Below are 72,089 nucleotides of genomic sequence, written 5' to 3'. Positions count from 1 at the left end.
CATGTTAATTCATGTTGGCATCATGGTAGCGTCGTGCTAATTCATGTTAGCCTCATGCTAATTCATGTTAGCATCATGTTAGCTTCATGCTAATTCATGTTAGCATCATGTTAAAATCATGCTAGCTTCATGCTAATTCGTATTAGCACCATGCTAGCTTCATGCTAATTTGTATTAGCGTCATGCTAGCTTCATGCTAATTAGTATTAGCATCATGCTATCTTCATGCTAATTCATGTTATCATCATGCTATCTTCATGCTAATTCGTATTAGCACCATGCTAGCTTCATGCTAATTCTTATTAGCGTCATGCTAGCTTCATGCTAATTCGTATAAGCAGCATGCTAGCTTCATGCTAATTCGTATTAGCGTCATGCTAGCTTCATACTAATTTGTATTAGCATCATGCTAGCTTCATGCTAATTCGTATTAGCACTATGCTAGCTTCATGCTAATTCGTATTAGCGTCATGCTAGCTTCATGCTAATTTGTATTAGCATCATGCTAGCTTCATGCTAATTCATGTTAGCATCATGCTAGCTTCATGCTAATTCATGTTAGCATCATGCTAGCATCATGCTAATTCATGTTAGCTTCATGCTAATTAATGTTTGCATCATGCTAATTCATGTTAGCATCATGCTAGCTTCATGATAATTCATGTTAACATCATGTTAGCTTCATGCTTATTCATGTTAGCTTCATGTTAACATAATGCTAGCTTCATGCTAATCATGTTAGCATCATTCTAACTTCATGTTACATCTTGTTAGCTTCATGTTAAATCATGCTAGCTAAATTGTGCTAGCTCTATGCTAAATCATGCTAGCTTGATGTTAAATTATCATGCTAGCTTCATGCTAACTCATGCTAGCTTATGTTTGCTTCATGCTTAATCATGCTAGCTGTTTTAAACTTTCAGGCCAGGCTTTCTCAAGCCAACTTAAAGTTTGTCTTCAAACTTTTTCTATCTAGTTATTATGTTGGCTTTGAAAAAGCCAATATATTGTTATTGCTATTAAACTTATATTTTATTAAGTTGGCTTGTGAAAGCCAACTTACTGAAATGCTATTTAAACTTATTATTATTATTATTATTATTCCGATCCAAAATTTTCTGACTCTAACTCCTCCTAGAGCTTTAACTCTACATACTCCAAACTCAGGTCAGACCTTCAGTCTTATCTGACTTGAGTTGCTATATCTTTTCTAAGGGATCAGACTTACGGAATTCCTAAAAATTGGGATCAAACTTCCCAAAATTCCCATTGACTTAACATTGCAACAAACTTTGAAAGGTCATAACTCTGAGTCTCGATTTCGTAGAAACGTGTGGACTTCCACATTTGAAGAAGCTGGCAGGCTGTGTCAGAACATACCTCACAATGGGGTGTAAGCTGTACCCCTGGGGTGTAAGAGGCCCCCAAAATTTCCCATTGACTTATAATGGGGCAGGAAACATGCCCATATAAGGGAATAAAAGCGTCCCAGATGGAATATCTTCACTTTAGAGTGTCGTGGAGACATGGGGGTGGGCTCATTTTACTCAGTCATCAAATCAGTCTCTTAGGATCGTCCCAGAGCTATTAAGCCACGCCCCTAGCAACAATTTTGGGTACCCTAGCAACATCTCCCATAGACTACCATTATAAAAAGCCCAGATGGATATCTTTGCACCAGAGTGTCATAGAGACATAGGTGTGGGCTTATTTTACTCAGGCATCCAATCAGTCTCTGAGGATTCTTATCGAGGTATTAAGCCACGCCCCTAGCAACCAAATATGAGCACCCTAGCAACATAATAAACAAAGCCTTATATCTCTGGATATGAACATCATAGAGACATGGGGGTTGGGTCTTTGGGTCATGTTAGCTTCATGCCAAGTCATGCTAGCTTCATGCTAGTTTCATGCTAGCTTTATGCTAATTTTATAATAAATCTTGCTAACTTCATGTTAAATCATGCTAGCTTCATGCTAATTCATGTTAGCATCATGCTAGCTTCATGCTAATCAATGTTAGCATCATGCTAGCTTCATGCTAATTCATGTTAGAATCATGCTAGCTTCATGCTAATTCGTGTTAGCATCATGCTAGCTTCATGCTAATTCATGTTAGCATCATGCTAACTTCATGCTAATTCGTGTAAGCATCATGCTAGCTTCATGCTAATTCGTATTAGCGTCATGCTAGCTTCATGCTAATTCGTATTAGCATCATGCTAGCTTCATGCTAATTCGTATTAGCATCATGCTAGCTTCATGCTAATTCGTATTAGCATCATGCTAGCTTCATGCTAATTCGTATTAGCATCATGCTAGCTTCATGCTAATTCGTATTAGCATCATGCTAGCTTCATGCTAATTCATATTAGCATCATGCTAACATCATGCTAAATCATGTTAGCATCATGTTAGCTTCATGCTAATTCATGTTAGCATTAGGCTTGGGCGGTATCCAAATTTTGATACCATCAAACCGCCTCCCTATTTTACCCCGGTATACGGTATTACCGTGAATAATTATAAAATTATGACGTAATTAAACAGCGTCACTATAATGTTGGCTAAACCCTTCAGAAACTGAATACCAAACACTAATACTGAAATAACAAAATAACATGCACACAAATATAAAGAACTTTTATTAGCAACAACTAGCAGTTTATAAAAAAGATAAATACAAAAGGTCAAACAGAATTAACCAGTTGTCGGTTAAAAAAATGTTACCTCTAAATTAGGCTATTATAGACAGTGGACTAAACGCGACTACAGTTAGGCATCTCATTCCAATTTCCAGGATATTTTTGTGTGAAGTGAACAAATCCCTCACACTCAATATTTCGTAACTCGCCTGTTTGTACTTATAAACCAATAAAAACATTTGGCGCAAGGTCACGGCATTTGGGTTCTGGCACGAGGTCACGGCATTTGGTTTTGTGCACTCACATTGCATCAAGCTAAAATTTAATCAAAGCAACAGTCTCAGACTTGAAGAAAATTGCTGAACATTTAAACCTATTTTCTGCACATTCCGCCATATTTTAATGAAATAAAGAAAGTCCTCCTTCTGTTAACTTATATTTCTGCATATTCCAGCATATAAAATAAAAATATTTTTTTGTAAAATCCAGCAATTAAATAATTAAAACGAAAGTCTTTCCTGGTTGTATTCCAAATTATTAACATTTACGTCTTTTAACAGTAAAGTGCAGATTAAGTTTTGTTTTTGTAAATCATTAGACATTTTTACCACTTAATTAGGTTTTGCTTTGTAGAAAGCCTTTCTTTAAAGTGAATTTCGTTTTGTATAAATTGTGTCTTAATTTTAATAAATGTTTTATCAACCAATTGCATGTATTTAATAAATTAAAAGCAAATATAGACAATATAATAACCGTGACATCCGCCGGCACGGCGCGTTCGCTTGCATTGCATTGTTAACTAGAACGCACGGACCTCATCATAAATGAATGAAACTCATACATTAGCATTAAATATCTTTGCTGCATTCTTTCTAAAACAGACAAGGGCTTTCACGCGGCTCGCATCAGCAAAGCATTGCATCGTCCATGTTGCACTTAACAGAAGTTGACACTTGTCTTTTTGAAAAATGAAAAAGTAATAATAATTATACAAAAGAGTTGTTCTAGTCGTTACTAGAAGGCACAGAGTGACTTGGCGGTGCGTCTTTTATGCATTCTGAAGGTGCCTGTTTTATCGTGTTGCAGTCTATTAGGCAACATTCCGCACAAGTTGGGTTTAGATTTGGAAATACATTACATATACATTTCAGTGCTAACTGATAAGGTGATGATGATCATCATATTTCTTTATTATTTTTAGCACTACCTCAAACTTAAGCGGCGTCTGTCATTTTCTTAAATAAGCCGCAGCAATGTTTCAAATGAGCTTCTAATAAGACAAACGCCTTTATTTTCCACGCGATCACCTTACCAAAACCATTTTGGAACTAAGGAGTCATTTGTCCTCCGATTACATACAAGCAGCATACAAGCTCCGCGGCGACGCGTTTGCGGGAATGATGTTTCGGATGAGCCGGAGGCAGAGCAGCATAGAGATGAGACAGAGTTGCGAAATTGCAGGCGCAGGTCGAAATGGCTGTTATTTCAAACAGCGTAGCTTGTTTTAAACTAATCAGTTAATGGCTCGGTGGTTGGTGAAGAAATTTTTTAGTTTTCGCCATCCCTAATTTAATATTTATTCCTTGTCTGCTATATAAGTTCATTGTTTATTTTTAATTGCCGGTATGGCGGTATAGAAACTGATACCTTTGCTATTTTTAGATCCCGCGGTATACCATATTACCGTATTACCGCCCAAGCCTAGTTAGCATCATGTTAGCTTCATGCTAATTTATGTTAGCATCATGCTAGCTTCATGCTAATTCATGTTAGCATCATGCTAGCTTCATGCTAATTCATGTTAGCATCATGCTAGCTTCATGCTAATTCATGTTAGCATCATGCTAGCTTCATGCTAATTCATGTTAGCATCATGTTAGCTTCATGCTAATTCATGTTAACTTCATGTTAACATCATGTTAGCTTCATGCTAATTCATGTTAGCTTCATGTTAACATCATGTTAGCTTCATGCTAATTCGTATTAGCATCATGCTAGCTTCATGCTAATTCATGTTAGCATCATGCTAGCTTCATGCCAATTCATGTTAGCATCATGCTAGCTTCATGCCAATTCATGTTAGCTTCATGCTAATTCATGTTAGCATCATGCTAGCTTCATGCTAATTCATGTTAACATCATGCTAGCTTCATGCTAATTCATGTTAACATCATGCTAGCTTCATGCTAATTCGTATTAGCATCATGCTAGCTTCATGCTAATTCGTATTAGCATCATGCTAGCTTCATGCTAATTCGTATTAGCATCATGCTAGCTTCATGCTAATTCATATTAGCATCATGCTAGCTTCATGCTAATTCATATTAGCATCATGCTAGCTTCATGCTAATTCGTATTAGCATCATGTTAGCATCATGCTAATTCATGTTAGCATCATGCTAGCTTCATGCTAATTCATGTTAGCATCATGTTAGCTTCATGCTAATTCATGTTAGCTTCATGTTAAAATCATGTTAGCTTCATGCTAATTCGTATTAGCATCATGTTAGCTTCATGCTAATTCATGTTAGCTTCATGCTAGCTTCATGCTAATTCGTGTTAGCATCATGTTAGCTTCATGTTAATTCATGTTAGCATCATGCTAACTTCATGCTAATTCATGTAAGCATCATTCTATCTTCATGCTAATTCATGTTAACATCATTGTAACTTCATGCTAATTCATGTTAGCATCATGCTAACTTCATGCTAATTCATGTAAGCTTCATGTTAATCATGTTAACATCATGCTAGCTTCATGCTAATCATGCTAGCATCATGCTAACTTCATGCAAGCATCATGCTAACTTCATGCTAATATCATGCTATCTTCTTGCTAATCATGCTAACATCATGTTAGCTTTATGTTAATCATGTTAACATCATGCTAGCTTCATGCTAATAATGCTAGCATCATGCTAATCATGCTAACATCATGCTAACTTCATGTTACATCTTGTTAGCTTCATGTTAAATCATGCTAGCTAAATTGTGCTAGCTTTTTGCTAAATCATGCTAGCTTGATGTTAAATTATCATGCTAGCTTCATGTTAAATCATGCTAACTTAATGTAAAATCATGCTAGCTTCATGCTAAATCATGCTACCTTATGTTTGCTTCATAAACTTTCAGGCCAGGCTTTCTCAAGCCAACTTAAAGTTTGTCTTCAAACTTTACTATCTAGTTATGTTGGCTTTGAAAAAGCCAATATATTGTTATTGCTATTAAACTTATTTTTATTATTATTATTCCGCTTTCTTCTGAGACTAAATTTCCGACACTAACTCGTCCTAGGGCTTTCAAGCTACATGCACCAAATTTTCCACAGACCTTCAGACTGCTCTGACTTAGTGTGCTATATCTTTTCTAACTGATGGGACCTTCCGAATTCCTAAACGGGGGGCTCGAACACCCCAAAATTTCCATTGACTTAACATTGAGACAAACTTTGACGGGTCATAGCTGTGAGTAAGAAACTTGTAGAAACTTGTGGCTTACCACATTTAAGGAGGCTGACAGGCTCTGTAAGAACATACATCACAATGGGGTGTAAGCTATACCCCTGGGGTGTAAGAGGCCCCCAAAATTTCCCATTGACTTATAATGGGGCAGGAAACATGCCCATATAAGGGAATGAAAGCGTCCCAGATGGAATATCTTTACTTTAGAGTGTTGTAGAGACATGGGGGTGGGCTCATTTTACTCAGTCATCCTATCAGTCTCTTAGGATCGCCCCAAAGCTATTTAGCCACGCCCCTAGCAACAATTTTGGGTACCCTAGCAACATCTCCCATAGACTACCATTATAAAAAGCCCAGATGGATATCTTTACACCAGAGTGTCATAGAGACATGGGGGTGGGCTCATTATACTCAGGCATCCAATCAGTCTTAATAGGATTCTTATTGAGGCATTAAGCCACGCCCCTAGCAACCAAATATGAACACCCTAGCAACATAATAAACAAAGCCTTATATCTCTTGATCTGAACATCATAGAGACATGGGGGTTGGGTCTTTGGGTCATGTTAGCTTCATGCTAGCTCCATGCTAAGTCAAACTAGCTTCATGCTAGTTTCATGCTAGCTTTATGCTAATTTCATAATAAATCTTGTTAAGTTCATGCTAAATCATGCTAACTTCATGTCAAATCTTGTTAGCTGCACGCCAAATAGTGCTAGCATCATGCTAATCATGTTAGCATCATGCTAATCATGCTAGCTTCACGTTAAATCATGCTAGCTTCATGCTAATCATGCTAACCTCATGCTTACTTCATGCTAATCATGGTAGCCTCATGCAAGCTTCATGCTAATCATGCTAGCATCATACTAGCTTCATGCTAATCATGCTACAATCATGCTAGCTTCATGCTAATCATGCTAGAATCATGCTAGCTTCATGCTAATCATGCTAGAATCATGCTAGTTTCATGGTAGCATCATGCTAGCTTCATGGTAATCATGCTAACATCATGCTAGCTTCATGCTAATCATGCTAGCATCATGCTAATCATGTTAACATCATGCTAGCTTCATGCTAATCATGCTAGCATCATGCTAGCTTCATGCTAATCATGCTAGCAACATGCTAGCTTCATGCTAATCATGCTAACATCTTGCTAGCTTCATGCTAATCATGCTAGCATCATGCTAGTTTCATGCTAATCATGCTAGCTTCATGCTAACATCATGCTAATCCTGCTAGCATCATGCTAACTTCATGCTAATCATGTTAGCTTCATGCTAATCATGCTATCATTATGTTAGCTTCATGCTAATCATGCTAACATCATGCTAGCTTCATGCTAATCATGCTAGCATCATGCTAGCTTCGTGTTAATCATGCTAGCTTCGTGCTAATCATGTTAGCATCATGCTAGCTTCATGCTAATCATGCTAACATCATGCTAGCTTCATGCTAATCATGCTAGCATCATGCTAACATCATGCTAGCTTCATGCTAATCATGCTAGCATCATGCTAGCTTCATGCTAATCATGCTAGCATCATGCTAGCTTCATGCTAATCATGCTAACATCATGCTAGCTTCATGCTAATCATGTTAGCATCATGCTAGCTTCATGCTAATCATGCTAGCTTCGTGCTAATCATGTTAGCATCATGCTAGCTTCATGCTAATCATGCTAACATCATGCTAGCTTCATGCTAATCATGTTAGCATCATGCTAGCTTCATGCTAATCATGCTAGCTTCATGCTAGCTTCATGCTAATCATGCTAGCATCATGCTAGCTTCATGCTAATCATGCTAGCATCATGCTAGCTTCATGCTAATCATGCTAGCATCATGCTAGCTTCATGCTAATCATGCTAACATCATGCTAGCTTCATGCTAATCATGTTAGCATCATGCTAGCTTCGTGTTAATCATGCTAGCTTCGTGCTAATCATGTTAGCATCATGCTAGCTTCATGCTAATCATGCTAGCATCATGCTAGCTTCATGCTAATCATGTTAGCATCATGCTAGCTTCATGCTAGCTTCATGCTAATCATGCTAGCTTCATGCTAATCATGCTAGCATCATGCTAGCTTCATGCTAATCATGCTAGCATCATGCTAGCTTCATGCTAATCATGCTAGCATCATACTAGCTTCATGCTAATCATGCTAGCATCATGCTAGCTTAATGTTAATCATGCTAGCTTCATGCTAGCATCATGCTAATCATGCTAACACCATGCTAACTTCATGTTAATCATGCTACCTTCATACTTAAACATTCTAACAGCCAGATAGCCTACTAAACTAAACTTCTTTCAAACCGTTTTAAACGTTCAAGCTACGCTTTTTCAAGCCAACATAAAGTTTGTCTTCAAACTTTAATATCTAGTTATTATTATTCTTTTTCTGTTCCAAAATTTCTGACACTAACTCGTCCTAGAGCTTTCAAGCTACATGCACCAAATTTTCCACAGACCTTCAGACTGGTCTGACTTAGTGTGCTATATCTTTTCTAACTGATGGGACCTTCCGAATTCCTAAACGGGGGGCTCAAACACCCCAAAATTCCCATTGACTTAACATTGAGACAAACTTTGACGGGTCATAGCTGCGAGTGAGAAACTTGTAGAAACTTGTGGCTTACCCCACTTAAGGAGGCTGACTGGCTGTGTAAGAACATACCTCACAATGGGGTGTAAGCTGTACCCCTGGGGTGTAAGAGGCCCCCAAAAATTCCCATTGACTTATAATGGGGCAGGAAAAATGCCCATATAAGGGAATAAAAGCGTCCCAGATGGAATATCTTCACTTTAGAGTGTCGTAGAGACATGGGGGTGGGCTCATTTTACTCAGTCATCCAATTAGTCTCTTAGGATTGCCCCAGAGCTATTAAGCCACGCCCCTAGCAACAATTTTGGGTACCCTAGCAACATCTCCCATAGACTACCATTATGAAAAGCCCAGATGGATATCTTTACACCAGACTGTCATAGAGACATAAGGGTGGGCTCATTTTACTCAGGCATCCAATCAGTCTTAATAGGATTCTTATTGAGGCATTAAGCCACGCCCCTAGCAACCAAATATGAGCACCCTAGCAACATAATAAACAAAGCCTTATATCTCTGGGTCTGAACATCATAGAGACATGGGGGTTGGGTCTTTGGGTCATGTTAGCTTCATGCTAGCTCCATGCTAAGTCATACTAGCTTCATGCTAGTTTCATGCTAGCTTTATGCTAATTTCATAATAAATCTTGCTAACTTCATGCTAAATCATGTTAGCTTCATGTTAAATCTTGTTAGCTGCACGCCAAATAGTGCTAGCGTCATGCTAATCATGCTAACCTTATGCTTACTTCATGCTAATCATGCTAGCATCATGCTAGCTTCATGCTAATCATGCTAGAATCATGCTAGCTTCATGCTAATCATGCTAGAATCATGCTAGCTTCATGCTAATCATGCTAGAATCATGCTAGTTTCATGCTAACATCATGCTAGCTTCATGCTAATCATATGAACATCATGCTAGCTTCATGCTAATCATGCTAACATCATGCTAGCTTCATGCTAATCATGCTAGCATTATGCTAGCTTCATGCTAATCATGCTAGCATCATGCTAGCTTCATGCTAATCATGCTAGCATCATGCTAACTTCATGCTAATCATGCTAGCATCATGCTAGCTTCATGCTAATCATGCTAACATCATGCTAGCTTCATGCTAATCATGCTAACATCATGCTAGCTTCATGCTAATCATGCTAGCATCATGCTAGCTTCATGCTAATCATGCTAACATCATGCTAGCTTCATGCTAATCATGCTAACATCATGCTAGCTTCATGCTAATCATGCTAGCATCATGCTAGCTTCATGCTAATCATGCTAGCATCATGCTAATCATGCTAACATCATGCTAGCTTCATGTTAATCATGCTAGCTTCATGCTAATCATGCTAGCATCATGCTAGCTTCATGCTTATCATGCTAGCATCATGCTAGCTTCATGCTAATCATGCTAGCATCATGCTAGTTTCATGCTAATCATGCTAGCATCATGCTAGCTTCATGCTAATCATGCTAGAATCATGGTAGCTTCATGCTAGCTTCATGCTAATCATGCTAGCATCATGTTAGCTTCATGCTAATCATGCTAACATCAGGCTAACTTTATGCTAATCATGTTACCTTCATACTTGAACATTCTAACAGCCAGATAGCCTACTAAACTAAACTTCTGTCAAACCGTTTTAAACGTTCAGGCTACGCTTTTTCAAGCCAACATAAAGTTTGTCTTCAAACTTTAATATCTAGTTATTATTATTATTCTTCCAACCAAATTTCCGCAATTAATACGGGTCGAACCGCTTAACTTAGAAACTTCATTCAAACTCTCAAACGTGCGGACTATTCGGGAATAGTGACTTTTATAAGCGGTCGGAGGTACGGTCTTCGCCCCAGGGGCGAAAAAGCAGCCGAAAAATCCCATTGACTTAACATGGAGACAAACTTTGACGAGTCGTAGCTCAGACCTAGAATTTCACAGAAACTTGTGACTTGCCACATTTGAAGAGGCTGGCAGGCTCTGTAAGAACATACCTTGCAATGGCGTGTAAGTTGTACCCCTGGGGTGTAAGAGGCCCCCAAATTTCCCCATAGACTTATAATGGGGCAGGAATCATGCCCATATAAGGAAATAAAAACATCCCAGATGGGATATCTTTGCAGCGCAGTGTCATAGAGACATGGGGGTGGGCTCATTTTACTCAGGCATCCAATCAGTCTCTAAGGATCCTTATTGAGCTATTAAGCCACGCCCCTAGCAACCATTTTGGGCACCCTAGCAACATTTTCCCATAGACTGCCATTATAAAATGCCCAAATGGATATCTTTGCAGCACAGTGTCATAGAGACATGGGGGTGGGCTCATTTTACTCAGGCATCCAATCAGTCTCTCACCATCCTTATTGAGGTATTAAGCCACGCCCCTAGCAACCAAATATGAGCAGCCTAGCAACATAATAAACAAAGCCTTATATCTCTGGATCCGAACATCATAGAGACATGGGGGTTGGGTCTTTGGGTCATATTAGCTTCATGCTAGCTTCATGCTAAGTCATACTAGCTTCGTGCTAGTTTCATGCTAGCTTTATGCTAATGTCATAATAAATCTTGCTAACTTAATGCTAAATCATGTTAGCTTAATGTTAAATCTTGTTAGCTTCATGCTAAATCATGCTAGCTTCATGCTAATCATGCCAGCATCATGCTAACTTCATGCTAGTCATGCTAGCATCATGCTAGCTTCATGCTAATCATGCTAACATCATGCTAACTTCATGCTAATCATGTTAGCCTCATGCTAATCATGCTAGCATCATGCTAATCATGCTAGCATCATGCTAATCATGCTAACATCATGCTAGCTCATGCTAACTTCATGCTAATCATGTTAGCATCATGCTAGCTTCAATGCTAATCATGCTAACATCATGCTAGCTTCAATGCTAATCATGCTAACATCATGCTAGCTTCATGCTAATCATGCTAGCATCATGCTAATCATGCTAGCATCATGCTAGCTTCAATGCTAATCATGTTAGCATCATGCTAGCTTCATGCTAATCATGCTAGCATCATGTTAGCTTCATGCTAATCATGCTAGCATCATGCTAGCTTCAATGCTAATCATGCTAACATCATGCTAACTTCATGCTAATCATGCTAGCATCATGCTAATCATGCTAACATCATGCTAGCTTCATGCTTATCAAGCTAACATCATGCTGATCATGCTACCATCCTGCTAATCATGCTAACATCATGCTACCATCATGCTAGCATCATGTTACCTTCATGCTAATCATGTTAGCTTCATGCTAATCATGCTAGCTTCAATGCTAATCATGCTAACATCATGTTAGCTTCAATGCTAATCATGCTAGATTCATGCTAATCATGCTAGCATTATTAGCATGCTAGCTTCATGTTAATCATGCTAACATCATGTTAAATCATGCTAACATCATGCTAAATCATGCTAACAACATGCTAGCTTCATGCTAAATCATGCTAGCGTCATGTTAGCTTCATGCTAAATCATGTTAGCTTCATGCTAAATCATGATAATGTCATGATAAATCATGTTAGCTTCATGATAAATCATGTTATCTTCATGTTAAATCATGCTAGCAAAACATGTCAACAGCCAGGTAAACTACTAGACTAAATTTCTTTTACATTTCTGTCAATCAACTTTTTTGCATTTTCATGCACTGGTAATTCCTTGGGAATTGCATTTCTAGTTATTTTTTAAAATATATAAATCAATGCTATTGTTAACCATTTACGTCTGCCTGTCTGTTTTACAAATATATTTATCTAATAAAATTATTTAAAAAAAAAAATCTTTTTGGATCCGCTCAAACTGTCCGTCAAACCTCTTATCCCCGCCCCCTGAGTGCAGAGAGCTTTACCCCTCGTTCAGACAGCCAGCGACGTTATCGCTGTGTGCCGCTTGTCTCTTTCAATGAGGCGTTTCTAAATCTGCTTGTCATAAACAAATGAGTACCATCCACGCCCATATGGTCGCCAACAGTCACTTTCGCTCGTGTCGCCGGAAGTCGCCAGGTTTCCATTGAAATGAATGATTAAACAAATGAGTACCATCCACGCCAGTAACTGACGAGAGAAGGATGACGTGAACTCCACTGCTTTGTTCTCATTGGTAGTCGCTCCCGAAAGTCGCTCGACATTAAGTTGCATTAAGTTAAACTTTTCTTAACTTTCTCGCGTCGCTGGACACGCCCATATGGTCGCCAACGGTCGCCAACAGTCACTTTCGCTCGTGTCGCCGGAAGTCGCCAGGTTTCCATTGAAATGAATGATTAAACAAATGAGTACCATCCACGGCAGTAACTGACGAGAGAAGGATGACGTGAACTCCACTGCTTTGTTCTCATTGGTAGTCGCTCCCGAAAGTCGCTCGACATTAAGTTGCATTAAGTTAAACTTTTCTTAACTTTCTCGCGTCGCTGGACACGCCCATATGGTCGCCAACGGTCGCCAACAGTCACTTTCGCTCGTGTCGCCGGAAGTCGCCAGGTTTCCATTGAAATGAATGATTAAACAAATGAGTACCATCCACGCCAGTAACTGACGAGAGAAGGATGACGTGAACTCCACTGCTTTGTTCTCATTGGTAGTCGCTCCCGAAAGTCGCTCGACATTAAATTGCATAAAGTTAAACTTTTCTTAACTTTCTCGCGTCGCTGGACACGCCCATATGGTCACCAACGGTCACTTTCGCTCGTGACGCCGGAAGCCGCCAGGTTTCCATTGAAATGAATGTGATCACGTCGCTTTGCTACTGCAGGTCGCTGGCTGTCTAAATGGGGTGTCAAGTTCCACAGCAGTCAGAGCAGCTGAATGTCTTGCAACGGTAAATAATAAATATCTTGTTGTTTGAGTCATTAAGAAAGTAACACTAGTATGTATATAACGGCGCATGTTTTATAAATTTGAGCCAAATTATCCATAGACGGGATTGGGCGAATGGGCAATCAGGGGGCACCAAGGGCTCCAAACTGCAACCAAATGGAGTTTTTGATACAGCTTTTTTAACAAGTGTTCACGCATGTGAAGGGCACCCGTGACAACAATACTGAATGCAGGGTCGGGTTTTTACCGCTTTTTTGCATGACTCGTCTCAATCGTTTAAGACGTTAAACTACGCAGCCCGGGTAGTCAACACATCTCGCTCAGACCCGTGAGAAAACGCGCCTGCGCGGGTAAATGTCTAGCCTACCAAAAACATTACAGATTAGAAAGACACCAGACGCCCAGTTAAGGAAAACTGCATAGAAGACGAGAAACGTGTAAAGGATACAAGTATGTACAGTATATTGCCCTGCCACCTGAATATAACTCATTGTATATGTACAGTATGTATCTTATGCCTTGAATTAGTCAAGGGAGTTGTGAGATTATTTGGTTCATAACTTTTTATTCTGAAATCAACTGCATAGAGTTAAGTCTATTTAGTATTTACTATATTTTTCAGTAATGCAGTTATTTGCACCTTCAAAAGACCAAGGTTCCTGCTCCTCAGCAGGTATACAGCAGTGGCGAAGCCAGAAATGTTCAAGTGGGTGGGCCTTTATAAAACATGGTGGGCAAAGCACAGAATATAAACTGGGGGCGTGCACAACAAAGTGTTTACGCCCGTGGCCGGCGTATGCTTTTTTCCCAATGGAAGCGCAGCTTTTTTTCAAAACAGCCAGCAGCTGTCCGTTTGTTCCGCGCTGTGGTCGAAAAATATTCAAGTTTGGGTGAAACGCTCAGCTCGTCAATGTAAGTTCTCACACGGCCATCCAATCACAGTGGACGAAGGGCGGGACAAATATCACAACAACCAACCGGCTCACAGCTCAAGTATCACAGCAGCCAAAGCTCTTGGTTGAAAAAACAGCTTGGCGTCCTCCAGGCGTTTTCAGGCCGCGTTTAAAAGCTTTGGTGTGCACGCTACCTAAGTCAAGTTACCTTGATGCCATGCAGGCAGCACAATGTTTCAAGGGGAAAATTATAAAACAACTTATAAATAACCAATAGTAGCTTATCTACAGTATATGGGCAGGTGTGGCTGTGCCTGTTTTATACAGTCTATGGGCAGTGCCCCACCAAATTATTAATCCACTTGAAAACACAGAACTCAATATACACTGAATTAGAAACAGAATTAGTTTTTACATTATTTACGTTGCGTGAACGTAGATCCGCAAAATGCATGACGTGAAAGCGTCATATAGGCTACGACAGATTCAACAGGTAGTGATTTTACTAAAGAACTCGTTTCAGAGATTGTTATTTAATGAGAAAATGGCCATCAAACAACATGGCGCAATACAAAATTGCATGTGTTGTCATTTAAGTGTAAATATTCCAACAACAGTAAATCATACAGCCTATGAAACGACACAAAGTCTGCCCCCCTAAATAGTTGACTGGAGTAATACTCCTGACTATAAACTATAAACTACGCTAAATAATAATGACACCATTATAAACATTAAGAAAATGTCTAAACTCACCGTTACATGTCCTACTGTATTAGTCTGAGACGGCCGCTTCTGGTTAAAGATGGAGAAAGTCTCGATCATAATAACAAAGTCCAATATCTTTGATCATAATATGTCCCTTCGCGCCAAGAAAAGCATAAATACATTTATCATTTATCATCGATAAGCGTAATGTTATATGTTTTTATACAATATGTGGTGAAGAACAGTCTTTCAACACAGGATGAAGTCATTATCAAAGTAGTGCTCGTTTCATTTTGTTGACGTTTGAAAAGATGTCCTCAGTAATCCAACATTTCCATGAGTGAGGTAATAGTCTCTGTCTCCAAAAGTAAACAGACGACAGCAGATGTCATCGTGGAAAAGCTGTTAGTACATTTTCTTAAAAGAAAAATCCAGATAATTTACTCACCACCATGTCATCCAAAATATTGATGTCTTTCTTTGTTCAGTCGAGAAGAAATTATGTTTTTTGAGGAAAACATTGCAGGATTTTTCTAATTTTTATGGACTTTAATAGAGCCTAACATTTAATACTTAACCCAACACTTAACAGTTTTTTTCAACGGAGTTTCAAAGGACTATAAACAATCCCAAACGAGGCATAAGGGTCTTATCTAGCAAAACGATTGTCATTTTTGACAATAAAAATGACAAATATACACTTTTAAAGAACAACTTAGATCCGGTCGTAATGCGTTAGCGTGACCCGACGCAATACGTCATCACCTCAAGAGGTCACAGAGGACGAACGCGAAACTCCGCCCCAGTGTTTACATGTGTTGAGAAAGAGGACCGTTCCTACGTTGTTGTATGTCAACTGATACTAATTAATGTCTTTGTGTCAGTTTATTGTTTACAATTATCCGCAAATGTGCGTTTTATATATGTAACATGTGACCTCCCTACGTCACCTCCCACAAAATAGCGGAACAAAGCAACGTTTTTACACAGCCGGCAGGTGTAAATAACTTATGAAATCACTCAGATTAAACATGTAGAGTATTTATCTGTCCACCCTGCCTGCCATAGAGCCCGAAAGATACATTAACACATTTAATTTGGTCAATATAAAAACATGTCCCTTTCATTCTCACAGCGTCAAATTTGTGTAACAACGCCATCCAGTGATTGCTGGAAATATCGCTAAGCCAGTTATGCTGGGTACACACCAGAAGATTTTTTACATCTTATAAGATTTTAAAAATGTGATGGACCACAAACTTGAGGATAAAAAATCCTAGATTTATCCGTTTTGCTCCTATAGTGTGTGGTGTGCCATTATGTGTTAAAGACAGCGCACCACACACAAACAGATTTTTAATCAGAGTCTCGACTGTGAACACAGGAAATCCCACAAAATCTCGCAAGACTTCAAAACAAGCATGGCGGACGATATGCAGGAAGACATTTCAATGATGCAATGGTGCTTGGAATAATTTTTACAAGACACGTTCTATAAACATTTGTGCTGTTGCCACAAATCAACAAGCTGATCCTCCATCTCTACTGTCCACATCAACTTCACTTTGGCCGTTTCTCAATCCGAAGGCTGTAGCCTGCTGAGGTCGCATATGCAGGCTGCATACATCATGAAACCTGGTTATTCAAGTTAACTGAGCATTACATTCACAAGTCATAAGTTTATTAAAACAATATACGATGAACAACGAATAATAGCCAATTTTATATATTCTGAAATAAGACAGTCTTGATGACGTATATACAGCCTGGAAATGCGACCTACGGATTGAGAAGACTGCTTCCGTCTTCCCTCATCTCGCTTTCTGATTGGATATGGTTTCGTTTCACGTGATAATCTCAATAGCGTGCTCGCGTTTGTCCTCGGGATTCCCCACACACATCAGGATTTCTGATCGTAAATATTCAACATGTTGAATATTTACGATTCGCGATCGGCGCGGCTCCGACGTTCTTCCGAGCAGGTTCGGACACTCTTAACACACCTCACATGAAGGGACAATCTGATAAGATAATCTGTGAAACCTTCGCGATACTTGGGACATAGCTAGGATTGTCGGAAGGCGGGAAATCGGCCCAACATCAGCCCGATTATCTTTGTTGTATGGCTGGACGGAAAAGTGCTAGCCTGGGTGCCAGCCGATCTTAGCCCCGCCCACCACATTTTGAAAAATGGGAAGATCGTTCAAATTCTGACTAGAATTGAGTATGACAACGTCAGGCTAGAAAAGTGCAATCATTACTCTAAATATAAAGACATAATAAATAAATACGAAGTAACTTTCAAATACGAAGTAAAATCATTCACTTGCTTCCCTGTTGACTCGATGAGGTACGAGTAAATGTCCAGGTAAGACACCTCTGGCCAATAGGGAGCGTTTTTACACAAATTTGATGCTGGGAGAATGAAAGAGACATGTTTTTATATTGACCAAATTAAAAATGTTAATGTATCTTTCGCGCTCTATGGCAGGCAGGGTGGACAGATAATTACTCAACATGTTTAATCTGAGTGATTTCATAAGTTATTTACGCCTGCCGGCTGTGTACGAAGGTTGCTTTGTTCTGCTATTTTGAATGGAAGCCAATGGAAGATCTAGTCTGATTTCCCCCAAAAGTGGGCGTGAACCTGTTCAGAGACATTCTATGACGTTGCGCAGATTGTGCGTATAATAAGAGAGTTACGACACTCACATAGACGTCCATTGTAAGAATGGAATGCGGAAGTAACAGCGTGTCATGTAGTGACGCATAGTTCCAAACGCAGCACTGAAGCCAATTCATTTCAATGACACCTGCTGGTAAATCGATGAAATTACCGTTTCTCTTTACATTTTTGGACATTTTATGAATATAGTCAACAGTGATATTTTATAAACTCTGCTGTAGGTAATGATTATCGTTAATAATAACTAGTAACATTTTTATATTTTAACCTGTTAGCTAGCACTTATATTTTTGAGCATTTTCTGAAAAACGACAACTAAAACATCTGCAGCTCTTAAACCCTATGGTCTATATTCATAATTCTGGTCTTGTTTGAAACTAGACACTTGACATATTGTTGCCTAATAGTCATAACAACTCAGAGTAGTAAAGAAACAGAGTAAAACAAGGTAAAATATACATTAAATGACTTCCGTTTTTCTTTAAATAACATTCACTTAGCAAAAAATGTATGAAATGGTCATGTGAGACACCTGGGGACACCATATAGGTGAACTGAATGTCTGACCATGCTGTGATTCAAATTTGAGAATGATACTCCAAAAAATTTTGTTTCTGTTAGATTTTATTTCAAAAAATTCCAGGCGTCCTTTCAGAAAAAGTGCACTTGGAAACTCCAAATATACACATGATAACAATATGACATGATTATAAAAAGAAAATGAGTCAGGACTACATATTACATTATGTACATCAATTCAGAACTTCTCTGCCCACCAAAGCACATAGAAAAAACTATTTCAGAAAAAAACATTTGCACATTATAACAAAATACTTGCTATTTTGAATATGGTCGCTCATGAATGCACTCCAGATTCCAGTCCTCCTGTGTCAGCTGAAGTCCTGTTTTACATCACATCACACAGACACACACACACACACACACACACACACACACACACACACACACACACACACACAAAGCAAGAGAGGATTTTAGTTTGAGTCAAAAGTTTGAGACATACAACTATTTGTATGAGAAACTATGATGTAATATACATGAACATAATACATATACACAAACACACACACATTACATGAATATATTTATTTATAATTACAAATGTCTTATGTTTGCCAAATAACCCATATTTCTCAGCTGGTAATACTCATATTTTCCACCACATATCTTATTTTCTAGTTTTTAGTTTGTATATTCTGTGCATTTGATTCATATATAGCTATAAATATGATGCATTTATATAACATGTCATACAAAAACGAAACCATGTAAAACTCGTATATTAGTCATCTCCAGTGTTACTTTATAATCAAAACAGCTAACATGAAACAAGAAATGTAACGTAAATCAACAAAAGAATCCACTTACTTTATCCAAGCGAGCGCAGCTGAGCTCATAATCCGGTCCATCTCTCCTCGACGACGCGCTTTGTTTACATCCAGTCTTGCATTGTTGATCCGCGATCATGCTCTTTATCAACTTCTCCAAAACACTTTCAACACAAAAAAGTCATCTGTAGTCCACGATCCACAATGGAGATGTTATATCTAACATTTGAAGAGGTTTCTCAGCGGCTCCGGAGAGCTTAGCCGGCTGCTATGCTACCCAAACAAACAAACGCGCACGGAGGGGGCGTGGGCATTTCTCTCCATGCGCTTCTGTAGATTTGCGCAGAAGTACACTTTACTGACGTAAGTTGAATCCTTGTAATCGTTTCATGATTGGTTACTTCCTCTGTCAATCAAAGCTTTGCTCACTATGCATTGGCTGGCTTTGTTTTGGTGTAATCCAGTCAAAAGCCTATGGTGAGCTGAAGGACATCTATCTAGGCAAATCATTGATCGCATGAGATTTTGAGTTGTCAAACCTTTTCTGATTGGACAAAACAGAAAAATAGGGCGGGATATTTATCTGAACAGTCTAACGAAGCAGGAAGAGATGGATTTTCACTGATAAAAATCGATATTTGATAGAAAATAAACATGATCGATCATACTTAGCGGACGCGCGGATGTAAACAAAGGAGGATATTGCTGGATTACTCACTATTTTTCATTATTTTGGATTAAAACGTGGGATGCTTTTGAAGAGTGGACCCTTACCTTGCAATGTACGTTGAAGTTTTTGGGAATTGTCAGAAATTGTCAGAACCATATGGCAAGCCATGTGAGTACCCACAACATTTTTTATATGCATTCCGTCTGCATTTCATTTAATCTTTTCCACACCAGTGTATTGATTGCAAAAATAAGCTCAGAACATGAATTTGGAGTGTTTAAACTTTCAAATAATGCAAAGTTTATGATTGTTGATTGAATATTTGATGTTAAACAAAGTACAAAAACACGTAAAAACGCCCCCTAGGGCCCGCCGCCGGGCCGGTGCGTGTTAACAAGTTTTAATGAGTTGTGTATAATGTGTGAATAATATAGATTTAATGGTTTAATATTTTATTACTGGTGGCCATCTACTTTATACTTATCTTTTTTTATCTATTACGAGTAACACTAGGGGGTAATACCCAGATAGCAAGGTGACATTGATTAAATGTTGAAATTCCATCAGAATCATCATTATGGTCAAGGTTGAAATTTCAATGTTACATAACATTGAATCAATGTTGCTAATGTATTGCTTTCTCAATGTTGAATATCCAAACATTGAATCAATGTTTATAATAAATTTATTTTTCAATGTTGAAAAGCCAAACATAGACTCAATGTTGATTTTTGGTCAGCTTCATCTGCACACTTTAACACAAATCAAATTGGGTGAATTTCTGTATAATTTAGTGAAAATATTTACGATCCTATAAAGTCCTGTTCATTTTATGACCTAAAGACCTTTCCCCCCCAGGACCACCATCAGACAAGTTTTTTGCTTTTATACAGCAAGTAAAAATTATCTGGTCGGATCATCTCTAAATATGTGAGTGTTCAAGAAGATTTCAAATGTATGATCATTTTGGGGAATCAACAGCTATTTTAAATACGTTTAACAAAAATGACCTAAATGCCTTAGACAGAAATGCCTTAGTTTACCATCGTCAGAAAACTGCCAACTAAGTGTATATTAACAAACAACAATCATAAGTCAAAACATATTATTAATAATCAAAAATCAATTACATTATAATTTTTATTTTATTATATTATTTAATTTTATTTTTGCAGGAATTGGTAAAGTTATGAAATAAATAACCTAACATTAGTTTTGTTGCTCTTATATCTCTTATAGTGTTTGTCTAGCAAATTTGCATATAATTATGTAAAGTGTTATAGAAAAAAAATCGTGTGAAATTTAAATTAACTTTAAATTTCATTTATTGCTCAATTTTAATAGCCCAAAGAACACAGTATATAATAAAAAATTCCCCCACTGACTATTAAATGCGCTACACCCAGTCCAGTAGGTGGCAGTAATGACCCTTCAGTTGCCAACCGCCACTCAGTTTAGAAGCGCAGAAGATTAGAACGTTAAGTTTGGGCGCGAAAGGACAACGACAGTGCCAGCGGGGTTTTAGAGGTAAGTTTAAAATATTTATTAAGTTTTGCATAAGTTTCTTGCTGTCTTGTTTGTTACAGCTTAGTTAGTAATTACTGTTAGGTGAGGTTTGCAAGTTTATATCGTAGTAATGGTGTGGTAGCAGGACCTTGCGGTTTACAATGGTTTGTTAATGCTTAATTTTTCGTGGGTGTTTTTGTAAATATGTCTTAATTTAATGTTATTGCACAGAACTGTTCAGTTTATTTATATTATTATAGCTAACCTTATAAAGCCTGTTGTTGTTTTAGGAACAGTAATAATACGAATTGTCTATTTAGCCTACTTAAAGAAGAGTATATATTTTAAAAGTTCTAATGTATTTTGACATTCCTTATAGCTTGACGTGGCTGAAGTCAATACTTCACCAAAATTACAACCAATGTTTGGCTCAAAACTTGCCTAATGGGAGTGTTTTTCCCTTTCATTATTTCTCTTTTTGTAGGCCCATTAGAGTGATTTCCTGCGTTCTCTCACACATGGTAAGAGTGCCTTTCTGCCAGTTGATACATGATGTGACAGGTGTTGTTAATTATTACTTAGTTTATCTTTGTATTTTTTTTATTAAAGGTCAGCGAATGGATTATCCAGTCACAGTACATAATAAAAGGTAAATGGCAATTAATTAAGTAATGTACAAAATGTATAAACTGAAGTGTATTCGCTAGCTACTAATCTCTATCATATTACCTCTATCACTCTTTCTAAAAGACTTGCCGAAGTTAGAAGAAGCTGAGTGAATCTTCAGAGTGATTCTTCAGAGAGAAGATGTTATGGTAATGTAAATCTTAAGTTTTTATGTTGTATATATATATATATATATATATAACTAGCCCCCCCCCACCCATTCGGAATGCGTTTTAACTCGTACGATGGCCCGGCCGTGTCATGCCAAGGTTAACATGGCTTCCAGTAGCTACAAAGCAAACGCAATGAAACAAAATTAACAATTTGCACTGTTTTTTGCCTGTGATCCATCAAAGCACACAGATTTATGTTTAACATGGAAAAAGTCTGATTCTGCTTAAAATCACAAACAAAAAGCAACCATATACGTAGCTTAGACACTCCTTTTTCATCGACGTGAGGAAAAATATACCGGGGCTGTTAAACTTTGTATTAAGATGTGTTTTCGTCGATCAGATCACAAGTGGACGAGAGAGACACATTACGTTTACACTTGGTGTTTAAATCCGTCTCTCTTTGTCCATTTTCGACTGCTTTAATTTTTTATTTGTTTTTAGCCTTCATACAAAATTAAATGTAAACTCACTGTCAAATAATCAGACTTTAGGGCTCACCTTTAATATTAATAAGGTTCAGTCAGTGATAAATGCTGTAATGCAGGGCTCTAAAACTAATGGATCATTTTAATAACAAATTCTTCAATCACAGTATTAACTTTCATAGTGCCATCATTTTTATCAATTCACTATTATAGTAAAATGTGGAAAAGTGTAAGTGACCTTAAAACTTTTGAATGGTAGTAGGCTATTTAATGATACATAAGATAGTTGGACAGAAACATTTATATCAAAGCTCTATTTGTAATTGCATAGCAAGCTACATAATATATTGGACACTAGCATACTACTTCATATAGACTGTTTCAGCAGTAACAACATAAACAAGCGGCTGTCGCGATCCGCACGTAACTTCCGGTAAACTCCGCTAAGAATAAATAACAACAAAGTTCTTTAAACGTAGTTTATTTATATAACAAGCACAAAAACCAACACATAGATTACCTAGGAAACAAAAACATTGTTATTTTCGACGAGGCATTTGTTCAAGAGATCAGTTTAGCAACAAGTCAGACCATCAAAAAAAGGAAACCGGAAGTAAGGTTCGGATCCAGACGTGTATCACGTGCGTCCGATGAAACCGTCTATACATATACTCATAACGAGAAGAATAGCTGCCTACATACTTTTATCTATTGCACGTTTCTTTCCCCCTTTTTAACACGTGAACCTGATTTTTCTCATTCGTAGTTCAGTTTTTGTTGCATTACATCTCCTGTTCTCCCTCCCTGGTGTCACCATTGGAAGCTGTGACTTGACACGAACTAAAGCCGCACCTCCTCATATTCTGAGAGATAGCTCTTCTCTGGGCGAACAGCAGATTCATTGATCTCATAATAACAATGACATGATTTGACGCAAGGCACAGATGAGAGTTTAAATTCGATCAGGCATTGTTTTCCGGAATGCACGGCTCATGGTTGCTTAGCTGCAAAAGACGCCACGTGCTCTAAAGAAAGAAGCGCATTGACCGGCATTTAATAAGTGTTTTTACACCCCATTAAGACAGCCAGCGACCAGCAGTAAATCTTATTCATTTCAATGGAAATCTGACGACTTCCGCCGACACGAGCGAAAGTAACCGTTGGCGACTGTTTGGGCGTGTCCAGCGTAGCGAGAAAGTTAAGAAAATTTAAACTTTATGCAAATGTTGAGAGAATTTTGGGAGCGACTACCAATGAGAATGAAGCAGCGAAGTTCACATCATCCTTCTTTTGTCAGTTACTGGAGTGGATAGTACTCATTTGTTTATGACTACCAGATTTAAACATGCCTCATTGAAAGAGATGAGCGACACACAGCGATAACGTCGCTGGCTGTCCGAACGTGGGAAGTGACACACAGCGATAACGTCGCTGGCTGTCTGAACGTGGGAAGTGACATGGGAACGGCAACGGGATGCAGTAATGTATATCGAAATATCGGAAATGTGTTTAGAAGCCCTATCATTGAAAAAATTTATACCGCGACATATATCGATATTTAATTACCCTTCATTCAGACAGCCAGCGACTTTATCGCTGTGTGTCGCCCGTCTCTTTCAATGAGGCGTGTTTAAATCTGGTTATCACAAACAAATGAGCACCATCCACCCCAGCAACCGCAGAGAGAAGGACGACGCGAACTCCACTGCTTCGTTCTCATTGGTAGCCTCTCTTGAAATTCGCTCAACATTTGCATAAAGTTAAACCTTTATCAACTCTCTCGCATCACTGAACACGCCGACACGGCCGCCAACGGTCGCCCCCGCCCGTGCCGCCGGAAGTCGCCAGGTTTCCATTGAAATGAATGAGTTCGCGTCGCTCTGCTACTGCTGGTCACTAGCTGTCTGAATGGGGCATTATTGTCCAGCCCTATATCACTACCTCTGTCTCGCATAATAGTTTTTGTACAAACACCCGTGGCAGTTGACACACTCTGCTGAGCCTGATTTAAGTTGCAGAAATGCCGTGAATGCGGGCGGTATGACAAAATCCATCCCACACAATTTGTCATTTTATTTCATGGTAGCGGTATATATGTTTAAGATTTATGTTTATATTGTTTTTGGAATATACAAATTTGCCCCTCACTAATTAGCTTTAAATTAAATGTCCATCACAGTTTTTTAAATGTATTAAGTTCAAGGTAGTGTTAACGTGAAAATGCACTAAAGATAACAAAAAATTAAGGGTTGATAGACAGAATCTTGTTTTAAAATCAGTTATTTATTTTCTAGGCTATTGAAGATATAGTATGCATTGTATTTTATATTTATGCATACATAACATTAGAAATAGGCATACAAACAAGTATGAATATGCACAAACCAGACAAGGAAAATACCTGTATATGAGATCTTTAAATATGGAGATTATAAATATGAAGGTGCTATGAGGGAATGATCATGGAGTCTGTTTCGAAGTGGTCTTGTCGCTTTTTACTTTCTTTGTTCAGTCTCTTTTTTTGTCATTCTGATAAAAGTTGTTGTCCTGTTAGCAAATGGATCGTCAAACTACATCGCTCAAGCGGCGTTCGCTGCTCAACATACAGTACAATGTTTCCTAAGTGAAAATGTTATTTACCATTTGTGCAGAATAGTAGATTGGATTAACTCTTTAACATTAACTCATTTATGTGACCAAATGAATCTGATCAGAGAGTGACCAGTTGTAAAAAGGACATTTAATGACTGCTGTAATGTAAAAAAAAATTTTTTAAATAATGTAAACTAAATATAGTAAAAAGGACATTTTGAAAATTTTAATTGTGCAATCATGTTGAGAAAATTGGCAAAATAATTAGAAAAATGTTTTTTTTAATTGTCAGCTTTGGACAAGAATTTTACTTTTGGTGCATCTCCAATGCTTAGTATATCTTTAATAGCCTACAAAAAATAACTGATTCAAAAACAAGATTCTGTCTATTAAGACTTATCTTTTATTTATTTTTTGCATTTTCCCTTTAACACTAACTTTAACTTATATTTTTAAAACTGTGGTGAGCATTTAGTTAAAATCTAATTAGTAAGTGGCAAATTTGTATATTCCAAAAACAATATAAACATAAAGCTGAAACACTCATATACTGTGATATATCTCATTTTGAACCACACTCTTCCATACACAATACTATGTTGTCTAGGAAATATTTTCCCCATGTAGCCACAGTATGGAGTTCTAACTTCCTGCTTGTTTTTAATTCTTTAGATGTCTCACAAGAACCAATGAAATCTGGGAGACCTCAGAGTATGTCCTTGCTGTGACTGTGCAAAAACAGCTATGTTATGCCCGTGAATGGATTGGTGTATAAAAGGGCCTGCAGTGTTCAACAGTGTCTCTGTTTAATGTGAAGTAAATCCATCACATTTGCATCAGAGGAGGAGCTTCAGTTACTGAATAGTCCTAAACAATGAACTGTGGTAATGTTTCAATTTCTAAATGTTTCAAGAAGTACAGTTGTGTCTTTGAGTTTTGTATGGTACCTGTATCTGGTCATTAAAAATTTAATTGAATTGAAATTGAATTGCTTTTCCAAATTCATTTTGCTGATGTATGTTTATGTTGTCTTAATTTTCCAGAGTCCTCTAGTGGCAATAATATTTATAATTTTAATTTGTACTTTTGTATTTTATGGCAAAAAAATTTGAATCATACAATTGTATTTTAAGATATATATATATATATATACGTTTAACTTTGCTCGTGGTATTTAATTTCTTGAGTGTGATGTATCCTGTGTAAACTGTGTGGGTGTATTGCAAGTTAGTGACTTTTTGGTTTAAAGTATGTTAATTGTAGCCCTACATGGTCTCTGATTTAAAAACTAGTCAAAACAGACTTGATTTAGTAACATTGAATCCTGCAGTAGATAAAGCTTGTTTTTTTATATTGCTTCAATGTTGCTTTATTGTTAATTACACTATTGAAATGATGTTCAATAAACATTGATCTTATATCCATCTTGATTGATTTTCCATCATTGAAATAACATTATTCTAGGCTGCAAACCTGATGAAAAATCAATGAAAAATGTCAACGTTGTTTCAATGATAATTTGGTTAATGGCATTAACATCAATTCTATGTTGATTCACTGTTGGTCTGCTACCTTAAGTGATTGAATTTATGTTGAATTAAGATTGGTTTTGTAACCATTTAGATTGATTTTGCATCATTGAAATAACATTATTCCAGGGTGCAAACCTGATGAAAAATCAATGTAAAATTTCAATGTTGATTCAATGATAATTTGGTTGATGGATTAACATCATTTCAATGTTGATTCACTGTTTGTCTGCTATCTGGGTAGCGAGTAGCTAAACGCCTTAAGGGATAGTTCGGCCAAAAACGTTATTAAACCCATGATTTACTCACCCCCAAGCTGTCCGAATTGCATATGTCCATCGTTTTTCAGACAAACACATTTTCGGATATTTTAGAAAATATTTTAGATCTTTCAGTTGATTAAATGTAATGTTATGGGGTCCACCCATAGTCCACGACCTTCAAGTCCAAAAAAAGTGCGTCCATCCTTCACAAATTAAATCCAAACGGCTCCAGGATGATAAACAAAGGTCTTCTGAGGGTAATCCTTGCGGTGTTGTTGTAGAAATATCCATATTTAAAATTTTATTAACGTAATTAACTACCTTCCGGTAGCGCCGCCATCTTAGTCGCATCCGCGTACGGAGGTTTCTCTGCTGCTGCTCTGTGCCCCCGCCCTCCGAATTTGTCATACGTCACTAAGAAAAGTGCGTACACTACGCTAATACTCTCTCCTGAAACCAAAGGAGTCTAAGATGGCGGAATTTAATGTGAATTTAGTGTGTTTCTGTTATGTTTCACTGTTAAAAATAACCGCATCGGCGATCTTTTTTGTGATTTTAATATATTAAAAGTGTAGGAATTATGTTTTTAGCAGATTGATAGCCATTTATATAGCCATATTTTTTCTAAAAAAAAAAAAAAAGATAAACTGTGTTGCTGTAGTTGCTATAGATAACCACAGTTATCTTTGGGTCACCATAACTGTTTATCTTTATTAACTGATTTACTGTATTTCCATCACTCCCTAGTAAAAAAATATATAAACATAGTAAGTATAGTAATTAATTCACATTACAAGCTAATATTTACCTAAAATAGCTGAAAACCTATGCAAACAGATTGACAGTTTGGAACTGTAGAATGTACATGAATCACGTGACCCTGCGGCGGCGAGATCAAAGCGTTTCGTAACTCTCTTATTATACGACTCTGGACCGGACCTCGACGAAAAGTTGTGCTTTAAAAGCACATATTTTTTATTTTTCTTGTCAAAAAAGACAATCGTTTCGCTGGATACGACCTATATGCCTCGTTTGGGATTGTTTATAGTCCTTTGAAACTCCGTTGAAAAAACTGTTAAGTGTTGAGTTAAGTATTAAATGTTGGGCTCTATTATAGTCCTTTAAAATTAGAAAAATCCTGCAATGTTTTCCTCAAAAAACATAATTTCTTCTCGACTGAACAAAGAAAGACATCAACATTTTGGATGACATGGTGGTGAGTAAATTATCTGGATTTTTCTTTTAAGAAAATTGACTAATCCTTTAAACTCGATGATTTGCGACTCACTATTTTCAAATTCAGTTCAATCGCGCGTAGGCGGAACTAACAATGATTGACGAATCATATTCAACGTTTCATGTTGACAAGCGTGTGCAAACTTGCACTTAAATTTTATATTTTAATTATATTTATAATTTTATTACATATATGAAATTATAGTGTGATAAGACGTCTGTTCGTAGTACTATTATTTGTTTTTGTTAAATTATTTACACATTTGTCTGGAAAATGGCCTTCTGATTGGGTGGGCCACAACTCAAAGCCAGGTAGGCAGATACATGTTGAATATGCTAATGGTATGGCTATAGTATATTATACAACAGTTCTTTCTGGTTCTCGAATCTGATTGGCTAAGAGGCGTGCAATATTCTACTGATAACGGCACAGTAACCGCTTCACCTTACGTATCATTCCGCCACCTAGTGAATGGAGGTCCTCTAAACAGGCTCATCTCTGAATGAAAAAACTGCACACACACACGGACACACACAAACGCGCTGGTTTGAATCACTCTGTGTGTCTCATTAGTTCACTAGCTCGTAAATCAGTAGGGCTGTCACTTTTCGTTCGAAAATCGATTGCACAATCGATCGGACCAAAGTCGTGTTTTTATATCGCCAAATCGTGTCTTTGGATCGTCAAGTCGTGTTTTTGAACGATTCGAATGTAAACGTCTGAAATTGGATGCAAACAACATGGCTTACTTGGAACTTTTTTTGGCGATTACCAGTGTTGGGGGTAACGAGTTACAAAGTAACGGATTACAGTAACTATATTACTTTTTTGGGTAACGAAGTAAAGTAACGCATTACACTAATAATATTGGTAACTAAACTACTTTACTAGACTATAGGAACGCGCTTTCCTGCGTTACCCAAGCAGTGTTTGCCTGGGTGTAAAGTTCTGTCTGTTTAAGTGGTGCGTGCATGCGTGTCCCTGTACGTGTGCCATTGCCATAGAGATTGATTTGACGTAGCTGCTGGTGCAAAGGGGAGCGGGAAATGAAGACGGAGGGTTTCAGCCACTGGGGCGATATTCACATTACTTTCAGCGTATTGCTTAAAAGTATAAAAATATTCGTGTGAAATGCACACTATGCCCACACGACAAGTGTCTTTCAACTGCTGACAACGCGATGAGCAACCTGTCTGAGCATTTGTAAGCCCATCATGGCAATACAACACTTGTGGCGAAAGATCCTGCTTAACTTACCGGTCAGGGCTCGAGAGGTCCGAACCCGAAGACGGAATTAGGTAATGAACCTCAATCGAGTCAGAGCCAGAGCATAATTCTTTTGAAGAAAATTATTTGAACGTAACCCGAACAGCAATGTCGCGTGCGCCCAATTTATAGAAAAAAGCCATGAGTCAGGACCGCTGTTTTCTTCATAATCTTACTTCCAAATCTAATCCTATAAACTTTTCGGTGTTTGCTGTATCGCTGTTACCGCCCTGCCAGACTGTCTTAAATAGAGAAATAAGTTAATTCCTTGATTTGCGTTGTTGATTCATTTATAAATAATTCCCCCAAGGGTTTAGTTTATGCGCAAAAAGCATTAAAATGAATATAACGTGATGATTACGTCTTTCTTTGGTGAAAAAATAATAAAACAAATAAGCCTATATGAAATGTGTTTCACTTAAATAATTAGCCAATTAACAAAACGAATTCAAAAGTAGACTATAGCCTATATGAGTTTATTTTTGTGTGACGCGCTCCCAAACCGATGCAGCACAAAACACTTTTTACCTATTTAAAAAAGCACAATGTTTTGTTATTATTGCGAGTGTAACTTTACATAAATAAATGTACACATTACAGTTTTGAATGTTGTTTTACTTTTATTTGTATGACCATAATTTAAGGTAATTTAAGGTAATGCAAAATGTAAGCTCCTCACGCGTTTCATGCCATCACCCGCGTGGGTTTACACAGGGCAGCGAGAAAGAGACATTAAACTTTAAACATTTAAAATTCTACTTGAGTTTTTTTGGACATCCCTTTGGAATCACTGCAATCATATCATCAATTTATAAGGTAATAATAAATATAAGCGCAGCGCTTATGCAACAAACACTGCTGTCCGCTCATCTGCCGACCCTCACAAAGTTTTAACATTAAATGATAATATATTTGAACAGTCATGGTCCTGTGCTTATTTCTGTCAATGTTCTGCATCTTTAAACGTTTCTACTTACATCACGATTTGCGGTGCGGCCGGTCGCAGTCTTTATGTAAAACGGGTATGAAATAAATTGATGCTGATGTCGGATAACGGGTCAACTGTTATTTTAATCGCGCGGATGCGGGTTATTAAACAGGACTGTGCATGACTCGTATAAGGAAAATGGAATGACAACATGAAACTTATAAAATAGCCTATATGTTTATATTCTGTATTAAACCACCATGGGCGCTAAACTTGCGGTGTTAAAGGGACAGTTCACCCAAAAATAAAAAATTCTGTCATCATTAACTCTCCCTCATTTTGTTACAAACCTGTATAAATTTCTTTGTTCTGATAAACACGAAGCAACATATTTTGAGAAATGTTAATAACCAAACCAAGCATGAGCCCCATTCACTTCTATAGTAGGAAAAAATAATACTATGGAAGTGAATGGGGCTCATGAATGGTTTGGTTACAAACATTCCTCAAAATATTTTCATTCATGTTCACCAGAACAAAGACATTTATACAGGTTTGTTACAACATGAGAGGGAGTAAATTATACAGAATTTTAATTTTTGGGCGAACTATAAATCCGATGGGGTCAAAAATTAGGGTGCACCTTGTGCTGGTGCACCTAAGATGTTAGGCGCACCAGTGCAAAAAGTTAGTCTAGAGCCCTGGCCGGTCATTTAAAGTAGTCACTCATCATCAGCCGACCCCGCCTAAACCATGTCCATGTATCTATGTGGTAAATTAAGAAAAAGGAAAGTAAAGTAATAAGTAGTGAAGTTACTTTTCAAATGCAGTAACTAGTAAAGTAATCTCATTACAATTTAAAGAAGTAACTAGTAACTAGTAACTAATTACATTTTTTGAGTAACTACCCCAACACTGGCGATTACTCTACTTTCTCTACTTCTGTCAAACGCCGAGCCAGCCAGGATAATCTACGGTAGACATCAACTACTTCAGCTGGGCCTTACAACACAGCTGCAGTGGACACCTCCAACAGATTTTCCTGTGGAATGTATACGTTCACCTGAACAGCGATCTACCAGGATAAAGAGAAAGCGTGGCTCAAGAGGAGGAATTAAACGCTGTGTTCGAGCAAGGGGATCTAAACCTCCACTACCCACTATAGTCCTTTCCAACGTGAGATCGCTAAGGAACAAATTAGATGAACTCCATGCCTCTACGCAATATAGGTATGAATATAGAGATAGTTGTCTGTTATGCTTCAGTGAGACTTGGCTAAGCGATGCAACGAATGATGAGAGTCTTTCCCTACCTGGCTTTGGCACACCATTAAGACTTGATAGAGACCAACAAGCCGCGGGGAAATCAACCGGTGGAGGATTATGTATATATATTAACACCAAGTGGTGTAGACAACATACTATTAGACACACAATCAATTCTCCAAACATAGAACTATTATCAGTTTCTTTAAGACCTCTATATTTACCACGAGAGTTTGGGCAACTATTTGTATGTCTAGTGTATATTCCTCCTGATGCAGATTATAAAGCAGCTGCAGATGCGATATATCATCATGTACAAGAACTTGAAGCAGCGTCCCCAGATACTCCCAAACTTATTCTGGGTGATTTCAACGGCTGCTCCCTGTCATCTGTACTACCCCACTATCAACAATATGTGAAATGTGCCACGCGTGGCTCAAAAACACTTGATCTATGCTATGGCAACATAAGAAATGCTTATAAAGCAGTCAACAAACAAGCGATAGGTGGGTCAGATCATAACACTGTGTTTTTATTGCCCTCTTATCGACAAAAACTTAAAAGGGAAAAACCTAAAATCGCATCAGTGCGTGTGTGGGATGATGACAGTGTGACCGCTCTGCAGGGCTGTTTTGACTGCACGGAGTGGAGTGTTTTTGACTGTCTAGATGTTGATGACCATGCAGATGTTGTCACGTCATATATTAACTTTTGTGCTGACAATGTGATCCCGACAAAACGTGTGAAACAGTTTTCTAATTCAAAACCCTGGATTACAACTGAAATTAAAAAACTGTTAGTGGATAAAGAAAGAGCCTTTAAAGCAAATGACAGGTGTGGAGGGAAGCTGATTCAGAGGGAAATACAGATGAAAATTAAACAGAGTAAGAGACAATATAAAGATAAAGTTGAAAAACAACTTAAAGAGAATAACTCTCGTATGGCGTGGAGGGGTATTAAAACTATTATAGGTCAAAACCATCTCCACTCTGACACTCCGGTACATTCAGTCAAACAAGCAAATGCCCTGAATGAACATTTTGCGAGATGGGAGAGTGACTTGCCACCTACACCAATCAGCTTTGATGGAACAGCAAGTGCATCAATCAGGGTAAGCTGTGAGGAAGTGTGCGGATCTTCTCCCATATAAGGACGCGGAAAGCTGCTGGCCCTGACAGGCTGGAAGGCACCGTCCTAAAAAGCTGCAAAGAACAACTGAGCCCAGTGTTTAAAGGACTGTTTCAGAAATCACTTGACACACACAAAATCCCAAAGATATGGAAAATAGCAGAAATCTTACCGCTCGCTAAGAAACCCAAACCAGTTGGATTGAATGATTTTAGACCAGTGGCACTCACTTCTGTAGCCATGAAGTGCTTTGAGCGGATTATTTTAACTCATCTCAAAATACAAACCCAAGCTCACATGGACACATTACAGTTTGCTTATAGAGAGAAAAGGGGTGTGGAAGATGCTGTTACAACTCTCCTAAATGGAATTTACAAACACCTTGAAACACCAGCTTCTTATGTACGCATCCTGTTTGCAGACTTCTCCTCAGCTTTTAATACCATCCAGTCACACATATTGATAGAGAAGCTGACAAGCATGGGGGTAAACCTCACTCTTTTAAAGTGGATTCAGGACTTTTTAACAGGCAGACAACAGTGTGTGAGGGCGGGTCATGGTCGGTCAAGGACCATTGTGACAAACACAGGAGCACCACAAGGATGTGTTTTATCACCATTGTTATTTATTTTATATACTAATGACTGTGTCAGTCACCATTCCAACTGTTCACTGATTAAGTTTGCAGATGATGCGGCTTTAGTCGGTTTTTTAACAAATAATAATGAACTGGATTACAGGACGGAGGTCGACCAATTCCATGAATGGTGCAATCAAAATTCATTAATTTTAAACATCTCTAAAACAAAAGAAATGGTGATTGATTTTAGGAAACGGCACCATCCACTGCAACCTGTTACTATTCAAGGGACTGTCATTGAGACTGTGATGGAATATAAGTATCTGGGCACTATTATTGATTATAAACTCAACTGGTCTGCCAACACACTAGCAAGATATTCAAAAGCACAGCAGTGGCTCTATTTTTTAAGGAAATTGCATAGTTTTAATGTAGACACAACAACTTTGACATTGTTTTATTTAACTTTTATTCAGAGTGTAGTGTCTTTTGCCATCCAGTGCTGGGGGGAGGTCTTTCTGTCCAGAACAGGAATATGCTGGATAAGGTGACCAAAATGGGCAGAAAAATTACTGGATCTGATGTTAAAACCATCTCCAATCTTACAGACCAGTATACCCTCAATCTGGCATTGAGGATACTGGATGATCCATCCCACCCACTTTTCTTAGAGTTCTTTTTACTCCCATCTGGATGTAGATTTCGAATGCCATCAACAAAAACGAAACGTGCCATTACATCATTTGTACCGAGGAGCATTCAGTTACTGAACAGATCAGACAGAGGCACAAAAAATATTTTTTTATAGACATTTTTAATTAGACATTTTTAATTAGTTATCGATTTATTTAGATATTGGACTTATTGTATGCCATTATTATTGCTATTATTGTTGTCTTTTGTTGTTTATGTTTTGTTTTTTAATGTTTGCAATGTTGTTGGATGTTTGTTAATGTGGCTTCCTTGAGTGCAGAACAAATTCCCTTCGGGGCAATAAAAGGTTTCAATTCAATTTCAATTCAAAAGAGTTTCGAAAACGAAAACAGGCAATCGATTTTAACCAAATATGTACACTATTAATTTTAAAAGAATTAAACAGTTAAAAATATAAATGTAACAAAACTCACAAACAAACAGAAAAAGAAAATAAAGAATTACGAAAGTGCAGTAGGTGTGCGAAAGCTAGACAGAAAATACCCAGCAATTTTACGCACCTATAGTTTCACGCTTTCAATAGCTGCATCTAGTGTTTTGCAAAGAAAATGGAGGACAACGTCAATAAACCTGTGCAACACGAGAGAGCGTCGAAATTGTGACCTTACAGGAGATGATGAGTTATGACAAGGAGCCACCCTTGCAAGCTGACAGCGACCCGCTTTTGTGATGGAAGATTGGCAGTACGAAATACGCAGCTGGCAACGAAGTACCCGAGTTTCCCTGGGACATCAGAGCGGTCGGAGTGCGTCTTCTTAACAGATGGACATATAGGGAATGTTAATGTACGTCACCGCATTGTTGCATTATGGGACGTGGGCGCCATGTTTAGAGACACCGCCGACCGCTATGCCATTTAATTGTGGGCATGTTAAGCTAAAACTAGGTAAAATTGACGAAGAACGGAAGAAATCAAGAAGTTGAAAGAAAAAGAGAAGGGACCCTATAGGGAGAAACTAAATGCTACTGCCAAAAAACTTTATTTGGACAAATAAACAACATAGATCCATGAATTAGCAGCCCAAGACTGGATTACGGATCCAGACGCACAACCTCCGCTTACATATCTGGTCAATTACCTTGTTTTTGCAGGACTTTATTTACACTTTGCAGGAGTTTAAGAACTATAAATCCCTTCAAGCTTATAGTAAGGTGACACTTCTTCTTTTGGAGTCTTATGGTTGGCAAACCAGCTATTTACTGACAATGTGTTAATACCTACGTATCTTAATGATTCTATAAAATAATTTCTCTGTAGTATTCTGTGCGATGAATCAACACATGTTCATAAGATGGCACTTCTGTTTTGGCAAAGTTATTAAAACAAACAAAATGCTAAATATTTAGCTAACGTTGTTATTTAAAGAGTCACAAGCAGTGGGTTTGAGCAGTTGCATTTAATAAAAAATACGTGTTACAATCGTCAAAATTGTCTAAATATTTATTTTTATAACTCATGTGTTTAGGGTAATCAGATATGAATGAATGAATCAATCAATAACTTACATTTACAAGTTAGTTTGACAGTGTTAGCATAAAAACAAGACAATTTAAGTGGTTCTGCTTTTATTAATCACAAATTACTGAATGACTGAAAATGCAGCGAACACACTCTCGCTGATGCAGGGATTTTTTTGAAAATTAAACGTTTTTCTCCTGATTGCAGCAGGCAAACCACGCGATCCGGCGTCTTTTCGTCAGCTCCTGCACCAGCTTCCTTTGTTTTTTCCACGAATAAAAGCTGAAAAAACGTATTCCGTTGTTCAGTTTCCTCCCTGAACGTTCGCGTGACCTGCTTGATCGAGCAGTACTGACCAAACATATCGAAGTTTATTAAAATCTCGACAGAAAATACAAAAACAACCTCCAACACATGAACTCAAATACAGCGGGATAGGACGCGTGCCTGCAAATATGGCGGATTATCCATATTGCAACACCGCGTGACGTCAACTCCACATTCCCTATAGTAATTGAAAAGCGCTCTGCTCTTGACCCCTAAAATGTTGATCGACTTGTTTTCCTGACCAATAATTTGTAATGGCCCTAGCCTTTTTGCGCATTTCATTATGCCTGCCTAGTGCCGCCTTAGTGTCGGTTACGTTTAATAAAAAAATACACAGCATGTTCTCAACTTCAAGTAAGTCTATTTAAAGTTTCATTTCAGTTGTTTGAAATGGATCGAATCATTATTTAAAATAATTTGTGAATTGCCTAAATCATAAAAGCAGCCGGTTGAAGCCTGCAGTAATGTTTTTCATTTATGGCAGCAGGCCACTCTGCATATTTTTTTAGAGAATGTTGCACTACTGTTGCTGTTTTTTATTCTGCACGAAACTTAATGACAATGAATAAGAAATATTGCTGACTTGTGCGTTTCAGGCGCTCTCTTTACATTTGTCTGTTATTTGGCGTTGAAAATGGAAACGTCTTTTACTTGGAAAATCGATTTTACAATCGATTCAATGAACACTTATATATTAAAAATCGAAAATGATTTTTTCACAAAAGTGACAGCCCTATAAATCAGTCTGTGAATACCAAGTTATTATTCCGTCAAAGATCAGCGCTCTTGGATGTTACGTTAAACTTAATGGGATTAATGTCTTGTCACATCGTGTGGACACTTGAAAAGAGGAATGTAAACACTCATTTTTTTCTGGAGCTATATCTCTTATCAGAACGCGAAAACACCGTGGAACTGCAGGTAAGCACCGCAGCTTTTAAATGTGGACATTGATCATTTATTTAATCGCGACGTGACTATTAAAAACATGTTATGAGATACTGGTATATTTATAAGCAGCATGCAAAAACATCTCTCTGACACTTATAAAAAACAGTAGTACTGACAGGAACGAAGTCTAATAATAACCGAGTGCTCGTATCGCGTTAAGATGAAATGTAAACCAATAGTAACATTATAGAAGTATAGTTTTATTAACTTTTACCTCACACCAAAACAATAACAACACAAAAGACACTAAATATGAATAACAAAACAAGTAATAGTTTCATCATGACACCAAATACTGCTGAGTTGATCTAATTTTTGATCATCAGGCCAACATGAGAGCCAGGGAATCCCTGTCAGAGATGTATCCCAGAGAGGGCGGTTGTCAGCGGGGCGCGTGAACACTGACGTCCGCTCATGCTTTGGTTCTCATTCGTACCTAATCTCACTACGCAAACGTTCAAACTGGCGCTTTGTTTACTACTCGCCTGTAGATTTAAATATAATACATATATATTCTCGACTGAACTAATCTTAAAACTACACTTTGTGACCAAGAAATTGTAATATTTAAAAACGGCGAATCTGTCCATTGAGTTAATATGAGATTCAAAGCAGCCAAAAGTGTTACCTGTCATTCTGGTCGCCCTCAAATCCGTGGCGGAAGTAGTTCTCAAACAAAGAGGCTTTTAAAATTACTCCGTTGTTGTTTTCTAGTTTTCGTTTTTCAAACGTGTGCCGTCGAACTGTTGTATAAAAGCAATATCGCTCTCGGAGTCGTGTGATATAGCTCTATATCATCACGGCTGTGATTGCCTCCGGCACTCGGCCGATATAGAGCTATATCACACCCCTACTCGAGCGATATTGCTTAAGTATAATCTCCTATTTTGATCTTTAATCTCCTATTTCCCCCTCTTCTTAATGACATACATAAACATGTTTACCAAATAATAAAAATTAGCTTATAAAACCAAACAGAATAGCTTTTTTCTTCAAACATGTTTTTATTTAACTTTATGTATGCAAGCAGAGGAAAAAATTAAATAATATATTCTATTCTAGAATTAAATAAGAGCGAGTACACAAGAGCACTTCACAAACACATGACTACAAACAGGCCTAATACAGACAACCACCCAGGATGTAAATTGTTAAAGCCAACTTACAAGGCCAGATATCCTTTGCACTGTATAATGCCAAGCTATCATAAAATGTCATTTTTCATTCATTTATAGTGATTTTTTTCAATCATTAATAGTGAATAAATATAAAGCTTTTAAGACGATTATTATGTGATATTTATTTGGAGGGGGTGCCCTTTTTCAGTTTCAGTACATGCTCCTCAAAAGGTCTGTGCATGGCCCTGTCCTAGAGGACTTATCAGGGGCACTATTTCAGCAATTGAATACCATTTCAGAAAGTTTCTAACTCTGAAAACTATATTTCTCTTGCTTTTACCTCCCTTAAGAGGGTAGAACATTTAGTGGCTCTCTTGATTTTACTCACCTGCCTTGAATTCGCTCCAGGCATGGTGAAGGCTTCCTATACCCTAGGCCGGGTTACGTGCCTAAGGTTCGGAATAATATTTCACGCTCCATTATATTGCATTCCGCATTCAACTCAAGGTATGGCAGCATTTAGGGCCCTGTGGGCAGAACTCTCGATCCAGGATGTCTGTGATGCGACAGGCAGGTCCTCACCGCTCACATTTGTTCACTCTTGAGTTGGATCACAACTTTATTCCTGGAGATCATATGCTTTGTCATACTTGTAGTCTAGCGGATTGGGTATATCGTTCTCCATAGCGTCAGCTCTCTGACGCAGCATTGAAGTTACCTCGAAAGGGAATGTCTCGGGTTACGTATGTAACCCTTGTTCCCTGAGAAGGGAACGAGACGCTGCGTCTCCCTGGCCATACTTCTGGCGTACCTGTACACCCGCTTCGGTATATGTCAGATAAAGTGGGCGTTCCTTTCCGCCGTATTTATGCTCTCTGGCTTCCGCCTATGACGTCACACCCAACCATTGGTCAAATTTGATATACATACTTAGAGGCCGTCACGCTGTAGGCGTTCCCCCATAGCGTCAGCTCTCTGACGCAGCGTCTCGTTTCTTCTCAGGGAACAAGGGTTACATACGCAACCCGAGACGTTTTGCATTGTTGCAAAGCAGCTTTACAGTTAATACATTGCAGTAAAGACAGTAGATACAGCACAAATGATCTGCAATAATTATACTTACTGTAAAAATACATTTCTGTATTCATCTCTGCAATTAGTTATAATCATTAAAATTTTGTACAACATGTATATAAGCAATACTACCTGTAAAAGTAATTGTCTGTAGGATTACAAACAGACTTCACAGAGCTAATAAGTAAGCATGTCTAGTTCAATCTTTTGTACAATCTATATTATACAAAACTGTAAAAAATGTTTGTTGGTGACTTCTCTTCTGAGGGGCGTGAATTCAAAATATGTGTTCATTGCGTAATGCCAACCATGTGCATCATGCGTCATAATATGTCAAAATATGTGCCTGCTGCACACGCGTCAAATGGTTTATGATGAAAGAGACGCACAAAATACTCGAAAGACACAAACTTAACACTAAACTTTAATTACACATGAGATTAAGCCAGTATCTGGCAAACGTGTGCGTCTGTTTTATCATAAACCCCTTAGACGCGTGCGCAGCAGGCACACATCTCGACAAAACATGTGATGGACATAGGTTCACATGACACAACTAACACATATTTTGACATGGCGAGCCATACTCATGACGGGCTAAATACATGTTTTGACGACCTTCGAATCGTGTGCCCTCCAAAAAGAAGTCACTGGCTGTCACTGGTAAAGGGTCTATAAGACAAGTGTAAACAGTGAATTATTTTGTAAGGTATTGCACATGGCTAAGAAATGGGTTAGACTGAATTATCTGAACCTCAAAGTCATAAAATAGTCTCTTGGTGTCCCTTAAGTAACTGTTTTGTCACTTCTGTTTTACAGTACACAGTCCACTGATGCAGTTCTTTATACAAAAATATAATATATTTACATACAGTTTATAAATCCTCTGATTCTCTAAACAATCCTTGCCTTCAGCAATCAAATGCCCAGAGCCCACATTGAGCACCGTGGTTAATATTTCAGGTTAAAAACCCTGAATGTAATGTGATGTTGCTGCCTCCTGTTGGACCAACACTGTAACTACTGTACATGACCCCGGGGTATACAGCATTTACATTACTCACAGGACTCAACACGTGTCTGTTTGTCAGAGTCATAGATGTGCTCCCAGTAGCTCTGCTGCACCGCTTTTCTTCAAAGACTTCTTTGTAGACAATATCGATACCAACACTTTACTTTCACGCCGCTTTCGTTTAAACTTCTTTCGCTTTTTTTTCTGTGAGAACTCTGGAAGGTGTTTCGAGTTGTACCCGTCTGTTACAGGAAGCTTTACCTCCAGTCTCGACGCGAGCTGACGTGACGCAAAGAAAGACAGACCTTTCGAAAAAAACCGTGACCAGCACTGCCTGTTTCCCCTGCTTTTATCAATGCCATCCCTTGAGCCATCCAGGTCATGTATTAAAGAGGCCAGGTCTCTGGGGAGATGGTACTTTTGAACACAACTGAGGTGTTTTGGGATGTGACTGCTGCTGTTAAGACCCTGAAAGCAAACCAAACCAAATCCTTGACCATGAGAATCGCTGTGTATTCCTGTCCACAGACAAGAGAGGGCGGCATTTAAAACAGGAGCTGTGATAGAAGATGAACTTCTTAGCTTTTTCAGCCATTCTTCATCATAGCACATCTTCTCTTTCTCTTCGCACCAACCCTCAACTTCACCATATATCCCGGTATTGCAGACCTTTGAAATCCCTTTACTCTTTATGATTGAATGGCTCTTCTTCCATCTCAGATAAGCATGGTAAGCGTCAAGACTCCATGCGATCAGGACGATGCCCCCAGCCTTCTGCACAGCCCGACACTGACCGTATAGCCACGGCTGGGGTCCCAGCTGAGTCAGAGAGGACTGAGAGCGACAATGCGCCCACTGTGCCAGCCTGATGTCCACGGAGAGCTCCTCCTGCAGGCCGAAGGCCAAGGAGCACACAGCTGTAATGTGGGCTGTATCATCAGATGAGCATACCAGCAGAATGGGTCTTCTTTTAGCACAGCGCCACACTGCAAAATATAAAGCAACATTATCTCGGATTAATTTTTTCTGACTGAAAGTTGATTTACCTCCATATTGCAGTAGCATGCTGTAGTAGCTATGCTGTTTTTCAAAACCGACCACCTTTAGGCTACGTTTACGCGACAATGATGAAGTGAAAAACAGAAAAGTTTATCCTTCGTGTTAATGAAAAATTTCAAACACACACAACAACACAAGATCAGCGATGGCGATGTTACCTTGTAAAAAAACAATATCACCTTGCCCATGTCTACAGAGGGGGAAAATATACAATTAAGATGGAGAAAGCATTGAGCAGTTTTGTTTAGACGACGATGAGATGGTTTATTACCCTGGACTATAAGTGCCAAAATGTTGTAAACTATGTTAGAGAAGCATTGATAATCTATTCATAATAATTATCTTGAGCAGCACAAACACAACTTGTTGTATTGGTTATACTTGCACAGTCCTACTGTATAGACTGAATGAACACTACAGTAGGGCATGCCGACATTCGCGTTTACATAGTTTACACAAGGATGACAAGGCAACGTTATCAAAAATGTGCACTTTGAAACTCATCTTCAAAAGTCTATGTTTTCACACTTTCACAACTTATAAAACACTGAAGCATCCGCTAATCCAAAAACAGTAAAAACTCTGTGTAAGTTCTGAATCTGATCTCTAACATCATTTACAAACCTACCCAAAAGCTCTAAAAATAAAAGACACGCATGGTGCCAAGATTTAAATATTGACATTTCACTTAATGACTGGAATACTATTTGTTTAAACACAACACAAACTTTGAACTCACGATTGAAACTCTTACAATATATTTGGATAATGAGAACTTATATAGACCCTGTAAATAAAATAAAACAAATTTAAAAGGAAGTGTTGCAGGTTAACCACCACTGTTGATTAATGGGTACATAAATCACTCAAGATATGTACATCATATTTAAAATGTCTCAAAAATAGTCTTAAAGACCACTTTTTTACGTTTTTGGTATTAACGGCTTTTTTGCGCAATTCGGCGATGACGTCATGTTGGGGAGAAGTGGAGAAAGCCTCAGCCAGAGCCATAGAGACAGATGAGACATTTATTGCTGTTTAATACCTACGTATATAATTTGGAAATCATATATACATCGTAGGAAATATATAATGTGTTATACTGCAAAGTTACCATGCTAATTATTATTTATGATATATGTGGAGATAAATAAAATTTCGCAAATCTGCTGATTTGAAGCATTCATGTCCTGACCACCAGGCTAGATATTTTTAAACATCCTTAATCCACACTTACTAGTCTATCAAATAATATCTCAAATATATTGTTTTGTGAAATAAAAGGATGCTTTGTTTATGCGATTAAACGAATCAGACGATCATTTTATACGCAGAAACAGCGGTCAGCAGCACACTCGGATCAAATGATGTCAAAGGCTATGCCATTTGAGGAGGAACCGCTCATTGATCACCATATTTTTATAAATCCTGTACATTGGACCTGCCGAACGGGTTGAGCACTTTTATATAGTTTGTTGAGCAGAGAGGCTGCACAGTTTGACCAGCGGGCTGCGGGAACCGGCCGCATCACGCCGCCAGACGGTGGTGTTGCTAATATAACTCAATGTATAACTATTAGAGGATCGGCCCACCGGGAAAGTCCCGACTCTCCCGATTGCCACTCCGCTACTGGCTGTAAAGCCGCCTTTGCACTGCACACGACAAACGACGGCCGATAAGCCGGAAGTCATTCATTTCCTATGGAGAGTCGCAAAGGGTCTGCGTGAAGTGCCGACCATCTGCGGATGCGTAAATATCGGATCCATTTTGAACGTTGGATCCGTTAAAAAATTTTAACTTGCGCGACTAAACCGCATGCGATACGCCGACCAGAAGTTATGTATTTCATTGTATTCCAATCATAAACTGTGTGTGAGGTAAGAATGATTAATCCTTTTTGTTTAACTTTATTAGTAACACTTGAATCCTTTAAAAAAAACTTTTGATTACTGATAATAAATACATTATTAATTTAATTTGTGTATGTAATTATTTTAATCTTGTCTTCATATGTTCTCTCCAAAAAATATTGGCAATCTTTGTCATACATGCATAGCTGTTTATTGTTTAATTCATTTGCATTCATTTATTTATTCCACCATGGTAAATATATTAGAATGAAGCCTCTTGCACTGGAATGAGCTCTCCTCCCATATACGATTAAACTGAAACTTCATTACGACTGCCACTAGGGGGAGAACTCCGACTGTCGTTTCCGTATGTCGTGTGCAGGGGAAAGGCGGCTTAAGGAAGTGAGTGCGTTTTGGTCGCTGGTCGACCCAGCGAACAGATGTGACGTGCCTCACTCGGCTTCCAGGATTTAACATGCTGTTCGTGCTGAAGATCGCATACAGTTACACCCATTTCAGGCAGGACCATGGACCCCCTCAAGCCAGCACGCCTGAGTATGTTAATTTTTGTTTACTTTTTAAACGAAGTTATGCTAACGTTATGCTATCCGGCTGTCTGCCTATCTCTCTATAGCCTATCCATCTGTCTGTCTGTCTGTCTGTCTATCTATCTATGTATTTATCTATAATCTGCGCTATCAGAACTGTACTTTAATCGTCTTTCTATAGTCATTCTCAATGCTCTCAAGGCAGCTTTGGTAAATTCACTCCCCAGCGTGACGTCATGCAGTGCGTTGTGGGGGGAAAGGAGAATTATTACAAACCGCTGGACTTTTTCGTATTATATTCCGTTTTGTGATACCCAACAACATAAAATACGATTGATAACAGTTTAAATGTTTATTATCAAAAAAATTGCACAAATTCGTTGAAAAATGTAACCTGCAACACGCCCTTTAACCCTAATATCCCTGATTTGTGTTTCAAATGTAATAAGATCACAGGTACATTTTTCCACTTTGTGTGGGAGTGTGAGAAGATAAAGAGGTTTTGGGTTGGGGTAACTCAATATATTTCACAGTTTACTTCCTCTCCACTTCCTTCATGTCCTGTGTTGTGTGTATTGTGTATGTACAAAGACAATTGTTCGTTGTCCACTAAAGAAAGGAAATTGGTGGATTTGTGTTTATTACAAGCAAGACGCTCTATTTGCCCTCTACTGGAAGAGTACAAATTGCCCTTCGCTTGGACTATGACTGAAAAACGTAATAACTTGTTTGGCTCTTGAAAAGCTTACATATGTAATAAGAAAGAAACCCTTTGAATGTTTTGATATACGGAGGATATTCCTAGATTTTGTTAAAAATGGAGATATTGAAGAAGCTTTGGATGTGTGAAATTATAGAATGCAAGATATGGTTTATTTAATTTTATGTAATTATTGATCTGTACTTTGTATTTTTTAATCCTGCCTGGGGGAAAGTTTTTTTTTTAAATATTTGGTAAATTTTCAATAAAGACATGTTCTATAAAGAAACCTACCCATATTTGAGAGGTGATGAAAAGAGAACAAATGAAGATAGTTTGCAGTGAAGTGTGCAGAGTGTTTGTCGTTCTTTGAATGTTTCTAAAGTAATCCATGTTTGAATAAAGGCTTTTTAATAGTTTGGAATCGGAAGTAAAGTGAGGTCCTTTCAGCAAGATTCTCTCCTAGAAAGTCTTTTTTTACTTTTTTGAAAGCAGAGGGTCTGTTCTTTCATTTAATATATTGTATGTTTATATATTTAAAGAAGAACTTTTTCTGGAAGGCATTCGACTTTTGTGAAAATCATGAATAATGCTGGCACTGGCAACTTTTTTTGAAATGCTGGCAGGGAAAGAGTTAATGATGAGTATTGTGATAGTGTATTGTGACAAAAAGGTTAAATTACTTTTTTGTTCTTATCAGGGTTGTTTTGACTAAATATATCTTGATTTAAGAACTTTTAGACAATTATACTGGAAATCAACACAGAAATACTTAGTAAGAGATTAGTTTTAGCAGTGTTTAGCAACAAAACATTTGTAAACTAACCTGACATTGTTCTTTTGACCACATAGCATGCAGTGCAGAACAGTACCGTCATTACTGCCAGAAGAGACAATACAGTGCCAATGATGAGACCCCAACGTCTGTGTGTGTCTGTAAAGAGTTAACATAGATTAATATGAGTGGGTTTATGTTCATCTACAGGTATATTTCAGTGATTCTAGATGTTTTCACTTACAATCAGGGCAAATGATTCGTCTTCCCTGGAGATCTAAGTGCCACACCTGCAAAGAGCACATGTCAGGATCATATACCACTTGCCTATATTCTGTTTTACAGTATGTAAATGATAAACATTCAATAAATGTTTCAAAGCCTACTATGGGACACAGCTTGGTTGCAGTGTAATTCTATAAGTTGCGTCTAACCTGAACACACAGTCCTGATGAGAGGAAAGAAAACGGCACGCTCAGTTCAGCCTTTCTGCCATCACCATCCTAAAGAAGAGAATTATTCAGGTATTATACATTGGAAATAAATAGAAGAAAAATAAAACTTACAAAAAATGTTTTTGTTGACATTAAAGGAACAGTATGTAAGAAATTTATATAAATTAATCACAAAATGACCCTGATATGTCACTAGACATTAAGAAATAATTTTCATTTCAAATACTTATATTACTGACAACAGTGTTATGGCAAGAATATTGTCATTTAAAAAGTGGAGTTGCAGCCCTCAACTGATGTTTATGTTGTCATGTTGTGTATTGACCACCAGTTGGGTGATTGCAGTACCAGTTTTAGCCACAAGTTTTGTTATTGCAATACCAGTTTTGGCCACAATCCTACATACTGTTCCTTTAAGCAAAAGCAGGAAGAAAAAAAAATTTTAAAGGTTAGTAATAATAATTAGTGCTAGGCTTAATTCTGATGATTTGTCATGAAGCTAAAATCTAAAACATTTCTTACAGTAAACTTTTAGAGTTCTACCACTTTCTGTTACCCCAATGCATGCTGTTAAGAAGTATTTTCATGCTCTAATTTCATGCACTGAACGCAACTTCCGGTAGACTTCCACATGGAATCAATAATAACAAATCATTTTATTGTTTATTTCTGATAACAAGGAGAATAAATGATAAGTAAATTACCTCCGTTCAGATATCATATCTACCGCGAATCAACTGTTACACTGAACTAACATTACTGTATAAAATAAAGGGATTATTCCACTTTCATAAAAAATCCTCATAATTTATCCCCATGTCATCCAAGATGTGTTTGTCTTTCTTTGTTCAGTCGAAAAGAATTTAAGTTTTTTGAGGAAAACATTTCAGGATTTTTTTCCATATAGTGGACAGTTTTCAGTTTCAATGCAGTTTAAAACTGTGACAGTTTAGAGGTACTTTTGTTGTAAAAAATGAGGATGGTTTCGCTAGATAAGACCCTTATGCCTCTGTTGAAGCTGCACTGAAACTGTAAACTGTTAAGGTCCACTAAAGTCCACTATATGGAGAAATATCCTGAAATGTTTTCCTCAAAAAACTTAATTTCTTTTCGACCGAACAAAACGAAACCCATAAACATCTTAGATGAAATGGGGGGTGGGTAAATGATCAAAAAAAATAATGAAAGTGGAGTAATCCTTTAATGTATACAATGTTAGCGGCAGGTCATTGAATTCTGGCCTGTCAAACCTTTCCACACAGTTGGGATTCACGCTTGTCGTCTCCCCTCGTCTTTATCATCCAAAACATTTTATTTTAGACAAGGTCAAGGTCTTTTCAAAGATTAGTTTAGCCACTAGCCAGATCAAAAAATAAATACAAAACAGAAGTTTACTTCGATTCAGCCTCTTAAACGCGACAACGCACGTCCGATGAAACCATCTATACTGTACAAAGACTAGTCTTTAGTACTTCTTAAGATAAAATTAAGAAGAACATCTAAGATGTACTGAACTGTGCTATTTTGAGACAATATAATAATAATAATAATACATTTACAATGTGCTTTTCTAAAACACAAAGCGCAGGGCTCCAGACTGCCACCAAAATTTTTAGAGTGTGCCACTGAATTTTACATCAAGTCGCACATGTGCGACCAGTAAATTTGACCATTTATTGTGATGTGACACTGAATTTGAAACAGAACATTGTACTTTCTGCATTCACCATCAAAGTATTTATTAGTAATACAGTGGAAATTAGTAGAAATGTGAATATTTGGTTAGCATGTTGATTTACGGTGTGTGCCCCTACATTTTCTGGTTGCGCCCCTAAAATTTTCAGTTGCGGGCCACTGTGCTCCTAGTGAAAAAAGTTAGTCTGGAGCCCTGAAGCGCTACTAAAAATAAAACAAGTAAAATACAAAAGTACAAGAATAATACAAAATAATCATTACAGTACAACACAGTCAAATATTAATCATGACAAGTTGTGTTTTTAACAACTTCTTGAAACTGGCTAATGATATAGCCCGCTAGCATCACAGGTGCCGGTTTTAGTTACCATTTTGCCGATCTAATGGCGGACTCATCCACTGTATGCTATTCAGACCTGTCCTCACCTGAACGGGAAGCTGTGGAGCAGTTGATACCCGGTTATCGCAGATCCTACGCGAAGTACAGCGCCCAGTTCACCCAGGCTCCAGACATCCACAAGCGACCGAGAAGTGCAAAAAGCGAACACCCTACGCGGTGCAGCTTCACGGACCGCGCTCGAGGGAACGGAGACGCCATCGCCCAGAATGAAAGCGATCGGGAAGCCGTGGAGGAGCCGCTGCCCGGCCGTCGCAGATTCAGCTTGCCTCACATCACACTGGCTACAGACGTCCGCAGGCGATCGGGGCGTGCTGCGAGTGAGCTTCCCTCACGATGTAGCTTCACGGACCGCGTCCAGGTGACCGAAGACGCCATCACCCAACATGAAAGCGGTAAGACTCCGCTTGTTATTGTAACCTGCATTACTTGCCACATGTACAGTTTAGCTTCTTCCATCAGCACAGAGGGGTTTACTTGTGATAAGTGTATTGAAGTAGTTAGGCTGACGGAGAAGATTGCAGAACTAGAAGCGCGCATCCAAACGCTAGTTGATGACAGCAATACCGCTAATGCTACAAACGCTAATACCGCTAATGCTACAAACGCTAATACCGCTAATGCTACAAACGCTAATACCGCTAATGCTACAAACGCTAATACCGCTAATGCTACAAACGCTAATACCGCTAATGCTACAAACGCTAATACCGCTAATGCTACAAACACTGTTTCGGGTGCGCCTAGTGTTAAACGTAATACACATAGCTCGGTTCCATCATCTGAGTCAAGGGGGCCGACTAACTGGGTGACTGTCAGGCGGCAAAGTCGTTTCCGGTGCCCACCCAAGATCCCCCTGGTAATTTCAAACAGGTTCGATATTCTAAGCAACACAGCGACTGAGACGTCTGTTAAAAGTGCCTTGGTCATTGGAGATTCGATACTTAGGAACGCAAACATTGAGGCACCAGCCACCATAGTCGATTGTATACCGGGAGCCAGGTCTTCAGACATTAGATCAAAACTTAAAGTGCTGGCTAATGCTAAGCGTAAGTTTTCTAAAATTGTTATTCACGCCGGCACGAATGACACCAGACTCCGCCAGTCGGAGATCACCAAAGATAATATTAAAGAGATATGTGAAATTGCTAAAACAATGTCAGACAATGTAATATGCTCTGGTCCCCTCCCCGCCTACCGGGGGGATGAAACTTACAGTAGATTATTGTCTCTTCACGACTGGATGTCAAAATGGTGCCCTCAGCATAACGTAGGGTTTATAGACAATTGGAAGCATTTTCGGGGGAGACCTGACCTGCTAAAGAGAGATGGCCTCCATCCATCTCAGGAAGGAAGGGCGATTCTCTCTATAAATCTGACCAATAGTCTTACTTCGAATACAGTCTGACTATCCAGGGTACAAGTCAGACAACAGACGGATCGGCTTAACCATCCATCTGTTAGCTGCCGTGATATGTCAAGATCACTTATATCCCAGCACTTCGAGTCAATCTTACCAGAATATCAACACATTTCAACTGTTTCTGTTCCCCGAACAAATAAATACAGAGCACCGCTTGCCACATCTGGTAAGAATCTGATTAATATAAAATTAGAAAACAATACTTTAACAGATGAACCTCGAATGTTAAAATTCGGCCTTCTTAACATTAGATCGCTTACCAATAAAGAACCTATTGTCAATGAAATAGTTACAGACCAAAACTTAGATGCACTCTGTCTAACAGAAACCTGGCTTAAAGCAGACGACTACATTAGTTTAAACGAATCCACCCCACAAGACTATTATTATAAACATGAACCTCGATTAAAGGGGAGAGGGGGTGGTGTAGCTACAATATACAACAACATTTTTAAAGTAAACCAAAAATCTGAAGTAAAATTTAAATCATTCGAACTAATGTTGTTAAATATGGAAATAACCGATCGTAACCACAAACAGCTCTCTTTTGCCTTAGCTACAATCTATAGACCTCCGGGCCACCATGCAGATTTCCTTAAAGAAATAGCAGATTTCCTGTCTGAGCTTGTAGTCACTGTAGATAAAGCTCTTATCGTTGGTGATTTTAATATTCATGTGGATAACCCAAAAGATGCACTAGGACGTGCATTTATGGATGTTCTAAATTCTCTCAATATTAGACAAAACGTGACAGGGCCAACGCATACTCGTAAGCACACATTAGACTTAATTCTGTCACTCGGGCTCAATATTAATGACATCAAAATATCACCTCAGAGTGATGCAGTTTCTGACCATTACCTTGTGTCATACACTGTACTTCTAGATAGGATCAGTCAATCCACAACATGCTACAGATTAGCCAGAACAATAATTTCCACCACTAAAGATAGATTTATTAGCACTCTTCCAGACCTGTCCCAAATTAAACATGTAGCAGATAACTCTGACGATCTAGATATTGTAATAGAAAACCTAAACAATGTCTGTTCTAACACATTGGATGCCGTTGCTCCCATTCGAAAAAAGAGAATCAAAGAAAAACCGCCAGCTCCATGGTATGATCATCACACCGCAGCACTCAAAAAGGCAACTAGGAAAATGGAAAGAAATTATAGAAGCACAAAGTTAGAGGTATGGCGTGCAGCATGGAAAGAGAGTGTTAAACAATACAGACAGGCTATTAAAACCGCCAGATCTACCTATCTTAGCAAGCTTATAAATGAGAATCATAATAACCCTCGTTTCCTCTTCAGCACGGTTGCAAAACTGACTAGAAATAAAGAACAAACAGAAACCAGTAGTAAACTTCAACACAATAGTAACGACTTCATGAACTTCTTTTCTAACAAAATTACGGCTATAAGGGAAAACATCGTAGCTACCCAGGCAGCCACCACTCAACCCGCTAGTTCACTTAACACTAGACTACCATACGAACATCTTGATTCATTTAAACCTACTACAATAGATGAGCTCTCTAGACTAGTTACATCATCCAAATCATCATCCTGTATATTAGACCCCGTTCCCACAAAACTGCTTAAAGAGGTATTCCCTGTAGGGTCAACCCCGGTTCTAAATATCTTTAACTCATCGCTAGAAATAGGATACGTTCCAACAGCTTTCAAACTAGCAGTTATTAAACCGCTGATTAAAAAACCGCAGCTTGATCAGGGAGAGCTTAATAACTTTAGACCAATCTCAAATCTCCCTTTTCTTTCGAAAATATTAGAAAAGGTAGTGGCAAGCCAGTTACGCACATTCTTGACAAATAATAGTACATATGAAAAGTTCCAATCAGGATTCAGGCCCCACCATAGCACAGAGACAGCGTTGCTTAGAGTTACAAACGACCTCCTATTAACATCCGATCGTGGTGAAATCTCAATTCTTATATTATTAGACCTTAGTGCAGCCTTTGACACAATAGATCATACAATCTTACTCAATAGACTAGAAAACTATGTTGGTATCAGTGGTCAGGCGCTAGCCTGGTTTAGGTCGTATCTAACCAATCGCTATCACTTTGTTTATGTAAACGAGGAAGAGTCATATCACTCCCTGGTTAAATACGGTGTACCGCAGGGATCGGTTTTAGGTCCTATCCTGTTCTCGTTATACATGTTACCTCTAGGAGACATTATCAGGAAACATAACATAAGTTTTCACTGCTATGCGGATGATACCCAGCTTTACATCTCCTCACATCCCAGCGAAACACACACGTTTTCTAAGCTAACAGACTGCCTTAGCGATGTTAGTGACTGGATGGCACATAACTTTCTTAAGCTGAACTCCAATAAGACAGAGATACTTATTATTGAACCGAATCGCTACAAACATAATATGTCAGATTACAAGTTGCACATAGATGGCTGCACTGTGGTGCCATCTTCCACAGTTAGGAACTTAGGTGTGATGTTCGACAGCAACTTATCCTTCGATAGTCATATCGCCAACGTCTGCCGCACAGCATTCTTCCATCTTAGAAATATCTCGAAAATACGCCATATACTGTCTACATCTGACGCAGAGAAGCTTATCCATGCTTTTATGACCTCTAGAATAGACTATTGTAACTCGCTACTCGGGGGATGCCATGCAAATCAAGTAAACAAGCTTCAGCTAGTTCAAAACGCTTCTGCAAGGGTACTTACTCGATCTAAAAAGTATGACCACATAAGCCCAATTCTGGCATCTTTACACTGGCTACCAGTTAAATATCGCATACAATTTAAAATATCACTAATCACCTACAAAGCTTTAAATGGCCTAGCACCCTCATATCTTAGAGAATTACTATCAGAATACAATCCATCACGCACACTACGGTCGCAAAATTCTGGTCTCTTGATTATCCCTAGACTATCAAAAGTGTCTAAAAGTGGAAGGTCATTTTCCTACTTAGCCCCTAAGCTCTGGAATGATTTACCAACCGATGTCCGAGAATCAGACACAGTCGATAATTTTAAATCTAGACTTAAAACTTTTCTCTTCAACAAAGCATTCGCATAATTTGTCTAGTAAAAGTACTTAACTCGAAATAGTTATCTGTACGGAACAAAGCACTCGCGGTCATAACACAGATCAACCAAATAAATAAATAAAAATCTTATCTTAACCTATAGTCGGATTGCGATTTTGGAACTTTCGTGTTCTTGTGAATAGTATGCCATACAAACCCGTTTGCCACTGAACCTGCATTAACGACGACAGTGGGTTTTTGGCCTTAGTCAAACGGGTTGGCACGTATGGTTGGGTTGTGATTTTGGCGCTTTCTTTCTATTGCGAATAGTATGCCATACAGACCCGTTTGCCACTGAACCTGCATTAACGACGACAGTGGGGCTTCTGGGCTTAGTCAAACGGGTTGGCACGTATGGTCGGGTTGCGATTTTGGCGCTTTCTTGTGTCTTGTGAATAGTATGCCATACAGACCCGTTTGCCACTGAACCTGCATTAACGACGACAGTGGGGCCTCCAGCCTTAGTCAAACGGGTTGACACGTATGGTCAGGTTGCGATGTTGGCGTTTTTTCGTGATCTTGTAAATAGTATGCAATATAGACCCGTTTGCCACTGAACCTGCATTAACGACGACAGTGGGGTACAGGCCTTAGTCAAACGGGTCGACAGGTTTCATTTTCTCTTAAAAATCGGAAGGTGACCCTTTGTTACCATATATACCGTCGCACTGGGCCCCCAATTTGCAAAATCCTCAACTATGGATAATATAATTATGCCGCAATAGTTAGTCTGTCTGAAACTAAGCTGATTCAACCACATCACTGTGTGACACTTGCATTACATGTGAACGGCCCCTACGCTAATATGATTTTGTTTTTCTCTCCCTGTCTCGTCCCTGGGTCCCATTGACCCAGAGGACAATGGGACAAACAGACCCAGTTCCGGTGGATGTGGAAGTCGGCACACCTCTGATCTACTGGTCGTCCTTCAATGTGATGCCCAGCTGATGCCTGACCAACGACCACCGGCAGGACCCGCTTAATATCCGCTTAATCTCTGCTTAATCTCCGCTTAAGCTCCTTATCCGTTAATATGTGTGTATATACATGTATATCTCCCAAGGGTTTTTCCCTCCTAGGACTTTTATTTTTATTTCCTCGGCTAAACATCCCGGGGTTTTTGTTTTTTTTTCTCCTAGGGGGTTTTTTACCCCGGGGAGGTAGCCTGCTTGGGCTTAACTTAGCTTCTTCTTCTCGACTAGAGCCCTGCAAGCCCGTCGGGGCCCGATGGGGCCCGACAGGCTAAGCCCATTTGGGCCGGGCTCGGGCCGTTTTTTTTTTTACAGACCGGGCTCGGGCTTATTTTAACGTCTCTCCTCATTGTGTGTGTGTTTGCGTGTGTAGCAGAGACAGCGCGCATCTGAGGCTTACATTAATGGGTTTCTCCTTTAAATGTTACTTTTGCTACGTTTACTCCTTTCATTTACACACCACCGTTTTCGACCCTCATAAAAGGATTCGTTCGCAAAAGCTGCAGACCTTGTTTTAGTTGAGAACTCAGACGTTGCGCTGCAGTGTAAATGAACGTAGATGGAGTCTTATGTAAACGAACAGCTCATGTTAATGTGACAGGCGCTGTCAGTGACAGCGCATCATTTTCAAAGTAAAAATTATTTTTATTCAGGTAAATGGAGGTTTGCAACGGAGGTTTTGCCAAAATAGTAAACATCTATACCAACCAGCTATTATAAACGCATATCAGAATGTTTTAACATGTATCCTTATAGATAATGTCTGTTTTATATTTATGTTTGAGTATTGTTAGGTTTGAATATTGTTATAATGTTGTTGTTGTTGTTTTGTTTAAATTTATTTAGCTTATTACGAAAGATAGACCGTAATTTTAAACGCCATACGCGTTGTAAAGATTAATTTGAAGGGAGAATTGTAATGGGTAAAACATTATTTTCGAGTTTAATTTAAGTTTTCTTGCTACTTTAAAATGAATTTCGTTTCATATAATTTGTCTCTTAATTTTAATCGATGTTTTGTTGATAAGTTTTGTGAATATAAATGAATAAAAACAAAAATCAACGTCATATTAATATTTAATGCTCGTTTAGCCGATTGCGCTTTTTGCTATAGCGGAGGACGTGCACGGACCTCGCACACTTTTAAAAATTAACGTCATACTAATTTTTATTTATTAATTGCACACTGAACAGCGACAGGTAAGGGAAGATAAGTTATTTAGTGTTTTTCTGAAGAATACAGTCAATTCGTACAAAAATGTTCAAATGGACTATAAGATCATAAATATGAACTGTGAACAATGAACTATTATAACTCCCTACATTAAAGCAATAAGCATTTCTGTAGGCTAAAGCTATACTTCACCTCTTATTACGCATCCGAGAGAGAGAGAGTGCGCATCAAAGAGCGCGCGCGTCAGATAGAGCTTAAAAGTGATTGATATTGGTCTCGGGTCAGGTCGGGTTCGGGCTGAAAAATTGCAGGCATTGTCGGGCTAGGGTCGGGTAGGGCTTGAACACTTCAGGCCAGGGCCGGGTTAGGGCTGGAATTTTTGGCCCGTGCAGGGCTCTATTCTCGACTAGGGTTGTGCCGATAGACGATATCATCGTCCATCGTGATGGTTGACTGACATCACGATGGAGAGACACCATCGTGATGCCACGCCCCCTCCCCACTCTGCTGCGAGTCGTCATACACTTACTCTCTTCTAGACTATATAGACTATAGTTAACCTAATATCTTTGCGTGAATTGCTCTATAAATTAAATAGAAAATATAACTAATACATATATGCTATTTTAAATACTGTAGTCTATGCCTGAGACGTGTGTTAGTCTGTGAAAATATGTCAGGCATTTGATCTTGACTAGGGATGGGCACGGATATTCGAATATTCGAATGGCAATAATAATTCGAATTTAAAAAATGCTCTTCGAATGTTTGTTTGTTTTTAATGTGCCACCAAAGGGTAACAACTTATTTAATGCTTTTTCACTTCATCTATACTGTCTTTTACAGACTTAAATGTAAAATATACATGAACATTAATTTGTATGTATTTCTGATTGTTTGGCAATGCAGATTGCAGACGAATTTAAGTTTTTCCTTTTATCTCCGGGTTTGTCCGCGACGCGCCGTATTTGGCCACTGGCTCAGTGAGGGCTCACGTGTTATTAAACGTGCTTCTCCGCCGCCCGAATCAACACATCATGAGAGATTTGTAAGCTTTCTGTTATAAAGTCTACTTTATTCTGTTAATAAGGAGACAGACACGGAGAACAAAATGAAACGGAGAACATTTATTATATGCGGTGCTCTTTCGAAAATGAACCGGATAACTGCACATGGCAGTTTAAAGCAAAGCACCGTCTTTGTGAAATGTTGTTAAATTAAGCTAACGTTAGTAACTTTGCAGAGTCAACAATAAGGTATCGAGCCGCTTACGTTATTTGTAAAATAATGTTAAATACCGATATTCAATCTTGTTCAATCCGTCTGTTGTTTTTATCGGATAATCATCATCACGAGGAAGCACCAGCATTAGGCTATTGTATCTAGTCAGAAGAACGGGCTTTCACCGAAGCAGGTAGGAGGATAAATACGGTTTTCTTTATTCACAAATACATGTCAAACTAAACTGAGAAGATATTTATATGGCGACTGAGCAGTCGGTTATGTAGATGTGTTTTTTTTTCGTTTGCTCCGGGCTCTTGGTGTTTTGAGTCTGTTTAAATGATGATAGCCTACTTTGTCAAGTCTTCAAACTTTAAACTTCGCAAGTCCTCAAACTTCGCTTAGATTTGGGCTTAGTGTATAATATTTGGTATAATATAATGTATGTAAGATCAAACAGTAATGAATTAATACTAACGACCGACTTGAAACTAAGGATTTGACTAGACTTCGCTCCGCATTAAGTTTTAACGCATTTTTTTCTGTAGGATATTTTTAAGAAGAATTTAATTTATATATATATATATATATATATATATATATATATATATATATATATATATATATATATATATATTACAATGTTTTCAACTTAAAAATACATATATATACATACAGAATATAAGTTTAGCTTGTTGTGGATATTTCCTAATTATAAGCCTTCTGTGAAATTATGACAAAATTAAAAATACAAAACACGCATGTCTTAATTAACATAATTTAAATAAACGAATATTCGTTCTTTAAGAGCTTAAATATTCGAAAAATTAAATATTAAAAGTAATAGTAAATTACTGGTAATAGTAAGTTACTGGAAAATGCCCATCCCTAATCTTGACATTGCTAGAATCTTGTCTTTTTACATGTTGTACATTTATCTTAAAATAATTAATTTTGTACAAGAAAACAGCCCATATTAATCATTTATTAGTAGCCTATTGTAGAGAGATCGTGCTCATTGTTACATTGAGGCTATACTGCACTGAAGCGGCAGATTAGGATATAAACCCAGAATTCAGGGAACGTCAAGAACAAGAAAACGGGAACAACACTCCGACCGAAACGCGGGATTTACATACACAGACCATGTTTAAATTTCGATGTGTCTGGCCCTGTTCATTTTGTCTAGTGTTAATAAGCTGCGGATTGAAGTGCTGGCTGCTCCCCGCGGTGCTGAAGACCCGCTCTCTGACGGAGTACTGGTGGCACATATGCACAGATATTTACGTGGAAAATTTGGAAAGCGCGGAGGAGTCGTTGGGTTAGTAAAATAACGAAATTATAGCTTTTAAATAGAAAAAAATATTTATGTAAAGAGATTAAAAAGTGCTTAAAAGTGCACAACTCTTCTTCAGTGGATTAAAGCTACTTTTTCCCCTTATGTGAAACCTATAGGAAAGAGACATTAGTTGGGATAGTAAAATAACAAAATTATAGATTTTAAGTACAGAATATTATTTATGTAAAATATATATTAAAATAAAAAGTGCACAACTCTTCTTAAGTGGAAGTAATAAAGTAAAATAACGAATAATAATTATATAATAACGAATAATAACGAAAAATTAAAATACCCCCCCCCCACCTAACGATATCATCGTCCATCGCGATGGTTTACGTAACCATCGTCAACTGCCAATTTATGGGGACATCGCCCAACCCTATTCTCGACGTTACATTAGTAATATGCTCGCTCATAATGTCGCGTCATAGCCGCAGCAAATTTGACTGCTTATGCTATTGTGTATTATGTTATGCTATCTGTCGTTTTTCTGTGCTTTTACTGCTTCTATTAATGTAAAGCTGCTTTGAAACAATTGAGTATTGTGAAAAGCGCTATGTAAATAAAATTGAATTGAATTGAATTAATGCATTCCATAACCTGGGTGCAGAGTATTTGTTTCAATACTCTAAAAATCTGTTTAAGTATTACTGGTATCTACTGTAGTATATACTTTTAAGGTTTCTACAGACGTTACTTTTCAGAAAGATCCAGAGTTTCTTTTACCACTGCTGTCAGACCTTATCCATGAATTGAAATATGTTTTAAACGTAAATCACTGACCAGACCAACAAAATTGTCTTTTTAACTTTGCTTGTACAACTGAAACTAGCTGTCTGCGGTTGTTAACATGACTTGCATTACAGGGATCTGGATTTCCCTGCATATTCAATGCCTGTGTGTTCTGTATGTATCAGATGTGTTTATGAAAAATAATATACAATCCACAAACACCGCAGAATAGGAAAATCATTACTAACCACGTGATGTGTGAAGACATCTCCCTGAGGCACACACGTCCCTCTCTCTGTGACACACAGCTGAGCAGCAAAAGAAGCCGCAATGTTAGATGTCAGCTGCACACGCAAATGCAGAGATCCGGGGACAACCGTGGCACTCCATTCAGATCCATCCTCTGAGAGAATGAGATTAAATACAGTATGTGAGAAAGACACCAGTACAGCATAACATTACTCTGTGACACTCATGTCCACATCCTCTTACCTGACTCAAATGGACAGAAGATTTTATAGCTGCCATTTAGGGAAAACTACAATGAAAATAATCATATAAACATGAAAAGATGCATATGATAGAAAACATTTTTAAGAGGCTGTTTTGAGTGAGTTTTACCTTTACACACATCTGAGGGTGTTTATCCACAGCAGATACATTATATTTCTGTTAATTAGAAGGAGAATTATGATTTTACAAGGCTACGTTTGGTATTAGCACACTGACAAATGATTAATATTTCTGCCGCATGTAGTATAGATATAGAGCACAGTATACAGACTGAACGTAAAGAAAGCCTATATAAACAGAACACAGTACAATGTATGCAACTTGATTTTGGGAGTGACAAAAAAGCATAGATAAAATGAACCTGAAATGACAACTCACCCGGTTTGTCCCAAAGAGGGCAGCATTGGAGGCAGGGACACACGGAGTGCTCTTCTCATGGATAAGCCAGCATAGAGACACAGTAGGATTTGATTGGTCAGAGCGGCAGACAGGTTCCCAATGCAGAACAGAGCCAAGTACTCTTGCTGAGCTAGAGGATAAGATATCACCTCCACCTGCAAGAACAAAACAAAGATTACGGTGTTATTCAGCCACACAATAGAGCACAACACATACTTTTAAAATCTGGCCGTTCTAAAAAAAGACCAAAATGAAGGCTATGTTCTGAAATATAGTCTTTAATGTAGTGGAATACATTTCTTAAACCTCTACATCCGTGTTTTTCTAATTTGTTTTGACATTCCCCACTTTGTAAGTAGGGAAGGGTTTGGAGTATCACCAGCTGTCTACAATCAGTAATCAACATATCTACCCAATCAGCATGAAGGCAAGCCCATATATAATCACAGTCAAACTTACCTAAGGATTCTCTACAGTCTTCAGAATCCCTCCACCACCCCATCTCCTCTCACTCACTAGGTTACTCCCTAGACCTGGGGGGGGGATACTTTGCATTCGGGCCCATTTCGGAGCACAAAGAAAGCCCTCTCCCCGGACAACATGCCAAATATGTTTACAAATTTAATCTATCTGACTTATTTGTAAGTGTGAACTCGTTAAAGTAAATTTCTTCATTTTAAAGGTGGGGTTCATGATCTCTGAAAGCCAATGTTGACATTTGAAATCACCTAATTTTATCAAATTCAGCATATAATTTACTTCATTTGCGATTAAAAACAAGGAAACACGGCGCACACGTCACTACTGCAAGCAGCAGGTGTCCGGCTTGACGGCTCCGTCTTCAGGTCCTCCCTCGACTGCAAACGGCAAACCTCGCCGATCGGTCTGCACAGCGCAGGATGATCTCGAACACACCTAATGTCAGTTAGTAGACACGGCCCTTACTGCTGATTGGCTACAAGTATGTTTTTGTAGTAGGCCCGACTCCCTTTTCCAAAGTATTTTTTCAAAAATCAGGCACCCCACCTCTAAGTTTGTACTATTTCTGGGTTGGGTCACCAAATCCAACCATATTTTAATTTAATCACTGTCTTGTTAGATGTGTGTGTTGATTATGTAAAAAATGATTCATCTAACCTACATTTTTTAATGATAGCGCCAAAGTCAAAAACTCTCCCCTACATATCGTTACCATGAAAATAAAATCACTCATACCCTGCAACATGTTTTTGGTCATGCCCACCCCTAGACTAAATTAACATAGTTCAGGGTTTCAGATATTGATGACAACAAACACATGTATGACCAAATTAATAACAGATAGCACATAGCAACCACAAAATAGCAATTACTTACGTGGCAGTGCTGTATCTTTTAAGGGGCACTGTGCGTTTCTTTTGGTGTCAATTCCTGTATACCACAACTGTGAAAACAAAATACTGCATATATAATGATGCAAGCTATGCTATTTCAAATGTATTTAATTAAAAAAAAAGAGTTACACACCTGTACACAAACACATGGCAACAGGTAGGGGAAGCTCAGATTGACTGTCTGATTCACCTGTGGATCAATCTATTTACAACATAAAGGACATATAATAAATCAAATATTAATCTATAAAAATCATGTGAAAGTTTCAGGGATTATTCCTGAATCCTGACAAAGAATAATTGCCCAAATTTCCCAAAAAGGTATTACAGAAAGTATGTATCATACAGGGATGGGCAGTATTTAAAATACGTATTTGAAATACAAAATAGTATTTTGTATTTTAAAGCCTTTGAAAAAAATGAAATGTAATTTGTATTAAAATACATTTAAGATGATTATTTTTGTATTTTTAAAATACTCAAAATACTTTGAGCCAGTCAACCAGTCAGGGTGCTGTTTTCATGCATCAACTAGTTCAGACCAGACACCAGAGTTCAGGTAAGCAAATATATCTGTGCAGCTTTTAGTGGGCAATAATTGAAATGTTGGAGTGGGAAAAAAGCAAGGGCGATTGAATTATTGGGTGTGATGTTGCATGACTGAGACAGAGTGTGGAACGCTGACAAATAGGCCTACACTTTTGACTTAAAGGAAAACCACAATTTTTTAATATTTTACTATGTTCTTACCTCAACTTAGACAAATTAATACATAACTATCTATTATCGATGCATGGAGGAAGAGCACTTTTCAGCATTTTGCAGCATTTCGACCTCTGGCGCAGTAACATCATCACTCCTGTGAAGATGTTACTGCGCGCTGAGGTAACTAAGTGCTCTTCCGCCAAACAATATAGTTCTCATTTTTTTATTCACTTAAAAATCACGTTTTATTTTGTGCCACCATACTTACTCGTGTAACTACTCATGTAACAGTCTTTAAAGTGACACCATGTAATTTTTCAACCTTCATAATAAATTTTCAAGACCCTTGTGATAGTACATCGACTTTAAATAGGTTGAATGACATGTCTACCATAGCCTGACGGGGTCTGTATCACTTTTACTCGTATTTTAAAACTTAGGGTTTCTGGTAGTAACCAGAGCACAAAAAAAAACTACAAAATTCGACTGCTTTACGGCATACGTCACTTCCTCAACACAATTTGTTTTTAACGTGAATTTTGCTGGAGGCTACTTAAGGAGTGTAGAGAGCAGCTTCTATTATGTGACTCTGTGGCACAGTCTTTAGTGTCACGGACCTATGACACGGGCGACCCGGGTTCGATTCCCCTTTAAGGCAATTTTTTATATAAACTGTTGATTCATACATAAATGCAATGTTCTTTATAAATTACGGCGATTATATTGCGTATAGTTCCCTGTATTCAGATGCTGTGTTCACGTATTTACCTTTCTTTTAGTGTGTCTATGATATTTACATTACAATCCATGTTGCTATAGCACTCAAACTTGCTCACAGTGTAAAACCAAACCCTATTCATTCACCAATCAGATTCGAGCGTTTCTCTCTTCTCTCTTCCTCATTTGCTGCGTTCCGCTGTCACTCGCGTGACGTATTACAAAGCGGCAGACCTAAACGCCTCGGTTTACTTGGATTTGGAGCGATTTTCACACAAAAAAGAGGAATAACGAGCGCCATTGCGGAAAATCCTGGTGGCGAGGGAGAGAGAGAGGATGCAACAATATTTGTTTGGAAAAAGGCAAGGAAATACGTCTGGTCGTTTCTGAATTGGAAGGCTGCAGCCTCCGGAGGTCAAATATGCAGGCTGCACACGTCATCAAGCCTGGTTTATTAAGGTAAACTGAGCATTACATTCGCAAGTCATAAGCATACTGCAACAATTTATGATTAACTAAGTATAATAGTCAACTTTATAATTGTTAATATTGTGAAATACGTCTTGATGACGTATACAGCTTAGAAATAAGACATCCGGAGGCTGCAACTTTCAGATTGAGAAATGGCTTCTGCCACGACGAGTTCCTCATCAGAAAGTTGTAACATGACTGCGTTTCTCCCTGTTGTCTCAAAATGATCGTTTATCATTTTAAATGTTTAGTTTTTAGTTTAGTTTTAAGGTTGGCCAGTTCCTTTCCTTTGCGACAGTGCTGCGGCGCTTGTGGGCTCTAGGGGCGCTAGAAGTGAAAAATACGTGTCTAGCACCCCCTAGTGGCCAAAAAGTTTCATGGTGTCCCTTTAAATAGAGAAAACATGGAAGTGTTTGGTGGCTTCTAAATTCTTCCCTGTTTAGATCCTACAGAATAAATGGGACTAGGCTCAATGCTAACACATTCATGACACGCTGTGCAAAGATAAAGTGCACATATTGAAAAAAGATAGGCATGTATTCATTCATCTAAGTTGAGGTAAGAACATAGTAAAATATTGCAAAACGGTGGTGTTTTTCTTTAAAGGCGCTTTCACACGTGACGCGTCAAGTGGTGGAATCAGCACACAGTTGCTGATTTCTTTTTAGCTTTGTGCAGTTGAAGCCTTGTTTACACTTTTGCAATTCGCATGGCTCTACTCTACAGCGTGAACCTGCAGGCTCCTCAGTAAACCTACAAGACTTTTATGCTTGACGTGCTCTCCGTTGTATAATTCTGTAAATGACAGAGGGCGACTCGTGAGTAATTGTTCTCAAAACCATCAAAAAGCAGCGATGAGAGAAAGTAGTTTGCCGAATAATTTGTCAAACACTCATCTCGTGAGAAGTAAATACGTGGATTTCTTCACATATAAACTGTTTAGGTTGTGGGTCGATGACACATGAAAAAGTTTTTATGATGTTTTTATAAAACATCATTTAATTCAATGGGTGTTCATAAGGCTGACATGACACGTGTCATGAATATGAAAGAGATTTTATGGACAATTTTGACAACTGTCATTAAGTGTCATTTGTTCAATTGTCATTGCAAAGATGACATTGTTTGAGATGTCTTTGTTATGACAACTTGACATTAACCAAGACAACATAACTGACCACTTTTACCAGTGATACAAATTGAATTTGTCATTAAAATGTCATTAAGTGTTAATACTCTGTTAAATAGTTTTATAACAGCATCATAAATATTATTCAGTTCATAATGTTTATTTGACCGAGAATTAATAATATTTGACATAGTATTAACACTTAATGACATTTAAATCACAGTTTAATGTAATGTTAACCCACAAAGCTAGGTAGTTTCTTAAGTTTGATAATTTTTGTTTATGATTTATAACAAGTTGTGTTGTATTGGTTTGTGTGTCAGGTTGTCATAACAAAGATATCTCAAACGGTGTCATCTTTGCATTGGGAATTACATAATTGAGTAGGTGACACTTAATGGCAGTTGTCATAAATGTGCATAAAATCTTCTTCATGTTCATGACACGTGTCATGTTATGATTATGAAGGTATCATCTTATGAACACCCCTTCAAGTAAAGTGTTACCAAGTTTTTTTTCTAGTTTTTTATTTCCTACAGGGCAGGGGAAAGCAAGAGGTACGTAAAATAAAATGAAAGTTTCTAAGCAGTTGCACACATCTAAATGCTTTTTAGCATTCAGAAATAGACCCAGATAGATTCCAGCCTAATATGGATACTTGCACTGAATCACCAATTTTACATGTATTTTGTGTAGTTTCAAAATACAAAATACTGTATTTGTATTTAAATACATTTTTCCTCACAGTATTTTGTATTTGTATTTAAATACATTTTTTTGACACAGTATTTTGTATTTGTATTTGAAATACATTTCCATGTATTTATGCCCATCTCTGGTATCATATTTATAATCAAATATACGAGTGAGCTTATATTTACTTACCAGACCAAAATAGGTTAACTCCTCACACTCTGGGTTTGAATGATTGTAGCACAGGCTGATCTTTAAAGTTCTGTCTGCTTTGAGCCGGACAGTGAAGTGTTTAGCAAGGTTATCCACTGTAATGTTGGCTTTAGGCACTGGATCTTTAATACACACATAGAAGAACAGCAGATGTACTGCAACTATTACATTTTAAACTTTATCTGTAAGAGAGAGAAAGAGAAATACCTGGGGTGATGTGCTCGGCACTTGTGAGCATCTCATTCTGTCTGTAAACAGACACGTTGACCTTCTGGCCGGGCTGGGTCAGGAAACCGGAAACATAGCGCACAATCCACTACAGGGCAACAACGTTACAGTCAAGCACAGTACAGAACGATTTATTTAACATTTATTTAACATTTACTTACACAGGTCTGACTGGTTGTTTTATCACGTATCTGAAGTTTAGCCTTATGAGGCTGACAGAACTGCTCATCATTTGTGCTGTTCCACTATGAATATAATTAAAGTCACAGTAAATTGCAAGGACAAGGCATCTGAAAGTCATTCATGATTTGAGTCGTGTGCCAGAAACTCTAAGAGGCACTTTTCCGACAGGGCTTAAGTCTAGTCCATGACTAAAATGCTTGTTTGAGTTGTCTTAACTGAAAAGAAATATTAAGATATAGAAAAAGACAAATATATTAAGACAAAATATGAGCTTTTTAGATTTAGGTTATTAAAAATAACAATAATCTATTTATGGAGTTTCCCAAAATGGTGTATGTGAGTTGATGAAATATCAATTACAATTTGATGATAACAAACATGTAAATAAACCATTTTAAAATAAAAAATCTAAATGAAATTCCAACAAAAATATATATTTTTCTTTTTTTAATCTGCATGCCATGTGACCATAAACAACATCAGAAAACTGTGAACAGATACGTTTTATGTATCAAACGAAGGTCCAATAACAGGTAATTTTTTTTTATCCCTTCATATAAGCAGACTAAATGCTTCAGTATATTTTGAACAACATTCATATGAATGACTTTTCCGCTGTCATTATGTTTAAGTTTTTGTTCCCTGCCATTAATTTTTATTGAATGGAAAAAAATCAGATTTCCTCGTATCTACTTTTCGTAGTAAATATATGTATGAGTTTTTATAGTTTAAGGCAAACTGGGAGCCGTGAGATGTGCCAGGGGAGCCCCAATTTTATGACATTTTATGAAATACATTCATTTATTATAAATTCTGTGTAATTAAGCCTCAGAAAAATAAGACTACTAACCAACAGCAATAAGTTGTATAATTTAAAATGTTTCATGTAACTTTCTTTAGGGGGGCCACGAAGCGATGCACTGTACACAAGGAGGGGCCGCACGCCGAAAAAGTTTTAGAACCACTGGTTTAAGGGTGTGTAAATCATGATTTTTTTTTTTTACAATTTACTCAGAAACTACAAGGATAGTTGGCCTAAACAAAAATAAACATCATTCAATAAGTATTTTAAAAAATATACAGCATTTTTAAAAATAGAAATAATTGTGAATGAACTTTAAAGACCCCTGAAGTGTTCTTCTTTTCATTATCATGTTAAAAACTAAAAGTGGACTACAGATGACAGTGGTGGGCTTACATACCAAAATTGTATGGTTTCGTTTCCAGATGTGAACCGTGTAGGCGTCAGCAGCTTCTACATTTCTGAAGTTTATCTTCAGTGTTTCATTACCCACTACAACCACAGGATAAAGAAAATAACTTACCACACAAATAATATGTATGATCTACTATCTTATATTGCATCATTTGTTGTAATCTTGTACATACACAGTAGAACTGCACAAAGCCGAACACGGACACATACATCCTTTTGGTTTGGAGCTGTATGGAGTCTGAGATGAGACACACATCGCTCTTAATATGCAAAAACACAAGAAACATGCATATAAAAGGTATTGCATTAACATTTGATTACATTTTGGTGAAAGATTATAAAGACAAACATATCATATTATTTAAAAATAATCTGCACTGACAAATGGTTCAGAATAAAACCAGCAAAGTGTTTTAAAGGAGAGAGGATCAATTTTAATTTCATATGGATTTTAAAACAAAATCATGTGTAAAATTTGATTAACTGAATACAACGTTTTAGGCTTTAAAAAACAGAGCATGCACACATTTTAGAAATATGTATCACTTACCAGCACCACAACAGCATTGTTCCTTTAGATAGATAGACAGATAGATAGAGAGATAGAGCGATGGAGAGAGAGTTGATAATTTAGTTCTTCTTTAAACTGTGACATTGTTTATAGAATTTTTACTTCAAGCAGTCACCACGGGCCCTATAAGTCTCCCATGTGTCCATGAATAAGGTGCTGTGGGAGTTTAATGTTCATTGAAAATATTCTTGTCTGCTATACTGCCCTCACTGAGCATGTGCATCACAAGAAGGTCTTGTTGTGCCTCCAACACCATCATCTCAATCTTAAGGCTGAAACGTGCACCGTACATCAGACCTCTGTCTTTTTTCTTGAATACCTCATTTGTTCACAAAGGCTAATGCAATCAGCACTTGGCCATAACCAGCAATGGTGAAAGAGGAGTTAATGTCACTTAATGAAGTTTATAAGTTACTGGGGTGGTTTCCCGGACAGGGATTAGACTAGTCCTAGACTTAAACACTTTTAAGAGCTCTCCAAACTGAAAACAACTTGCACTGACATATCTTAAAATACATCAGTGCCCTTTGTTTTACCTCAAAATGCACACAGGTAATGTTTTTAGTAAGGCATGTTTGTTAAAACTAGTTATATTTCCTAATTAAACTAAGGCCTAGTCTTGAATTAAGCTAATCCTGGTCCGGGAAACCGCCCCACTAAGTTCAGGAGGAGCATGGTCCTGTGATCCAACCAATCAGTGTGATGTGGTGCCTTTAAATAGCCGTCCCTCATCTCTGTCCCGTGAACATTTTTGCAGCATCCCTCCTCCACACCATCACCTCACTCTCAGCTAGTACATTTATCCCAGTTAAAGAGTTGGAAGTACTCTGGCTTCGGGCTAAAATTCAGAGCTCTGAGTCCTCCCCTCTGAGAGCATGCCAAATATACTTTGTCTCATTCCCCATTACATTTTATTGCAAACTCCTGAACAGACCTGGTTCCAAGAACAAGTCTGATGCTCTTCAGGATACTCCAGATCTCACATTCAACAATCCTAAGACCATCCATTCATTTTCATTTCATTCATCAATCTCATCCAATGGGATCCTTGGTCAAGAGACTGCATCGGCTACCACTTATAATCCTACTTTCATTGGTCCTTTGTCAGACCGTAAAGGGCAGTTCACATTATAACGATAACTATAACGATAAAATAACTATATTAGGGTTCCACACCACTGGACGATAACTTTATGCTACTTCACTGGCGCAGTACTCGAGCAAACCATTCACCCTCAATTATGGCATTAACTAATATTTCATATTTCCTTTAATAAAAACCCTTGTAATTGTCATTAAATGTATATGCTTGTAACGTTGAGTAGGTAGGCAGAGGCAGCGGATCCAAGTGCAGTATTTATTAAAGCCAAAACATGAATCAAGGTAATGCAGGTAAACAGAACAGAACTTCAAAATAGGAATGTCCCTCAAGAGGGACACACAGAACGAGATCATTAAAATGCTGTTCTTGTTGCATTTACACAGCGGATAACCAGCAGATGTCCTCAACACGCAGCGTTTCGCGTCACTCTAAACAGTGAATCTAGTTGTTTACATTTTGGCGTAGTCAGTGTAGTAGAATAAAAACCATTACGTAGTCAATTTTCCAGCAACTGCATCAGCTCTGGATACCCGAGGCTATTTGTTGTTAAGGAACTTAGTAATGAGCTTTTCCACCTTGTCATCTGTCATTTCAAATCCGTGTGGACTTGAAGTTCAAATAGATTTGATTGGCTGTTAATGGTTTATCGTTCATCAGTACTTTCATTATCGCTCAAAAAGTGATCCCAACGATATCGTTCATTAGATCTTTATCGTTACAGTTGTGGTGTGAACCCTGCCGTTCTGTTTAATATAAAATTATTTTAAAAACTTTTTTAATAGTTATCATTATAAAGTGAACGGCCCTTAACACCAGCATCCTCTGCAGTAGGCCAGTTCTCCAAGGCCTGCCACCTAAGAAGCCTTCCTCAGCACGGAAACAGCTACAGGTCCTATTTTACTCTTCTGCAAGGGTCACTAATAATGCTTACATTCAAATGTGAGCTTCTCACTTTTAGTCTAAACAAAAACACCTGTTTACTGTTCGCACATGAATTTGTTCTTAACCTAATGTTGATTAATTTAGGGTATGAGTGCCTGCATGCCTGAGGTTGGCAATTAGCATAAAACACTTAAAACAGCTCTAATGGCATTCCTCAACACAGGACTTGTGTCCTGTGAAACTTAAAGAGATGTGTGTCACGAAAGCAAAAGCGCTTTTGTTTGAGGAGGATTTGCTGTAAGTCACAGGTCAGGTGTCAAACTCAGCTCCTGGTTGGAGGGCCACTGTCCTGCAAAGTTTTACTCCAACACCCCTGCATCAAAGTTTCTAGACCCTTTTTAATCTGTCACCTTAGCCTTAAAACTAGCAACTCTATAAAAATAGCCTATATTTCAGAAGTGTAATTTTATTTTGAAAAGAACTTATTCTAAAAAAGAAATGAAAATAACGGAAAAATGCAGGACATGGAGGTTTGAGTCGAGTTAATCTATTTTGCTGTTTTGAACAGTTGAGTACTAGAGCATGAGAGCGGCTGTGTTGCACGTCACCTGGAGGCAGTGACAAACTCAAAAATCACACAACTACGGTACCCACTGACTTCCATATTATTTGTTTTTCCTATTATGGAAGTCAATGGGCAGGAACTGTGTGCTTACCATCATTAATCAAAATATCTTCTTTTGTGTTCAACAAAATAAAGAAATTCGAAAAGGTTTAGAACAACCTGAGTTGATGACAGGATTTTTATTTTTGGTGAACTGTCTCTTCAAAGAGGTCATGTATGTCATTCATGTTTAGTTTATGAATTGGGCTATGCATGCAATGTTGGAAAGTAAATAATGTTATTTATATAAAGTAGAATGAAAGGACAGTCTGTTGTCATTCTGTTAGTATGTGTTGTTAGTATTCCTACAGTAAACTTTGTCACATGAGTAACTTTTAAACCTTTAGTTTATATGCCATTACTACAATAGATTTTTTTTTACACAAACAATTCGCAAATAACTCAAATGTGCATCAATTTTGCTTAAAATACATCCAGTGTGCTAAAAGTGAGATTATTTTAAACCAAATCAAATATGTTATCAATTCAAATACAAAGCATTTCTTTGTCACTGTCCAAATTTCTCTGTAGCAAACTGTATAGTAAAAGATATCACAATATTTACCTTTTTTTGTTCAATCGACACCAAGATTTAAGGTTGGAATTAATAACTGTATAAGGATGTATAAGGATAATGTATTAAGTGTATTTTAGGTGCTGTGAAAAATCTTTATTTTAATAACCTCATATTTGTATATTATTAAAATAATCTCTTTTAGTTAAGGTGATAAAATGATAAGAAAAGCACACATAAATATATTTAAATAATTTCACTTTAGCAAGAGTCACTATTGCATACAGCACCTAACTTCAATTCTGTCTCCCCAAAGCAATAAAAACCGTTGAGCTACTTTTAAAAACAACAACAGCAGCAAAAACAACTGACTATACTAAATGAACACAGTTCTTAATCTAACATAAAACATTACTGACAATTTGTATTTGTCTATTTGTCTTTACCAATCAGGGAAAACAAAATCCTGAGGGTTAAGATTCAGACTTGGTAGTATTTTAGTGGTAACATTTTGTTTAATCTTAATGGAATTTGTCTGTGTTTCTAAAATGTGGTTGGTTACATAGTGTAAATGAAGAGTTTGGTTCCAAAACGCAATAAACGCCATTTTTGAAAAAATTTGTTACTGCCAGAATCAGTATTATATCAGGTCAGTATTTAAAAGTAAATTCTTAATTTTACACAAAATACAATATCTATCCGCCGTGTTATTCTGTCATCTTTTCTCCCTTTTTCCCAAAACGCGATAAACGCCACTCCTCCTTTTCTACAGAACGCAATAAATCCGCTCCACAAATCACAGCGCACCATTCAACGCAATGTAAACAAACAATGGCGCCGCGTTGAGTACACGGAATCCTAGTTTTCCTCATCTCCTTTGTACTTTGTGGTCAACAAACAAACAAAAACAAAATAATACTTTAATGGCATTGATAAACCTGTGATGGTTTCTGTGATGGGAAAGAAACGTAAGCCATCATCTAATAATTACATGAGAGTCACTCGGGAGACGGTTGCTTGTTCTTACGACAGCATCAAGCTTCTCACATTGACCCCAGGGGATCCTATGAAAAACTTTCCATAATTTTGACGACCTCAAGTATAACCGCAGCAATGACAGTGATCTTAATATGACAAAGTAAGTGTTTTCATTAATGCAATTACTGTTTATTTTTTTAATCAGTGTATACTACTGTTCAACTAAATGAATATAACATGACAAAGATGAATGCACATTTATACATTGATTCAATAGATTTATAGCATTTTGAAAAAAAATTGTCATGGATTTATTGCATTTTGTGGAAAAAATAATTCGTTTTTAAAATAAATCTTTGAAAATTCAAATTATGGATTTGAACTTTTAATGTTATTATAACCTAAAGATGCTATGTGAAAGTTTGTAACAGAAAATAGTGGTTTTCATCTTGTCACTTTCTTGGAAACTTGTCAAAATGGATTTATTGCGTTTTGGAACCAAACTCTTCAAATAATCTATGGAAAAACTACTTTATTACTACTAATGTTCTCTTGTTTTTATGCTTAAAGACACCAAAAACAGGAAACATGCAAAACTTGTAACTGTATAGTGTTATTTAATAACAAAAAAGACAAAATGGAGGGAAAGTAAAAAAAAAAGACCAAAACCTCCCCCTTCATTTTCCTCTAAGAGTTACTCTTTTCTTCCTACACTTTCTCTTTATTTGTGAATTTTACCATCAACTTTGATATTTACATAGAATCGCTGTGTTTTAATCATCACATTAATTTTTGTGTAGTTAGGAGCAGAGGACATCAGTGAAGTGTTTGATGTTTTAGATTTGAGCTTAAACAAAAGTGTAAATACAGATGAATAATAAGATATTAGTATGGGTACTGGAGATGAATAGATATACAGGTATTTATAATAAGTTCAGTTTCATAGATGTACACCTATACAACACAAGACAGTAACTAAATATGATGTTTAAGATATAAAAGTGTAAGATACAGGAGGCTATGTAGCCTATTGGTACAGGTAAAAAACAGTAACTTTTAGGAATTGAGGTTCAGAAACCCCAAAACTATGTTATGAAGTTTTAATAAACGAATAGTTTGCAAAGCAATAGCTGCTGTGTATTACAGTTAATGATTCATTCCCATGCGTTCAGGGTGTGAGATTTACCTGTAAACACATCCAGTTTTACCACATTGCCATTTAACACTAAACAGGATAGCAAAAGATCGACATGATCTAAACTTGTTCAAATGATTAAACCTAATTTAAATAAAGTTACTGTATATAAAGATGTGTAAACCACGCTCACCTCTCTGGCTTTGTGAAAGTCCTGTCGGGTGATCTTTATACAAAACGATAAATGAACCATCACAAACACGATACATAGCGATCTGTACATGGCTCAAACGAAGAAACATTTAGCGATACATTATGTAGTCGTGTAAGGTCAAAGTAAAACAGTAGCAAGAAAGAAGCAGAGTTAAGTTAAAGAGAAAAGTTCGTGCCAGTCGCAGTCTGCGCTCACGAGCTGGGGGCGTTGTGTAAAATGACACACGAGCTCCATCTGTCACCGCACTTCCGGCGCTCTGACGGGATTCCTAAACTTCACCGAAGCACTAACCTAACTAAAAGGTCAATAACAAAACGTGGTTTTACTTATATAAGAAAGAACGGAAAAAAAACCGTGGAACCTACTTCATGCTATTTTAACTAGTTCTTAGCCCCTAAAATAAACATCACATTATTAACTTACTTATGTTGCTCTAAAACATAACAGCTTTTAACTAAAAGAGTCAGCTGGATGATTTATTTCAGTCATATTTACAATCAGTGGAGGTTGATGTTAATTTATGTCTCGGGCTATGCATGCTACAGTATGTTAAGATTTAACTGGAAATAAAAAAAATATGATTTAGATAACGAGAAGACAGTCTGTTTTCATATAATTTGTATACAGTAAACTTTTTTTTATTAATGAACATTTATTGTACATACATATGAAAGCAACATT

General features: G+C 37.7%; 1 protein-coding gene and 1 long non-coding RNA gene across 3 annotated transcripts; one reads left to right on the top strand and one right to left on the bottom strand.

The window, feature by feature from the left end:
* Positions 1-21,018: 21,018 nt before the first annotated feature.
* Positions 21,019-26,657, top strand: LOC129436336 (uncharacterized). Of its 2 annotated transcripts, XR_012369383.1 has the most exons (4): positions 21,019-21,389; positions 21,853-21,889; positions 21,978-22,183; positions 25,900-26,657. It is a non-coding gene; the product is annotated as an uncharacterized lncRNA (long non-coding RNA). The 2 variants fall into 2 exon arrangements; XR_012369382.1 differs by having other exon boundaries at positions 21,020-21,889.
* A 12,368-nt stretch (positions 26,658-39,025) lies between these two features.
* LOC129414436 (uncharacterized) lies at positions 39,026-71,691 on the bottom strand. Its single transcript, XM_055168498.2, has 17 exons — positions 71,388-71,691; positions 65,899-65,920; positions 65,522-65,608; positions 65,335-65,426; positions 64,111-64,194; positions 63,929-64,037; positions 63,701-63,843; positions 59,927-59,995; positions 59,777-59,843; positions 58,400-58,575; positions 58,130-58,177; positions 58,001-58,046; positions 57,757-57,911; positions 45,445-45,513; positions 45,255-45,300; positions 45,062-45,169; positions 39,026-41,064 (listed from the first exon to the last, which is right to left on the bottom strand). The coding sequence occupies exons 1-17, from the start codon at positions 71,475-71,477 to the stop codon at positions 40,160-40,162; spliced, it is 2,316 nt and encodes a 771-aa protein (XP_055024473.2). The 5' UTR covers positions 71,478-71,691; the 3' UTR covers positions 39,026-40,159.
* Positions 71,692-72,089: the final 398 nt, after the last annotated feature.

The sequence above is a fragment of the Misgurnus anguillicaudatus genome, chromosome 5 (genome assembly GCF_027580225.2).
Source record: "Misgurnus anguillicaudatus chromosome 5, ASM2758022v2, whole genome shotgun sequence".
In the NCBI taxonomy this organism is placed as follows: Eukaryota; Metazoa; Chordata; class Actinopteri; order Cypriniformes; family Cobitidae; genus Misgurnus; species Misgurnus anguillicaudatus.
The sequence above is the reverse complement of the archived record's forward strand: the minus strand, read 5'-3'. Positions and strand labels throughout refer to the sequence as shown.

Coding starts and splice junctions, on each gene's coding strand:
- LOC129414436 (XM_055168498.2), bottom strand. CDS start 71,477: ATGTACAGATCGCTATGTATCGTGTTTGTGATGGTTCATTTATCGTTT. Junction 65,427..65,521: donor GCTTTGTGCAGTTCTACTGT/GTATGTACAAGA, acceptor CTGTGGTTGTAG/TGGGTAATGAAACACTGAAG. Junction 63,844..63,928: donor TGCCGAGCACATCACCCCAG/GTATTTCTCTTT, acceptor TGTGTATTAAAG/ATCCAGTGCCTAAAGCCAAC.